Source organism: Phragmites australis, chromosome 18, assembly GCF_958298935.1.
Source record: "Phragmites australis chromosome 18, lpPhrAust1.1, whole genome shotgun sequence".
In the NCBI taxonomy this organism is placed as follows: domain Eukaryota; kingdom Viridiplantae; phylum Streptophyta; class Magnoliopsida; order Poales; family Poaceae; genus Phragmites; species Phragmites australis.
Window position 1 is genome coordinate 27,648,455 of NC_084938.1, and position 69,193 is coordinate 27,717,647.

The following is a 69,193-nucleotide window of genomic DNA, read 5'->3' on the forward strand; positions in this document are numbered from 1 at the left end:
TCTTGGCTCATGAACATGCTCCATTTCTGATAGTATTTTCATACGATTCAGAATGACTCGGTTTCACATCATAGACATAGCTTGAGGCCCAAACTTATGTGTTTTTCTTTTTTGAGAGAGAGAGAGGATTCACTGGTCCCTGAACTCAAGAAACTACAGATCGCGTCGGCCTTATGGATCATGGCCCGGTTCGTTGGCACAAAAAGCCTCTTATATTTTCCCTGGATTAGGAAATTTTCTTCTTTTTTCAGATTACAAGACAAGACACAGCACAGTACCACACTCTGAGGTCTGAGCCGAGAACTGTTGTTCCATCTTCAGAAATTAGCTCGTGCCATCGGTCAAATACGGTGGCGCAATTCGCGTACACATGCGTGCCCGGCGTTGTATTCACACGTGCGTCCATCTTTGCAACGTTCGAAAATGCTCGTTCTAGGGATGAGCAGTCGGCGAGGTAATTGATTTCGATTGCAAGTCGTTTTACAGGCGTATTTCAAGAACAAAAGAACAATCCGTGATCGACAGCATATGAACACGTAAATGGAGGCCAACAGTTACATGTCTGCCAACTTACAAGCCAAGGAAAAGATGGCACCACAAGGGTCGAGGCACAGACAAGTTCAGCAACAAAATCCAGATCAGATCCATATAACACAAATAGCCCCATACAAAAACAGATGATGTTAACATATTCCTCTGCAAATCACCTGAGAATGAGGCATGGGCTGTCAGGAGACATCGCACAGGCGAAGTGCACAAGTGAGAAGATTATACAGGCCACCGTCACAACATTAATAAACAGATGCAGTCATCAATCAGGATTGCGTATACGTATGCGGACGAAACTGACTGTCAACATGGTTGGTGCCAAGCAGAACTTCCCATATGTGCAAATATGCACAAGGCAATGTAATAGAATCACTCCAGCCGAACCTCTACCGTTAATGCATCCAACAAGATGGCAGGCTTGTTAGAAGAAGGCTAGTAAACCACATTGGGAAAAAGGAACAAACATTACACAACGTAGTCGTCAGGGAAGGAATAAACGCACCCTAACAGATGAATTAGCATATCTAAAAAAAATCTGATTCAATCATACTGATGCTTTAATTTGGCACAAGCATTTCTCCCACACATCACAAGTGTAGTTTCATATGCATTATACAATGTATAGACGAGATGAGACCAAAAAAAAAAAAAAAAACATTTCGAACCAACAACATTTTCAAGTGCGTGAGATCTTTCTTATATCATGCATTAGAGGCCATGCTCTATGTTAGCATATATCCATTTCTTGATCTCGAACTTAAACACACCTTCGGATTTCATGAATTGCAGTTCTCAAACTAGACATATGCACGATATGAAGCTTAAGCTAGTAGGAACGTTCATGTGCGTGCACAATACATATTACAAAAAGATAACAAACAAGTAGTGTCAATTGCCAGGACTTTATTTACGACAAACAATTTCACAAAGATTATCCATTAATCTCGATTTGATGACTACTATGCACACGGCAACCGACCCCCTTTAAGGAGGTAACAAGCAAATGTTAAGTAGGCAATAAATTGCAACATAATTACCAAAGGAAACTGCAAATTTCGAAATAATCAATTCATGCCAAGAGATTACTGCACAAAACAGTATGCAAGGAAACCATATGTTACATAGTTAAGCGTATTGCCATAGGCTGGTAAGCATGAGAATTAGTTCATGAGCATGCACAATGTATGTCAGTTAACACAATAAACATAAACCTTTTGTATGGATGATGTTATCTGACTAAAACCAATAGTCATAAGAAATAAAGGCCCCCCTTTTCCATGCTTAAAGACAATCAATTCTAGTATTACCTGAGAGCGGATGCATGACTGAACTAAACATGGTCACCTTGTCGCCACTTATGACAGGTGAAATTTTGGCAGTAAATGGCAAAGTGCATGGCAGAACAGATCAGTTTAGGAAGGTGATGCATACGGAGTCATTGCTTACTTACCATTTGTTTCAATGTGTTAATATTTAACTAACTACCGAAAGTTTAAGATTTTATCCAGTTACATATCTTGGGGCATGTGATGCGATTTTTGCTAAATAAGCTCCAACAGCACCATGTTACTATTTACTGTCAATTAATCTCTATCAGTAAAAACTATAATGAACTTAATTCAGTAGACACACAAGTACACTGAACAAACCATCAAAATGGAAGATAGCTCTACTGGTACTAAGCATGACTACAACACCAATTCAATCTCTTCGCACAGACAAGACTTTCAGATGAACATTTCAGACAAAAGGTGTGTAACAAATTACAAGATAGGCAGCAACAATATACATCTAATTCACACCAACAGGAGTAAAGTAGAATCAAACCCAATCCTTCCAGCCCTGAAGCGTCCGCTGTATTCTTATCTCGTTTGATATTCTTATCTCGTTTGATGTCCTAACATTTATGGACACGGGACACCAATATAAAATCAAAAGTTCGCTATCACAACTTATGCTCAGAGATTAGTATACTACTCATTTAATATGATGGTCATCAAAATTGTAGTAACCACTGGTTCCTAATATGAGGGGGGTACTCGACACTTCCTACGCGACCACATTTATATGCAAAGGCAAAACAGACAGATAAATAATTCTAGATTAAACTAAAACATGCGCAAGCGCAAGGACCAGCAAAGGTACAATATTACTAAACACAGCTAACAACAAACATCTGTTTTTTGAGAAGACAAAACAATTCATAGTATAACAAAGTCATCATCTCAGACACACAGAACAGAAATAAAGTACAGTAGACCATAATAACTAAGGGAGCAGATACAGTATGTCGAATAACTTTAAGGTTCAATTCTAACATACGGTACGGCAATCTAATGGACGGAGACTGAATACTGCTTATTGCATTGCCCTTTTCGCACGTTCGCAAAATGAGTTGACGAACCCTACAAGAAAGCCGCCGACGGAGATTTCAGCGCAATATAGAAGCATTACGCCACGGCTGTTTGATCGCTCGTATAAACGATAGGTTCGGCAACCACGAGGCCCGCACGTCTTAACGCCTACCACGAGGCCCACCAGCTGACCTCGGACCAGGAAAGCGTGAGAATTGCAGCCGCAAATGGGCTGACTCGCGATCGTGTTCGTCAAACTTATAACCTGCAAAATGAATCGTGATGGTTTATATTGCTCAGGTCGTCGCGTGAACAAGAGATCGAACCTTAAGAATAGGAAGAGTTAAGTTTTTGCCCTTCAGTCAAAGGTTTAACCCCCCATGCAGATCAGGATGCAAGTGCAAGTATTAGATCCAACATAGAGGGAAGCTAGATATGGTAAAAGTTTAAACTGTATGATTAGATTGGCAGGGATACCACAGCAAAGGGAGTTCAAATTGTAGAACATCCTATGATTGATTAATGGGCAGCGGTAGTGCTGGTCGTGAGTTCTTCAACTACATAGTATTTCTTGGAAATGCATTTACAAGCATATTAGTATGCTAGGAAATGTTGAGAGGTTATGTGGGCTGCAGTAAAGAACAGATGGGTTTTGCCGCTGTTAATGCTAGCTAACTATCCGCTGGTTATATTGCTAATGCTTGACCTAATTTCAAACAAGAACAGACACCTAACATAAAGTATAACAGATAAAGAAGAAAACGTGAGTATAATTACCTATTTCCCAAAAAGCTTCACAACAAACTAGAGAGGAATGCAGGCATGTATAATATAAGTCAACAAAAATACATATGAAAAACTGTTCGTCACCAAGGTTACTAGATAGAATATCCCAACAGCTAAATAATACATATCCACAAATATAAGCATGTTCACCTTGCAAGGCTTCAAGAGCAATAGTAGCTTGAGCAGGGTTGTCGAAATCAACGAAACACAAAACATGTGGGTCTCCACCAGGCTGCAGAGAGGTTAAAAGATAATATATGTAATAAACTGTCATCAAAACAGATGAATTTTATTAGTTCAAAGCATAAATTAACATACATGTCTGGACTCCTTGTTGACAAGCCGCACTTCACGAAAACCTACAAATGGGCGAAATATATCTGGAGAGGTAAAGGGTTAAGGCACACAAGCACCTCAAGGGAGTGAAGGGTGCGAGAACCAAAAAGAAAAACAGCATTAAGCCTCTGCTTGAAAATAATGAACTGTAACACATTTTGGTATTTTCAAGGCATGCTGATTTCTCTGAGAAGATGAAAGTTGAAACAAATCAAAGAGTGCAGATTGTTTGAGCAAGATAGATGCATGAGATACAGATAGAATTGATAAATGAAAAGGCACACCACACACGCACAAACAGAAAAGGCAGCTGGCAGACCTATCCAGCGTCCCTCTTTCTATACATGTAAAGCTATTCAGCATAGTAAACTGAGATACTAAATAAGACAAAGAGTGCCTGCCAGGTACTGGAACGTCCAAATCTTGACAGGAGCGTTAAGAAAAAATCAGTATTAATTGGTGCAAAGATTTTATTTAAGGATACGTGAAACCTCCCTTCGTGTGCAGTTTGCAGGTAAGCCCTCAATGTACAAAGTGTTTGATGCATCTGGTGGGAGGGGAGGCTCAGGTCTGGCACCATAGCCCATCCCTCTGCCGTCCATACCGACACCCATCATCCGACGATCATCAACAGGATAGCCTGCCATCCCGCCACCCATTGCTCCAGCCATCCCGCCAACAACTGCCCTACTAACGTCATTGGCCCCAACAGAGGACATCTATAAGGTCATCACAAAGATTGAAGTTAGTTACCAACTTAAGAAAAAAATGCTAGCATTGCATTAGGGAAGCTTTGTTTGTACCCCATTGCGTAAGTAGCGGTCATAAGATGCTCCAATTGCTTCATTCTCTCTCAGCGAATGGTAACCTGCCCTATCAGTCTCACGTGGATAATATCCTGTCATATCTTGTCCTGTAGACACATCTGCGGAAACAAAAAAAAAGATCAAAAGATTGCATGTAAGTCTCACTTACCATCTCATAAAATCAATTAAAAAATCAGCAGCAAGTTCTTAATATTTCATCATATAAACCAGTCATAACAAATGTATAAAAGTACAATGACAGGGAATACAAAACAAACATTCAAAAGCATCTTGCAATGGGGAAACTAGAACGGCACAGCAAATTGAAATTGAATCGACAACCATGAAGCCCCTAACCAAGCTCGAGGAGCTTTTTGGAAGAGCTACTCTGTGACCCGATTCTTCTATAGATGCATAAAGCAAGATCAACGTTTGTATTGTCTTTAGTCAAATCGGCATATTTTAGGCAGTACCAGTACATATTTTCCTCGAATATCCCCTCAGACTTTTACATCTGCGAGCACATCCCCCTCTGCTACTCCTTCTAGGCCTCAATCAACGATTCTAACAGGCTTTTCACTTGGAAAATTAACCTTCCAAGGATTAAAATTTGTATCTCGTGCAACAATGTTAGTAAGAGTTCCAGATTTTAGTTCACCAAAAAGAACTAGGGTAGGTTGCCCAGATGCAAACAAAACTACTCATAAGACTTCTTCAGATCTAAACACTAGAACTAGAACGGCACAGATAGCAAAAGAACATGAACCTAGAATCTTTCCCCAAATTGTCATATAGACTGACATGCAAGCACAGACGACAGCGAGATCAAAGAGCAAAACAGCCACCAAATAAACAACAGGTCAACAGCAACAACAGAAGACTAGATCTAGAGGTCGTAGATGAGAGAACGAGGGGGGAACCTCCGAAATCGGGGCGCGCGCGCTTGAGCGGCGGTGCGGCGGCCTGCTGCGCCATGGCGGCAGCCTGCTGGGGCATGGCCGCCGCCCCCGCGACCGACTGGGCCGCGGCGACCGACGCCGCGGGGGCCATCCCCGCCGCGGCCGCCACCATGGCCTGCTGCTGCTGCCGCGCGTCGGCATACCTCCAGTAGTTCTCGGCCGCCATGGCGTCCGCTCGTCCCGCGGCGGGCGAGGTGAGGGCGGCGTGCGGCTAGGGTTTCGGAGCACGGGAAGAGAGTTCGCGTTCGGATTTCGGGGGCGAGTCGCGGAGAGGGGAAAGAGACGGGGATAGAGAGAGGGAGAAAGAGGTGCCGCGGGGGCCATCCCCGCTACTTGGGCCTCCAGGTACGGACCACTTCATCTGGACCGTACAAATTCGATCCGACGGTTCTCATATAGTCCCAACTCGCTTAGGCCATGTTTGTTTCAGATTATAAAAGCTGGATTGTGATCAAAATTTAAAAGCTGAAACAAACAGCTGAATTGTAAAAGTTGAATTCTGATCATAATCCAAAAACTGAAACAAACAGCTGGTTGGAAAAACTGGATTGTTACAATCCAACACACAGATTGTAACAATCCAGCAATCTGCTTTCCACCAGATTGTAACAATCCACAATCCAGCTTTTTACAATCCAGATTTTACAATCCACAATGTATAAGCTGCTTTTTACAATCTACAGCTGAAACAAACAGGATCTAACCTATCTGAAAAAATTCTTATGAGATATTATTTTATTTTATAATATAATAATTAGATTAAAAAGGAAATAGAGAAGGGACACGTATAATTATAGTGAAGGGTCTTTCGTATGACATATTACTCTTCATTCTGAAAAGGGTCCATACGATGGCTGAGGCACTAAACAGAGCTCTTTCTTCTCTTTCATTTTTCTCATATTCCTCTTTTCTTTCTCTTTCAATGCTCAAAAAATTGAAGGAATGGTTTAAGGCTCCTGGATACGTCTGAAGGAGGACTACCTGCCCCCGCGGTGGAGTGTCCTTCTGTGTTGGCCAAGCGGATTACTTGGGCCTATTAAGCGCTTAGCTATAGCTCATGAGGGTTAGCTTTTTGATGGCCAGTCGCGTCGAATTGGGCCATTTCAGAGAATGATTTTACGGTGTAGATGATATTATAATCTAGCTTAAAATTTTAACTCAAACAATTACTTGTATAACAAGGAAAACAAAAAAAATCGTTTTTTTCACGGCCAGTCAGGTCGAATGGGCCATTTCAGAAATGATTTGAGCCCAACCAGGGGCACGAACTGTGCGGCCCAGTATGTGTAACACTGGCACCGACATCCACGTGGAACTGTTGTGCTTGGAACGGCGAGGGAACCTTTTTTTTCTTTCTGGCACGGTTGCATATGTTAGGTGTGAGATCAGAGTAGGTGGCTGATCCGTGCTCCGCACATGTATGCTTCGCTTTTTTTAAGCATGACGGCTTCGTTTCGCCTGATTTTCCAAGTTAGCATCGTGGATTGCTGATTGCTAAATGCAACTGAACATGGGAAAGAGATTCCTTACTTTAAGTAAACGCAAACAAATGTTTGCCCCGGATCCAACGGGCATAAGGAATGTTGTAAGAAAAATGCATGCCTATACTAAAATTCAGCTCTTCTCTTCAAAGTTTAAATGCAATTCTAATTAGATTACAGCAAAAATGTTGTACCCGAATGAACAGATTACAATGCAGATGTCGCACTAGAAATGCACTCATGCATGCGTGAAACATTTCTAAATGCAGCCGCGGAGGAGATTTCCCTTTGAAGAAAATGATGTTAAATGAGTTTAGCATGGGAGACTAGAAACAACCCAGTGATAGTCCTCACGTCGTCTATGAAGGGGTAACGATACTTCCCACCTCCGTGCCCCACTAACCAGATCGACATGACCATAGCTGCCATCGCCAGCCGACGGTGGTGGCAGTGCCAAGCAACGCCTCCCTCCTCATCCCTCTACTTTCCTCTCCAACTCCTCTTTCGTATCTAGTTTAGTTATATAGTTGGTCAGTTCTGCAATTTAGGCTATTTTTCTGTGTATCGAAACTAGTTTAGCTAGAGTGTTTTCTCATAGTTTTTACGGTTTTAGTTCAACTTCCCCTAATTAACCGTATGTTTGTAGAATTTTAACCTCTTTCCCTTAATACAAGATACTTCTTATATGAAACGACAGTACCCCTACCTCTAGTTTGAAAAACATGAGTTTAGCACGAATATGAATCAACAATATTCACCACAGTACTACTAGCGTTGTAGCGCATTCTTCGGTGGAGTTAAAAAAGGCGAGTATACATCACCTTTCAGCATCACACACGAATCCCGAGCATTATGTAAAAAAAGCAGGGTACATACATCACCTTTCGATATCAGACGCGAATCCCGGGCACTGCGTTGCAGATCACGCAGCAGGCACATCCACGCACATGTCGAGACCTCGGTCCTGAAGATAACTAATCCCAAAACTTCCACTTCACCTCGCCGAGTAGAGTCGAGCCCAACCACCGAGATCAAAGAGCGGGCTGACATCAAAGTTACCATGTAAATTTAGTTTCATAAGCCAGCGACAACGTTAGAAGATCCGGTCGGAGCAGAGACCGGCGCCTTTCGTTCCCTCAGTCCTCACCTTACCATTCACCACACCAGACCGCGACATCGTCGCCTCACCTTCACGCTAGCACCACGGCCGACGACTCCTCCGCTTCCTTATGACAGCACAACGCTAGCTACCTCCGTCCTGCATGCATGTCATGTCTCGCCCCCGGCGACGGCTGGACCTGTAGAAGGAGGAGGGAGCTGCAGAATTCGGCGCGCCGGGAAGGCCGGAGGGGATTCATCGATGGGGCTGCTGTCTCACCGGGTGGAGCGGTCGGAGATCAAACCCGGCGACCACATCTACACATGGCGCGCCGGCTACGCCTACTCCCACCACGGTACGTTCCTCCTCCTCCTCCTCCATTGCCGGCTGGTTAGCGGTTAGCTAGCGCCGGTGCCATCCGGTTACTTCGTCTCCATTTCGCCTTCCGAGTCCGCGGGAAGCAAGTGAACCGCGCTAGCTCGTTTTGGTTGTGCTCCTCGTCGTGCTGCGTGATGCTTCTGCAGTTCTTGGAGCAAAATGCTGCACTCAATTGCTGTGAATGACAGGAGCACAGCGAGTGCTCTGAAGTATACTGAAAATTTCCTGCTCTGAAGCATTAGCTTCTTGCTTGAAGTCTGAAACTGCTGACTGCTGAACTGTTGAATGGATCTTACTTGTACTGCCTCTGCTGGGTATTGGACGGGAGCTACGTTAGGCCACGCACAGCTAGAATCTGTCGATCCAAATAGAAAATAAATTCTATAGTATCTGGTTTTATAAAAAATTATCTTTTTTTATCACACGTGTCCGAATCATAAGATAGATGGTATGATGAGATTTTACAAAAAAAAATTCTGAAGAATGTAATATAGAATTTGCTTCCATCCAAATAGTCTTGACGGCATGCTGTGCCAATGCAGCATCTGTACAAAAGCACTGCTGGACTCCAGCTCATAACTCTTCTTTTTTCCTTCTCTTTTCCAGGATGGTTTTCAACTACTAATAGCTCATAGCTAACGAACTGCTAGTCACTAGCGAGGTGTTCCAGCGACGATTTCAGTTGTAAGCAACCCATTTTTGCCAAAGAATCCTAGTCGAGTTCTTAGAACTTTGTCGCCAATGATCAAAGCTGCCTATTTTCACTTTGTTGCATGCCTACAATGTCCTACATGCATGTGTCCTCCGGCTGAGAGTTACCATGTCTCTTTTACTTTGCATCTCGTCACCGACCTTTGATCTGCAATTGGAAGCGTAAAGAACTCTTCTGCATCGTGTCGCTGTGTGCTGCCACAGGGACGGCACAGCACCGACATTTTGGTCTTAGATTGGCAGGCACTGTGTTCTTTCCTGCCCATTATGAACGTCCTTCCTACAAGTTCGATGATTGGCATATGTAGGGAAGGACATAGGGGTACTTCTCCACATGGCTGCCTCCGTGTATAGTCGTGATTCAGTACCCTGTATGTTCAGCGTTGTCGCCTGATTAAACCATGACGATGGCCATGGCCCATGGAGAATTCACTGGTGCAAGCTTGTTAGCACATGTTTGGTAGAACGCCAGATCCTTAAATTTTTGAAGTCGGTATTCTAGCTTTAGAAATTCGTGAATCTGAAATTATGCATACATCAAGAATGTTTGGATGAGTTATTTTATTTCTATTTCTGAAAATAGAGAATTAAATTATTTTATCTTAGTTCTTCGCATATAAACTCAAAATCATGTAGTTGAAAGCTAAAGCCGTGCCAAACAAAATCTTAATGCACACTTTGCATGGATCATCCAGGAATTTACGTTGGCGGGAGCAAGGTGGTGCATTTCACACGGAAGAAAGAGGCGGGAACCGGCGGCTTGGACTCGGCCATCGCCGTGTCCAGCCTCCTGTCGCAGGGCTCCGACGAGTGCCCGACCTTCCCGGACTGCGGCTTCCAGCTTCCCGACAGCTGCGTCATCCTCACCTGCCTGGACTGCTTCCTCCGCGGCGGCGCCCTCCACCTCTTCGAGTACGGCGTCCCACCGGCGGTGTTCCTCGCCAAGCTCCGCGGGGGCACCTGCACGACCGCGCGGGCGGACGCGCCGGACGCCGCGGTGCACCGCGCGATGCGCCTGCTCCAGAACGGGTTCGGGGACTACGACGTGTTCGAGAACAACTGCGAGGACTTCGCGCTCTACTGCAAGACCGGCCTCTTGCCCGCCGGCGACGACGAGCCGGGCGGTATCGGGAGGAGCGGGCAGGCGGCCTCCGCCATCGGCGTGCCGTTAGCGGTGCTGTTCTCCACGCCGTTCAAGCTGCTAGCCGCTGGCCCGCTCGGCATGGCCGCTGCCACGGCCGGGATGTACTGCGCCGGCAGGTACATCACCGACATTGGGGTGAGGAAGGACGTGGTGAAGGTGGAAGTGGAGAACTTGTCGGCGCATCTCGGTTTTCGTCGCGCCAAGGTTCAAGAATCGGGGAAGAAACATTCTGAGAAGGCCAAGCGTTTGCTTCCTCTGAAGAGGAAACGTGAACGGTGACAGTGATCACGCGATTGCCTGAGGAAGTAGGAGCTGCTCCGCTGCTGTGTTTGCTCTGTGGATAGCTTGATAGCAATAAGTCCGATATAGATATCGAAGCGTCGTGAAATCTGCTTTGATTTGGTTAAGCATTCACTTTGTGTGATCTATGTTTTCACGAATCGGATGTGGCAAGGAGATTGGATAGTTGGACGATTATACTTGTACTTGTCAATTAGATTTGTTCTTTAACCTTGGTTCTCTGTTTCTGACACGAGAGCTTCTGATATAGCTCAAGTGTTCAGTAAATGGTTTGTCATGTTCACTTCCAGTCTCTACAGACTACAGCTTATCAGCAGCTACACTTCTCCGGAATGGCAACAAGAAATTCCTTCTTCTCACCAAGCTGAGCTGTGCCTCACGTGCTATTCCAATCTAGCACTTGTCCACAATAAAAATGGTCCCGATTGGCCCATTTCTGAATTTTCGTCTCATCCGAACAACATGCTGGTCTTGTCAAGATGCCTTGTCAGAACTCTGTGGTAGATCATCCGTCCTCGATCGAAACGAAACCACACGATCATAAAATAACAACTTGGACAGATCAGAATCACAGTGAAGTCGCAGACGAAACTTCAGCCAGCGCCTTTCTTTACCCATGTGGAAGGAGATCTGGATTCTGGATGATGGAGAGGGAAGAACATGTGTGGTAAAGGTGTTCGTTGTTGTTTCTTCTGAAATTACCCGGGTGCCCCGTTCTCTAGCCTTTTTCCCTTTGCGTTCTTGTTCTGCCTTCAATCATTGACACCATGTATCCACGGATCATGGTGAGTTTCTCTGCTATCGTTTACTGGAAAAGCTGGCCACGTTGTGGATTGAGATCCGGGTTTGGGTTGAGCCCAGCCAAAAAAGCACTAGATCAGGACCATTGTTACAGACTAGTTACTGGTTAGGTGAACAGAGTCCAGAAATGTTCTCTGCAGGCAGTAGTAGTACACTGAAGATACTGAGTATACATCAAATCTGACCCTTGCCTTAATTCAGTATGCTGGTAGATGATACTATTCTCTCGGATCACAAATACTTGACGTTTTGAGAGTTCAGGCTCACCTGAGCAGCGTAACGCTGCACTCGGGTGCATGTGGACGTGGTCACGTGGTGGCTTTTCTCTCTTGTTTTTTGTAGATTCGCTTACAAGATTTTTTCTGGAACAGCTTCCATAATGGAAGATGACATGAGTAGGTTCAGAGAAAACCCTGTAAAGTTAGAGCCTGAAGCAACCGTGATGGCCTACCAGGACAGAGTTGTTTGCGATGCGATCATGGTCAGATGGACAAAACAGGTAGCAATGCGCTTCCTCTGCGTTGTTAGTAGATTTACATGCCTCCTTGCAGGGACCGGAGTCCAAGAAACATGAATGGTTCTGGCCATGCAGAAAAAAGCAGTTCATTGTTATTTGCTTTTGAGAAAAGAGAACAGAAAAGATACATGAGCCATACTTCAGGATGCAGACACAAGTTGAGAGAACCGGACCAGCCCATATACGACTGCTTGGGCTGGGCCTTGATGGATCCTGCTGACGTGCCGAATCGATCGAGCTTTTCGGGCACCCGTCTCCATCTCTGCCTCTGTCGTGTAACTCACGGTTAGGCCTCACTAATTGGTTGCCCAGTTGACACTAATTTAGTTACGTTCCAATAAAATACCACATATTTTTTATAGATATATAGGTCATATGTGCCAATGATATATAAGATAAAGATAGTAAATCTTCGTAACACAATTAACTATTAGTGATATTTTTAGATAAAGTAAATATTTCCAGCATTTTGCATCCTGTGATGTATACAGCTCCAAAAAATTCATTACAAAACCTCATCCTGAACGATTAAAGGAAAAAAAGAAAAAAATTGCATTCTCTAATGTAACGAGACTCTGGTTTATTATTACGTAGACTCGTAATAAGGATTATTCGCTTATTTTATAATTAATCTGTCACCCATTCTTGACGAATATATCCGTAGCCATCACCTTCAAAACATGGTGAAAGTCTTCCCTTTGATACTCCCTTTGCAGCAAACTCCAAAACTGTAACTAATAAGTCTCTGAAAATTGTCTATATTAAAGATATATTAGGAGCATGTTTTTTCTTAGCTAACTACCCATAATGTGACCCATACTGCTAGGTTTTTTAATATCTAAAGCAATAGAGATTATTTTTCAACAGGTTATAGCAAGCAGATATTGAAAGAAAAAGGTGATTAATGGTTTCATTTTGGTTGCAAAAATAATACTTTTGGTTTTCATCCTAATTTCTTTTGATCAAATTATTCTTGTCAAAAGAACGTCTCTACCTATGTATCACAAAAAAATCTTAATATTTAGCAGAATCTTGAGTTTACACAGACCTTTAGTGTTGCTAATTATAAGTTGTGATATCATTTGCTTGTACATGGATTGAACTGAGAATATTCTATGTGCATGCAAATTCCACTTAAAATGTCTTGTTAATTACATAATTGAATTGAAGCAATTTTTTACACCATATGTTGCCAAACAACTAATTTATTCTCTACAGTTGGTCCGCAAAAGAAGAAGTTTAGGGGTAAAAATTGCATAACATTCGTTATTGTGGTTTGTCTCTTTCGAACGTAAAGATTGCATAACATTCGTTATTGTGGCTTGTCTCTTTCGAACCACATTATATAATATCGGATATTGCATACTGAGAGGACTAACGCCTAACTATCTACCATTTTAGAATCTAGTCAGACTGTCATTTTGAACATAGAAGAAACCCTATTTAAAAATTTCTTTTTTAATTTTTACGAGCCCTGACCAGAAATTAATGATATGCAAGCAATTTTCCCCAAACGGTTCACCAAAAGAAGAAATCAAAAGCAATTGGCAAAGAACGATCAGATCCAAGGATGTTTACTTTTAACAACTCAAGGATGGATTTACCAAACAGAGGATACTCCTACAGTGAAGAGAAGGAGAAATGCCTTGTGGCTTCTGCTGCTGCTGTTGGTGGTACTCTCTTTCCTGCAGAAAGCAGCAAAGCGCTCCTCCCCTTTCTCTCTCGACCGGCAGGTTCAAAGGAAGCTTTTGGCGAGACGAAAACGAAATCGCCCGTTCCAACTTCCAGAAGCATCAGATATTCCGATGGAGTCCAAACCCAGCCGGCCTGTTGCTCTGCTCCGCCATGTCTGACTACTCAGCTACGCGGCGCCATGCCCCTGCTGCGACCAATACCAGCAGCCCTCGTCTCGCTTGACCGCCCCATCCATCCCGCACATGTTCATGCCGGTTGATCATCCATTCATCCTAGCCGAGCTGAGAGTTCACACTACGTTTGAATCAACAGCCTCCCGGGTTGAAAATGTTGGCTTTCCAATCTAACCTAACCAACCACGCAGAATTATGCTGGGTTTTTGTTCTCAGTGCTCCGATCCAACGCATAGGTTTTCAGAGCAAGGAGGCTCGTCCAACCCACTTTGGGCTTCAGTGCCGTCAAGCAGAGAGGAACAGTAAATTGTGCCTTGCACTACAGTGAAATAGATTTGATCATGGTAGCTAATGCACTGTTCATCACTTATTTAGCAAGGTTGTATTGTTCACCAATTGTAACATAAGATATGATCCATCCAATACGTGTGAAGTCTCTTAAGAAGTTAGAGAATCTTAATCCACCTACTTTTCGATCATCTCTAACTGATTCTTGTCAGAGTCTAAAATACTTTCACGAAGGGATTTCTATTCCTTCAACGTTATAACGGTTTTCTTTTATGGTTTCGTTACGAAGGGATTTTCAAGATCATTTAATTCATGACAGGATTCTTTCTTTTCCTTTCATAAATCCTTTCAAATGAAAGTCGTTAGAGATAAGAGATAATAAAGGGAATAGAAATGGTGAGAGGAATTGAAAAGGTAACGAAATAAAGAGAATATGATTGAAAATGATCTTATGTCTTTTGACTGCTTGTATAGGAGTTCGTATTGCTTCCGAATTGCAGCATGGCTTGCTATATAAAATACACATGCCTCCCTGAATGAATCACGAACTCTCAAAATTCTTGGCATGGTTTGGGCGAATGTTACCTAATTAGCTGAACTACGATGGGCAGTTGCGATGAGGGCACTCATGTTTTCGCCAAACCTTTACGTTTAGGGATGGAACAGTAACACTTAACTACAGTAGTATTAATTCAGCTTGGGTGGCACCATCCACTGATAACATGTCCGTGTCACAAAGTTTGGTCTGGATGAATAACTACCTAATCTACAATATACTATTATTATGTTAATAATAGTATATTGTAATAAAAGAGATTTTAGAGTATTTAAGTCTGACATTCCCAAAGCAGGAGTAGCAAAATATCTGTGCAGAGACAGTCTCTAGGAGTACCACCTAACTGTCACGCTCAGATTAACTTGCACTAATAATGTACGGAAGCGACTAGATCATTTCTATGTTCACACAGAAATACTATTATGCGAGGATCGAGCTGAATGATTGGTCCAAGCTAACCCTTTTGTTAAAGCTAAAGTTGACTGTGGCTAGGCCAAACAAACTTAATCAATTGATTTAAAATATAGAAATAATTTGCATGATATAACTACCATGCTATTTTCTTTTTTCTAAAAATACCTTATACTACATATATTTCTCTCATATATTACTCATATTATCTCTAAATAATAGGTATTATTCTAATTAATCTAGACTACCTGATAAAAAAATAGATGGTTTAAGTTTCTTCGAGAGTACTGTAAATTTTTTCAAAATTTATCTTTGCTGCTGTTGAGGTATTTGCATCAGCAAAGGAGCGGGTTAGGGATAGCAAACTCGGGTTAAGCGAAGTAAAACCACGTTTGATCTAAAACCCACTAATCTTAGACCGATTCGAACCCGAAAATGTATATGGTTGAAAACTAACACTGAACATGCATAAATCGGGTTTCAAATGTCCGTCAGGCAAGAGTGCGAGATCTAGGACGCGATAAGATCAGAGGGGGTGATGTAGACGGTAAAACGGCTGATACTTAATGGGGTGGGATGGATGGCGAGTCGGTGGCGCGGACGGCAATAGGGCCAAGACCAGAGGGGGTGAGGTGAGGACGCGGACATTGATGTGACCGAGGCCAAGGGTCTAGCGTGGCTGTGGCAGCGACGAATGGGACGTACGTTTGGCTCAGTTGCCTTCGTTGGGTTGGGCTACGGTCGGTGCCTTCGCACGAGCAACCCATGGTAATCACGAGTGAAAGTATAAACATGTATCTAATTTGATTTATTTCAGATATCCAATCTATAAGACCTACAGGCAACGAAATTTGATACTGCCAAACTTAGACCCGTTAGAACGTAGAACCCGGAACCCACGAGCTCAATGGTTGTCCCCACGCCCGAAACGTGTGCCAGATTCCTCTGCTCCGCCTTGAACCTTCCAGAATAACCGACCTGGCAAAAAAACAACGGAAGCTTCTCGCACTTTCGCTGCCCCCACCACTTCCACCGCAGGACCCAAATCCAGCGAACCAAACCGCCTACTCGCTTGACTCTCTACGCGCGCGGTTTGGCTCTGCCTTTCTCGGCACCAGTGGCGGGTCGCCCTCGCCTTATAGCGCGCGCCTCCCTCGGCGACGGGACCGCTTCCCTCTTCTTCTCTCTTCCCGTCGTCTTGCACATCTCCTTTCTCCCCGCGCGCTCGCTTCGGTTCCGCTCATAACCGCCTCTGGTCCTCTCCACGGCACGCAACCGGAACCTTCCAGAAGCGACCGCCTTTCTTTCTGCAAACCGATAGGATAGCGACGGTGTCCCCCGGCCAGATCTGCGCGGCCATGCCCGCTGCCGCCATAGGCGGTGAACCACCTCCTGCGCCGCCCCCACCTCCGGCGGAGGGAGCGGCGGCGGGGCAGAGGTCGGTGCCGACACCGTTCCTGACGAAGACATACCAGCTGGTGGACGACCCGGCGGTGGACGACGTCATCTCGTGGAACGACGACGGATCCGCCTTCATCGTGTGGCGCCCGGCGGAGTTCGCGCGCGACCTCCTGCCCAAGTACTTCAAGCACAACAACTTCTCCAGCTTCGTGCGCCAGCTCAACACCTACGTGAGTCGTTTCGTTTCATTTGATCTCGATTTTTTTTTCTCTCTTGTGTTGTCTTGGCATGGCGCTAGCTGATCGATGCGTTCGTGTTTGACGGTGATCTGCGGGTGCAGGGGTTCAGGAAGATTGTGCCGGACAGGTGGGAGTTCGCCAACGACTGCTTCCGGCGAGGGGAGAAGCGGCTGCTCTGTGACATACACCGCCGGAAGGTGTCGCCGGCTGCGGCGGCTACGGGGATGGTCAAGGCGGCGGCGGCGACAGCGATCCCGATGGCGCTGCCGGTGGGCTCGCCGGTCTACTCCGGAGAGGAGCAGGTGCTGTCGTCGAGCTCGTCCCCTGAACCCCCATCGCTGCAGCCTCAGGCGCCATCCGGCTCTGCCTCAGGTGGGGTGGCCTCACTGGCCTCCGGAGACGTCGGCGAGGAGAACGAGCGGCTGCGGCGTGAGAACGCGCGGCTCGGGCGGGAGCTCGGCCAGATGAAGAAGCTCTGCAACAACATCCTCCTCCTCATGTCCAAGTACGCAGCCACCCAGCAGCTAGACTCCGCCACCCAACACCTCGACGCGGCGGCCGGGAATTGCTCCGGCGAGTCGGTGGAGGCCTATCCGCCTCCACCTCCCGCGGTCCTCGAGCTCATGCCTTCGTGCCCCGGGGCCACCGAGGCCACGCCGGGAGCAGAGAACGGGGAGGAGAAGATGAGCGCGCGGCTTTTCGGAGTCTCCATCGGGCGGAAACGAACGCGACACGACGGCGACAGCGATCCCGATGGCGATGCCTGCGGCGGCGAGGATCCCGTGAACAGAGTGGCGGAGGTGAAGCCGGAGCCGATCGACGCGCAGCCCGAGCAGCACACGGATGACAGGACGGAGCCGGAGCCGCAAGCGTGGCCCATTTACCGGCCCAGGCCCATCTACCACCCGCTCCGGGCCTGCAACGGATCAGACCGCGCCGGGAGCGACTATGACGGGTCCAATTCCAGGTGACGTGACTTGGCTCCGTACCGTTCCCATACAAGCCATCGGCTAATTACTGTTACTACTAAGTAATAATGTAATTATTACAAGTAACTAGAAAGCGAGGGCAAATTAACAGGAGATTTACTGACCCTATGTAAAACTCCACTATCTATGTAGTAAGTTTTTTAGTTTTTCTCGTATCCTTTATACTCCCCTATTTAAGAATCTAAAAAGTATTTTGTTTTAAAAAGTCATCCGAATAAACTTTAATTGTTAATTTTTATAATATATTTTTAATTGCTATAAAATTAATATAATATTAAAAGTATTTAAACTACAAATTAAACAAATATTAATACTAAACATATATTTTTGATTGATTATTGATTAAATTTATAAATTTTGAGTTTTTAAAATAAATTATGTCTTATATTGTTGAACGGACGAAGTATATAACAAGACATAAAAGCTATCTTGACTTGTTTAGAGTTCATTTCGGTTTCTTCACTTTGCTAAAAAATGATAAACCCACTGATCCGACACGTTGTTCTGCTTGAATTTGCTAATTTCAACACGGCATCCTTGTCAGCTAATCGGAATCGTCTATTCCAGTTTTTAATTTACTGAATGCTTTGGCAGTTTACAGCAGGTTTTTTAGGGTAAATTGGAGGTCAGATTTGGTACGTGGTGAGCATAGCATGTGGAGAACTGGGGAGACGTGGAATGACTGCAGTGTAGTGTATGCCTGTATGGTCGGTCGGAGTGAGATATTCCGATGGGTCGAGGTCGATTCCAGGTAGATTACGCTGCGTTTGTCACGGGAAAATATCTGGCAAAAATATCTCGCAAAGAACATCGCGCCTACTAGAAGGTACGAAAAGACACTTTCTTCCAAGCGAAGTAGGCCATGATTGCGATGCCGAAGGCGACGCATAGTGCCACCGGCGGATGACACAGTTCCTTCTCTTGTTTTGTTCTGGGTGCTCTTTAGTTGTTTCACACTTCCTAATGATCTGGCGAACGATTTCAATTGATAGTGTGAACACGTATTAAAGAAGAAGAATATGCGACGATAAGTTAGGGAAGAGAGTTAGGGTTTGAACTGGATTCACCGGGTGTCGGATTTAGAGAGATGCTTGGGAGATAATCAGATCGCAGCAAGGTGGCAGTGGTGCCACTGTAGTTGCAGGTGGCCTGAGGGTGGTGCCCGTTGCAGGTGGCGAGGAATTGTGAAAATGGATTGGTTAGTGCAGTGGCAAGTGGCGGTACATCCGGCTGCGAGAGAGCCACCGGAGATAACAGGGAGCGGGCATGGTGAGGTAGCGCGGGTGAGCGACGGGACGAAAGAAGACTGTTGGGAGCAAGAAGAAGATCCAGCGACCATTGAATTAAGATTCAATGGATGAGATTCGTCAGATCGAAAAGGTGAAAAAAAAAAGACATATGAAGTACATCCTTTTAGTTGTCTGAATTTGCTCTAACCTGGTCCAGTGGATGTGTATAATACTCGTATTAAAAAGATGTTTGTTGGGTCGCTTGCATCCTGGTTTAGTGGATGCCAATATACGACATCATCATGTCCTAAGTGTTCACTCCACAGTTTGATCTGGTGGATGCAGACCCATGTATCCGCTCATACAAGTGGGCCAACTATCAGTGTCACAAAATTATCTTTATATAAGTAACTAATCACAATCCTAACTCTTACATCCGTTTATGCGATCTTAGATTCAGGTAACCAAACAGAAACTCAGTTTAACATATATAGATAGATACAACTAATCAAATATTTTTCTTTATAACAAATATGACTCCGCTTAGCATGATTTCGCTTAGATAGATTATACGATGCAGCTTTACGAAACCTTATCCCGAGAGTTGTCACGTATCAAATCTATAATCACGTAATTAAATCTAACTATGTGTTATTATTGCATGATTAATTTTGAGGTAATTTATTTAGACATACTAGAACACTTCGTTTCGAGTCAATCGGATGAGAGAAGGAAATTTGGGAGAGTAAGGAATAGAATTTACAGTTAAAATGGATTGTTCTCTAACACGTGAACCCACCTGACCGGTCCCACCACCTCTCCCACAGCACCCACCGGCTCCCTCTCTCTCTCCCCTCACTCCACTCACGTGCTCCCTCTCTCCCTCAATTGGCCAAGACAAGGAGAGGAGCTTCCCCTCTCAAGCTCTCTCTTCTCCCTCGAATTTCTCCCTCAAGAGTCGAAGCCAAGGTATGCATGTGCTCTCCACGCATTCTCTAGCTCATAAGCTTCTCATCCATCTAATTCATTTTTATTTTCCTAGAAGATTTGAGTTTTGACTCGTTTGGTGTTCTTAGTTGAAGAACGAGGACCACCAGCGTTCTTTCTCTTCCTAAGCGATTCCTTCATCTCCCGACAGTCACCAACCTCTACAAGCACCGTGGATAAGTCCCTTAGCCTTTCCTCGGTATGAATACGTGATTTGGTTGGTCGATTTTGAGTTGGAGTGGAGTTCTTGAGTTCTTAAGATTTGGAGCTAAAATGAGGTTTTGGGTGAGATTTGAGTTATTAATCGTGTTGCTAGGTTGGTGAGTGAGTTTCAGACTCTATAAACTATCTCAAACATGTCTTTTGTTGGATGAGTGGTGAGAAAGAGACGAGATATGAGTGGTGTTAGGGGTGTTTTTTCTATCCGGATGTGGAGTTCCCCTGGGTAGGTCAGAAGAGGAACCTGTACACCATAGACCGCTTGCGTCGCTTAAGAATCAATCGTTGTTGCAATTGGCTCTAGCACTTATCGTACCTACCACATGTTGATATAATGGTAAGACAAGTCGAATACCTCTGTAGTTGTGATCATTTGGATTTGAACATCGACGGTGCGAGCAGACGGACTTGTAGAGATACTTGTGGTTGCTTCGAGAGTTAACCAAAGTGGACTTCGTATCGAGCGATGCACGATTCAAATAGTTAGGGCTTATTGAAAAAGGTTGACATGAGTACCCCTTGTATGGATCTGCGTGGTTGTGCAAGCCGTATAATCCTCAAGTATTGTGGGTAAAGTTGTACCCCTGTAGGGTGTAAAAATATTACGAAATGCAATGCTCTCGGTTATGGCATGCTTTTGTCCATTTATAATAGTCATAAAGTTATGAATGTAGATTGAGGTGGTTGATGGGTTGAGATGACACTTTACAGATATTATTCATATGGTTCCTTTTACATTATGCTCAGTTGATATTTATGGGCTAGTTTGTTATTTTGGTCAAATATAGATGCTCACACGTGTTTATGTCAAATTTGCTTTCGCATATGATTTTACTTAACCATGTGGTTATATTCTTGCTAACATCCCAATGCATAATTCTTGAAGTCGGGCTATTTATAAGTGTCTATTATAGATTAAATTTTACGAGTACCTTTGTACTCACACTGTTATTTTAGGTGCTACCAGTGAGGAGAAGTTGGTCTTTGGCTACTTCACGTCCACCAAAGGTGACAGCGGGCATGAGTAGGCAACTACACGGAAGTCGTGCTTTTGTGATGGTGTCTAAGGGCATATAGCTCTATCCTTTTTTCGATGTATAGTCTTTAGTCTTTCGCTGCATAGTTTTTTTTGTTGGTTAGAAGTTGAGCCGGTTTTTATCTACTCATAGCTTTATTTTGCTGTAAATTATAATAACTTAGTAAATACTTAAGAACTTGTAATATAACTTTAATTTCTTGCTCTCTTTCTTAAACTGCGTTGTGATGTTATATGTTGAAGACATGTGTTCTGATCTTAGCCACAAAATATGTGCCGTAACTAACAGTGTGGTATTATGGTTAATCACTGTAGTTGTAATTATGCAAATAATCGACTTACTGATTAATTAGAATATTATATGGATGATTCCTTACAACAACCAATCACACCCTTTTGTTTTTATAAACAGCTTCATGTACTATCTCACCTTGTTGTCTAAAAAATAGTTGTGCCTATGTATATTGTAAGTAGGGATGACAATTATATTTGATTATCTATTTACCCACAAGTAAATACTTTAATATGGTCAGGTATGTTCTATATTTAGTACCAGTGGGCACATTCGTGAGCGAAAAACACTACCCGACGGGTATCTGGACATGAGTATGGGAAAGGCCTACTCATACCTGTTACACCTGTTTACCTGTGAACCCGTCTAACTGCCTAACACATGGGACCGGTCCATCAGTCCAAAAAAATACTGCCACCACCCCCAGCCCTCTTGATCCCCTTCATCCTTCTCCCCGTCTCCACCACCGAGAGTCTTGATTCCTTGCCGCTCACCGCCTAGCTCACCACTGCCATGACGTCACCCCATGCCTCAGCTCCTCGGTTCCCCGTGACCGTGAGTCCATGTAGATACGCCGCCACCCAGCTCTTTGGTTCCCCACCGCCACTTAGCTCCCCGCCACCGCACCCTATCCCTCAACGTAGCCGTAGATCCATTGCCACCCTAGTCCTATCGTAGCGTCGCCTGCAATTGCCTTGGTCCCATCGTGTGATGGGATCTACTTAGAGCAAGCGCAAGCACGGCTTCCCCTACACTGGCGAGTGGGAGGTGTCTGCGGTGAACGCAAAGGTGATGGCCAAGGACCCTACTTCGTCGTGAAGCTATCTAAGCACCGAGTCACCAAGAAGGCCTCTACTGCCAGCGTCGAGTCCGTGAGGTGGTCCATGCCAGCAGGCGGGTAATCGGATATATCCGTGGGTAATGGGTTCATTCTCCCTCTGATGTTCGCGGGTATATCTGTAGGCAAATAAAAACTCACAGGTACAGGTATAGAAAAGCATTACTCGTACCCGTCGCACCCAATTATCATCCCTAATTACACGAATGCAATGTGTTAATTAATATAAGCATCACTAGAAAGTAATTGATAGTCTCCTTTCTAGAGCAAGAGTGCGTCATCAACAATGTATGATATATGTGCCAAAATTGCTTGCTGATATACGTACTCCATTTGCTTCAAAATACTTAGCTGGATATGCCCACCGTTTTTAGATAGTCTGCCCATTGTCTGTAAAAGAATCAACAACAAAGTTATTGTATCATAGTTCTCATGCCATTTTGGGCGCACTTCTCTTTCATAGTCAAGTCTAGTTGCATGTCTTTTTTTAAGCACGCTTCTTATTCTTCAGATGCTTGAAATAGGGCGAGATTTCATGTGAGGTTTACCTTCGACCGAAGTTAGAGAAGAGGGGCTTTCGGGATTCGGATTTGGGAGGATTATCTGGATTCGAGGCTTAGCAGAAACTCCAAGGGAGGCATGTCGGCTAGGTGGGGGAGACAGGTTGTGGGCGGGGCGGTGAGGTGTTGGGAATGCTGTCAGTCGCGAGAGGTAGAGACCACCGGTGGGCTAGGGTGGGGTAAGAGTGTCACGCCACGCCAAGTTAGCGCAGCGGGGGCTACAGGAGCTGATTCAGTGGTGTCCTTGCCGCCGGAGATGGGTGGGGCGGGGGCGAACGCGTGAGGAGAAACAATAGCGAGGAAGAAAGACAAACAATCGTGCAATTTGGCCGGAGGTTGAAGACAATGTATCATCTGTTGGATCTGTATCTGATGGCCAGAACCTATCAACCGAAAAGAGCGTCGTCGATTTCAGGTGTATGAAGTTTAGCAACCGCCTTTTCTAAGAACCTTTTATTCGCTAACTGAGCCTCACTGAGTCACTGACTCCCCTCAGCTCTCAATGCTTCACCTACAACCGTAGCTCACGTTGAACTAACTCTTTCAACACGTGTGATGGGCCGATGGCTAACAGGACGATACATCAGGAACGTATTGGTCATGATTCAATCAGACACACTCCCTACCTAAAAAAACACGTGACTCAAGGGGACGAGAGAAATATCAAGGGTATTACATTTAAGGTCGAGAAAAAACTTTGAAAGTCGGATACAACCTGCACAATATGACTGAGTGATCGCGCTAAAATCATGAGGAACAAACAGCGAGGTTTTTTTATACAAGAAACAGAGTTCAAATCTTGATTGATAGGATCACACCTGTAGATTTTACCACCGTGCTATTCGCACGATCTCCACACTGCCTACCTTTGCTCAACAAACGAAGAAAGCACAGCTAAAACAAGATCCTGTACACTTAAAATTCTCAGTTCATTTTTTTAGACAAAAGGGCTTGCTAGATTACTGAACTCTGGTTCTGACGGTGAGGACAGAAAACCCTTTGGCTTCTATGAACTGTTAGGCACTTTACCCCGTCGAGGGCAACTAATTTATTTCAGAGCAGTTACAAGCAGTATGGAAGTATGAAACTGCATCCATTAGACTACCAATTAAGCTCAATTAGAGCACGCCAAATTAACCCTGGAGGTTACAGCAGCCTAAGGACTTCAGTTCCTCCACCAGTTAAGCATGCCACATATAAGACGAGAAGAATCTTCTTCCTCACATTACCCAGGTCTCTGCAAGTTCTACTCCGGCACCATGGCCAACATCTTCAAGGCCTTGATCTTCTACTTCGTCGTCGTCATGCTCTACGGTGGCCAGGCATACGGCAAGAACCAAGAATGCACGGCCGGCGTCTACGATGTGACAGAGTACGGAGCTGCGCCCAGCAGCAGAGACAACAAAGACGTCAGTGTCGTTCAATTCAGTCACTTGTCACACAGATTCGAACACTCTTCATCAATTGACTACTTGCTTGCCGATTTGCTGTGCCCCTGATCGCGACCAATGCCACAGCTAAATCGACACGTTTATATGTTCACGTCTAAATCGCGTACGTATCACCTGTGCAGGCTTTCTTGGCTGCATGGCGTGCGGTGTGCGGCTCCACCGCCGGCAACTCGTCGCTCCTGTTCCCTAAGGGCACCTTCGCCGTTGGCGCCGTCGAGTTCGCGGGGCCGTGCAAGAATGGCGACGCGCCCGTCGTGGTGATCGACGGTGTGCTCCAGCCGTGCGCGGGCGGCTGCCGCCTCTCGGACGATGCTTGGATCACGTTCAGCGGCCTGAACAACCTCCTGGTCACCGGCGCCGGCATCCTCGACGGCCAGGGCGCTCGGAGCAACAAGGCCAAGTCCAAGACGACGGTAGACGAACCGTCCGGGACTTCGCTGGATCAGTCAAGTTTCTTTTTTTTTCTTCTCTCAACGACATGGCGAGATGATCGATCGATTCGCCATGGTGCTGCAGACTCTGCTTTTCGAGGACGTGGCGAACTCGACGGTGAGGGGCTTGGGGCTCGTGAACAGCCGGGGCTTCCACGTCAACTTCCGCCGCTGCAGCCGGGTCGCAGCCGATGGCCTCCGCATCCACGCGCCGGCCGCCAGCCGCAATACTGACGGCATTCACGTGGGCCTCTCGAGCCACGTCCGCATCCTCGACTCGGTCATCGGCACCGGCGACGACTGCGTGTCCGTCGGCCCCGGCTCCACCGACGTCGTCGTCAGCGGCGTCATCTGCGGCCCCGGCCACGGGATCAGGTCGCGCACTAACCAAACTCGCAAACTACTAAAGATTGACTCGTAGGGAACTCGATAACACTGGTGTGCGCTGCGGTTGCAGCGTGGGGAGCCTGGGGAAGGACGACGGCGAGGAGGATGTGCGCGGGCTGGTCATCAAGAACTGCACGGTGCGGGGCACCACCAACGGGCTGCGCATCAAGACGTGGCCCGGGTCGCCGCCGAGCCGCGCGTCCAACATCACCTTCGAGGACATCACCATGGCCAACGTTTCCAACCCCATCCTCATCGACCAGCAGTACTGTCCCCACGACCATTGCTCTCACGTCGACAAGGTACTGCAGCGGTATGCATGTTCTCTCCTGAATTATATGAGGGACTCATTAGATGAGCAGAGCAGCATTGACGATCTGGTTGCTATGGTTGTCGCCGCCGGTCGTCGTGCGATGGAGCAGCCTTCGCTGGTGCAGATCAGCGACGTGACGTTCAAGAGGATCGAGGGCACGTCCAGCAGCAGGGTGGCCGTGCAGCTGCTGTGCAGCGAGGACAGGCCGTGCACCGGGGTGCACCTTGACGGCGTCAACCTCACGTGCGGCGACCAGCCGTGCCACGAACGGTTCGCCAACGTGCAGGGGACGCCCGCCTCGGTGGCGCAAGCGCCGAGCCCGGTCGTGCGTCCTGAGGAAGAAGCTGACATAGCATCCGGTACCGGACAGATAGGCCAATGAACTTGGTTTCTGTTAGAGGATGAGTTAGAGAATGGAAGGAGATGAAACATATGATCTTAGGCTAGTTATTATTACAGTGTTAATTACAGTGTTAACTACTAGATGGGCAATCCTCATGTGCTCGCCCCTTTTCTTGTTTACATTGAAACCATCAAAAGCGTGTGGTATATGTAGGTTATATTTTCTCATCTAATTGTTACGATACTAGGATCATAAAGGATAAATAACATCGAGAGGATAGCTACTAGTAAAAAGATTATACTATAGACTTATTGGAGACACAATCACAGGCGCAGCAGTACAACATGCAACCCCATCTGCCAAGTCACTGACCGACGAATGCATATCCATGGCCATGGCCGTTCGTTCTGTTTCTTCTCGTCTCTGCCCTGCTCCTCTGTACTGCTGACAAAGGAAGCATCGTTGGGGTCGGAGATCTGGCTACTTGTGACCTGCAACCACGCGCCGAGATTGCGTGGTCGCGGCGGCTGTTTTCTCGCCTGTCATCGATCGGTGGACTGGGCTGGAAGCACAAGGACGCGCTAACTACTGCATGCAAGATGCAACGCAAACACTTGTGGGCAGCAGTCAGCAAAGTGATACCGTCGGTACTCTGACGGTCTCTGTTTACGCACATGTGTCGTTATACTGATATTTCTAAAAAATTATGCCATCCATGAGTTTACGGAGGCTTGCGTTTCCGTATGCGACTATGCATGTCGGGTTCTGGACAGAGAGTGCCATGACAATCGATCAAATGGCCGCATGACTCTTTGGTGACAACACAAGATTAAGGGGTTGATTGGTTTCGGACTCGAGGCGTCCAATTTTAAAGGGCTGGGAATGGATGTTGCTACCTGGACTGGGTAGCTCTGTTCAGGCTCCAACCAAATAGCTCCTGTTGGTCATCGTAAATCTCGTTCCTGGAGCTCTTGGCCTTTCGATCTGCGATAGAAGCAGATGCTAGTAACGTGCCATAGTTACCGGTTCATGCACGCTGCAACTATCATCATATCATACACGAACATACGTCGGTTGGTGGTGAATCAACTGCAGTGCTGGAAATGAAATTCTTGGTTGCATACTACTGTTGGGTCTTAAATATTTATCGTTTTAATTAAGATTTACTTAAACTTTTAAAATTTTGATCGTTAATAGCTTCTAAATATTTAGTTTGAAAATATAAAATTCACATATGTAGATTTATCTTAAAAAATATTTTTATAATATTATATTTTATTAAATATTTATAGTTATATTTTAATAAAAAATAATAATTAAAATACCGTATAAAAAATCATAAAAAGTCAAAAATGACAAACATTTATGACCGGAGGGAGCACTTTCACATGCTAAGTATGGCCGGCTGGACACAAATCAACGTGCAAATCTATCGATGAAGTGTTCTTTCTCGCATTTTAGTGTTCTGAGCTGGCAATCTAGCTTTGCAACCATTTATATGCAATTTTGATCGGATTTATATTCATTTTGGAGTATATACGCACACACCTTCGGTTGCTTGATCTAAACGCTCGGTTGCTTGATGAGGATGGACAACCCAGCGGAGCCCCTCACCGACCGGTGGTCCCCACGCGCCGACGTAACCCACCGTTCTCCACCCCACCTCACTCTCCACTCCACCATCACGGCATAGGATCCTATGACTTCACGTTTTAGGTAACTTCAATCACTGTGATTCTATGACTTTATTGATAGATGAAATTTAGGTAATTTTAAATCACTAAATCTTGGATCGTAAATGAATGAATATAATTTAAAATTATGATACTATTAGCTTTACGGTAGCGAAGGTAGAAGATTTCATCCTGTCTCTCTCCTCGTCCACACCTCCTCGCTTCCAAGGCAAGCCAAAACGCGCAAGTGCGCGCAGCAGCGAGCCGCGCGACGCGACCTAGTACCTACCACTCCACTGCTCCGTTCCCCGCTATAACTGCGACCCGCGGAGGTGTGTCCGCCGCCGACAACGCCGCGGGAACAGAGAGAGAGCCATGGCGAGCGGCGGCGAGGGGAAGGGCGCGGCGTACCAGCGGTACGCCGCCTCGTACGGCGGATACGGCGCAGCGGAGGAGGAGCGGCGGTGGTGGCCGTGGCTCGTGCCCACCGTGCTCGTGGCCTGCGTCGCGGTCTTCGCCGCCGAGATGTTCGTCAACGACTGCCCGCGCCACGGGAGCACCCTCGGCGGCGGCGCCGGATGCGTCGCCGCCGGGTTCCTCCGACGGTTCGCCTTCCAGCCGCTACGGGAGAACCCGCTCCTCGGCCCCTCCTCTGCCACGTACGTATCATCAGTCTCGCGATTGGCTTCGGGTTTGGAGGAATTGCTGGATTTGATTCGAAATCGGGACTGCGGATTGGGGAATTCAGGAGGGAGAAAATTGCTAAATTGACATCGCCAGCGACGGGATTCGACGTTTTGACATCAATCAAAATGACACCAAAAACAATATGTAGTTTGATTTTACGACGTTTAGTCCCTTTTAATCGATCTTTTTTTTTCCAACGGTTGTTGCCACATGAAAAAACAATCTTGCCCTTCATTCTAGCTGATGTGCTCATGGTTGCCATTTTCTATTTAGAATGGTTGTGTTGCACAAAGCCACGTAATGGGCATGACACAACATATTTCCATGAAAATAGCAACATCCATGGAAAAAAAGAGAGAACATATGTGTGTTTTATTGTCATACTATTATTGTCATACTACTAATGTTTGGATGAATTGTGCTGAATTGCTTTTTTATCGAGCATATATTCTCTTTTTTCCCCCCCACAGATGTTGCTATTTTTATGAAAATATGTTGTGTCGTGCCCATGATGTGGCTTAGTGCAACACATCCATTCTAAATAGAAAATGGCAGCCACGAGTACATAGCTAGCATGGAGGGCAAGATTGTCTTTTCATATGGCAAAAACAGTATGAAGAAAAGAAAATCGATTAAAAGGAGCTAAATGTCATAGAATCAAACTACACACTGTTTTTGGTGTCATTTTGATGAAGCCAACGTTTGAGATATCAAAACGTCGAAGTCAGTGTTGGTGATGTCAAAAGAGCAATTTTCTCTTCAGGAGGGGTTTGTGTTGGGTTTATGGTAATATTTCGAGCGAAAGCTGGCATTTTGGCTGGATTTCAAGTGTCATCGCTACTAAAGGTTGGGACTTTTGTACCATTCGGAATCTTCCGCGCCTAGTTGCCATTTTCTTAGTTCTTGTCTACTCAGATCGTTTGGAAACTAGGACATTGTAGAATGGGGACTATTTAGATCTTCATTTCAACCGACGGTTTTATAGGACGAGTAGAATGGCAAACTGTTGCAGATTGTTTCCCCTATGCCTTGTAGATTTCTCCTAAACCATTTTGATTAGCTTCGTACCAATTCAGGTACCTGAACAATGCAGTTGGCAAAATAATCTTCGATTCTTCTAAGAATTGTCTTATAGTGCCTACGTTGCTTCCATTATCTAAAAAAAGTGCCCACGTTGCCTCCTGGCAGTTAAAAATTGAACCTTTGATAGGTACACAGCACACTAGTATTTTTCTCAATAATAATGGGCAGTTAAGTGATCAGACAACGTTGCCCGCATGGGACTTTCGTGCTCGTAGTGCTACCGCTTGCATGACCTTGATAGGTCCGAAATATTTTATCATCAGCTATAAAAAAGGTTCTTTTGTTCTAGTTCGCTAATTTCATCACAATGGACAGTTTATTAGGGGCTAATCTGAAACCAGGGCTGCATTTTCTTGACAGTTTACTATGTTTAAATGTACCATGGTTTTTAAAAAGTTCACTTTTTTGGGCAGCTTGGAGAAGATGGGGGCTCTTAACTGGGCCAAAGTGGTTCATGAGCACCAAGGGTGGCGCCTCATTAGCTGTATCTGGCTCCATGCTGGCTTAGTCCACCTGATTGTCAACATGCTAAGCTTGCTATTTATTGGAATCCGCCTTGAGCAACAGTTTGGGTTTGGTAAGCTTCATATTTTTGAACTTAATGGTCCATTTTATCATTATATCAGTATGTAAATCTTTTCCAGTTTGAGCACCTCGATTGACTACTTGACTTTTTGTTACTCGTCGTCGAACGTAAGTCAAGTCTTCGTTTGGGCGATGTACTTCCTGTTTTAAGCTTTGAAATTCTGCGCGCTGGTTCTGTCTTGGTACTTAAGTAGTTGTGGAGGTTTCTTTTCATGCCTTGATTTTGTGTTGGAATCACTGAGCTTGCTTTGCTACATACACCCTTTTATTAGCATTGCAGCATACAGTGGCAGAGCTTGGAGGAAATTTGAGAAGGGGCCAAAACATAATAGTACTTGCTTAAACAACTTGTTAAGGAGGGACTGGACTAGTATTTGCATGAAATTAAGAAGTAAAGTTAAGTACTTAATCAACAAAATTTCTGAAGTTGGCCATCATGATCCTTCACCACTGGCAACATAAGGCCATAGCTTCCATAAATCTGAGTATGACTTTGTTTCTTGGTATTCATTTAAGAAGTAATCTGGTCTACAGGTTCTTAGGGCTCATTTTCTTCGCATTTCGATGTGGATTTGAAAATATGTTATGTTTACCTCTGTCAAAGCCACTTGCATCCTGTTTTGGCGGCAGTCTAACACTTCGGTTTCCTCACTTGCAAGTGCGCATTGGGATCATCTACTTGGTATCTGGTTTTGGTGGCAGTGTGCTGTCTGCACTCTTCTTACGGAGTAACTACATCTCTGTTGGGGCCTCTGGGGCTTTGTTTGGCCTCCTTGGATCTATGCTTTCAGAGCTTATTATGAACTGGACTATCTATTCCAACAAGGTTAGCAGAAGGCATATTATATGTTTACTGTTTTGCTTTTATTAATTTTTTTTTTCATTTTTTTGCTAAGTTTCAGTGGATGCACTCTTGCAGGCAGCGGCGATCATAACTCTACTTTTTATAGTTGCAATTAATTTGGCCATTGGGATATTACCCCATGCTGATAATTTTGCCCACATTGGTGGATTTGCGTCTGGATTTCTTCTTGGATTTGTGCTGCTGGCAAGACCTCATTTTGGCTGGATGGAACGCAATGAGCTACCTCAGACTAATCAACCTCCAAAATACAAACTATACCAGTACGTCTTGTGGGTTGCTGCACTCCTCTTGCTGCTAGTTGGGTAAGTCTCACCAACTAAAGACAATCATGCATTCACACGCACTTTCTATAGTTCACATCTCACGACACATTGCGAAGGGAATAAAAAAAAAATACTCCCCTAGTGTCAAGCTATGTACTATTCTGAACTAATGCAATAGTTTAGATGAGTAATGATGATTCTTTTTTATTATGAGTCCAAACTTGAAGCCTGACAAAGGTGTCTTTATGACTCAGGTTTGTAATTATCTTGGTGATGCTCTTCAAGGGTAAGAATGGGAACGACAACTGCCATTGGTGCCAGTACCTGAACTGTGTACCGACATCGAGATGGAAATGCACCACTTAACTCTTCTGCGAAATATATGCCTCTTGACGGAACCATTTTTATGCTTGTGTGTTTGTGGAAATCTACTACAAATGTGTCCTCCAGCAGAACAGCTTGCACTTCTTGTGCCTGAATTATCTTCTCAATTGTAATTCGAGCTTGCAATTGTTGATTTCAGCGCAATTCTTATATAGATTTTCTCCAACATCAGACGCTGACTGCCGAACTGTATGAAATCATTCAGAGTAATCTGACTGACTTAAATTTTGAGGGCGTCCCAGCACCCCTTCAAGGGTAAGTCGAGTTTGAGGATTGCCAACATTCAAAAGCATATCTTGACATTCAACTTAAATGTTGTCTGAATTGAGGGTGATTAGGCCTACTCCTATCGGACTGGAAGAGAAAATGGAACAATTTCAACCAATCGCAAGGGATGAAGTAAAAAAAAAAAAAAAAAACCCGCTGCGTTTGCGTATCCAAGTTTGTCATTTTTTTTGAGACAAAATCCAAGCTAGTCATTATGGGAGTGTCAAATTCTCAGAAATTCATACACACTGCACTGCAGTTTGTTTGGGTGTACGATCATGCGTGATTTGTACATTTGCTCGGCAGCACAAACATCCGGTGCTTGGAGCCAAAAAAACAAGAAGATATTTTCTTGATTTCACTTGAGGTGCAACAAGGCATATACTCGACATGAGGATATGAATTCATAGCTATCTTGAACATCTATCATTCACATATAATATTTATCCATCTATTAATTATCTAATATATTTTTTTACACAAATCTCAATATAAATAAATGATCATAATAAATTATATATCTATACGATTCAGTAGAATTTTCGTATCAAAGTGGCTACATACTTTCGGCCTCACCAAAACTTTCTTTTCGTGTCTCGTGAAGAAGACTCGATGCCTTTCTTTCATCTGGTTTCGTAAGAAGATGGAGGAAAGCGGTTGTAGAGGATTTTTTATGTCCATACCCCTACGCCTTTGCGCGACCGTGCTTGTTCACGGAGGGCAGGAGCGTCATTTTCTACACCTAATGGGCTCAGCGCGGCCCACGTGGAGGCGAAGCGGAGGAGGAATAAGAGCACCACATCGACAGCACTTGAATCAACACGCGCGGCTCCGTAGCTTCGCGACTCCTCCACCTCCTCGCCGTCGCCGTCGCCGTCGCGTCGCCGCGGAGCTCCTACCCAGGCAGGCGCCGGCGCAGGCGCAGGCGCCTCCCTCCATGGCGCGGCCGTCGCAGGAGGCGATCGACACCTTCGTCAGCATCACCGGCGCCGACGAGGCCGCCGCCGTCCGCGAGCTCGAGGTGACTACTCCAGCGCGCTCGATTCCCCTTCTCCCCCGGTACCCCATTGGACTCCGTGTTGTGGCCTCGTATGCTTGAGTATTCGTTACTTCGGGTTTCGGGTTAGGGTTCGGGGATCGGGTGGGTTAGGTAGTCTGATGGCGATGGCGGTGCGATGCGATGACGGATTGGTCGCGGGATGCGCGATTTGAGTCAGGGCTTCATGAGTATGCGGAGTCGCTTTACGGTGTGCTTAGAGTGGGCAACAAGGGCGGAATTCGAGTCTGTGGGAGTGTAATGCCTGCGAGGTTTTAGTGTTTTTGCTATGATAGACGTGTGCACTTAGTTCCTACCTTACATTTGTGGAGTGAATTGCTGAAATTTCACTAGATTAGAGTTGACAGAGAGGAGGGGGTGCCATGGATCTCATAAAACGGTACAACAGTGAAGTGTGAATCGCTTACTCGTTTACTGGGAGAACCAAGTTTGTTCATGTTAATCCCGTTAGGATGTTCATGTTCTGGACCGTCATACTGGTCGGATTTGGAGTAGTTGTGAGAGGAAAAAAGGCCTTTTTTGGATGTTTGGGTGATTGTTTATGTGGGGGAAGAACATTGTTGTCTACTAGATGGTTGAAACTTTGCGATTCGTTTTCGTGATTTTACCGCTTGATGTATGGGACACACAGGTTGTTATTGACGATTACTTCTTTCGTGAGGAACATTTTCAGTGGTAGTGTGTGTTGAGCAAGACATTTTTGGCTGGTACAGCAAATAAACAAGCCGCCTCATCCATCATCCATAGAGAGTGTGAACAAGTTTTTTTGGGTATTTGTTGCAATAGTCCTTGTGACTCATTGGTCCTGTTTGGGTTTGGAATGCAGCGTTGGAGGGCAGACTGAAACACTACATTATTTTCAAATTGTCGTAGTGGGTTGAGGTCCCTTTAGTGGATGCTAAATCAAAGAAGGCTGCAAGAGAAATAATTTGAAGTTTACCATCCACTTCACTTTTTCCAAGAAAAATGGATGCGCAAGTCTACTGTCTGTTTTAGGCCTTTCGCTTTATTTTCCTTTTGAAGCAACATTAGTATTATCGTGTTAGTTGATATGGGAGCTTAATAGGATTTGTACGTCCTAGTTATTCTGTACCTCTAATTTGTGGACATATCTGGAACCTAAGCAGATTTTTATCCCCTACCTTCGCCCATGTTCAACTTTTGCTCTTGTTGGTTGCATTGAGCATGGTTTCAGCATGGAACCTTCTGCAGATTTGTTTTGATCTGATGGTTTTAAACATAATGATTGCGATCTACAATCTGAATGAGTTATTTGTGGCTTATTGATGACAATGAGCTCAAGTTCATGCATTTTTCATGTTTGTTTATCCAGTATCTCTGTAAAAAATATAGGAATTCACACAACCAGATATTTCTCAATCAATCCTTTTCCTTAGCCCTATCTGCTATTCTCCATATTATCTTTTTTTCTAAAATACACAGGAGAGCTATCCTCCATATTATCTAGGGTGCTGCTTTTATCCTTACTAATTTTAACTCAAATAGATTGAAATCTGGAGTGAAGCTTTTAAACATAATGATTGTTAAATGGAAATATCATTATACCTTTTGGACTCATATGTTGGCTACAATAGCTGACCAATTATTTTTACTCAGGAACATGGTGGTGACCTAAATGAAGCTGTGAATGCTTATTTTAATGAGGGAGATAGGACCAAGTATCTGTTCTGTTTCTCCTGTTTGTTTCCTTACTTTTATGTATTTGCTGTCCTGATACCCCTGCTGTTCCTTTTGAATATGACTGAGTTGCATGATTTTCAGCACCAGAATCAATCAGAATCCTGTACCTGCCAGTCACTATGATGATATGGACATAGATGAACCATTGTTTACCAGAACTTTCTTTCCTGGAAATTTGGGGAACCCTTTTGCACTTTTGGATCCTAATTTTGTTGACAGAGCTGCTGCCGGTATCTTTGGAGGGGGACCTCGGGTTACACACCCTAGGGAGGTGAGGCAGATACCTATTGAAGTTAAAGACAACAATACTCAAACAGGCAGTTCTGGTCAGGGTCCTGTTATTGAGGATGTTACTGGACGTGAATCTTTGTATGGTCCGGAGGTTCATGGGACTGTTATAGTTGAAGATGATGAAGACTTGCCATCAGCACCATCTGCTCATGATCCTAATATCCCAAGCAACATTTCACGCCCAAACCATTCTGTGCCAAGTGCTCCTCCACTGGTTGATGTTAGTGACTATAACAATGATATAGAAGAGGAGATGATCCGTGCAGCAATTGAAGCTTCAAAAAGGGAGGCTGAAGGAATGGCACATGTATGCTTTTGATTATTGGATTTCTCAATTTCCCAACAGTTTAAACACTCGTTTGAGCAAAATCCATTGTCCGTAGGGTCTAAATAGTGGTAAACGTAAAAACACATCACATGGAAGAGGTGACGATGAGCTTGCTTGTGCGGTTTCTTTGTCCTTGGAGGTAGCTTTATAAGATGAGTGTGGATTTTGTATCTAGGGTTTCTGGCGTCCCCATTAGCAAGTTCAGCATGTTGCAATGTTTAAAAAATTCATCAAAAATTCATATATGTAGTACGCATAAAGTTAGGTAAACCTGGAAAAATCCAGTTTCAATTCATCCTAAATGCCAAGAAACAAAATAGACAAGCAGTCAATCTGGCATTGTTCATCATGTGTGAACAATACCCCTTGTGTTTTTTGAATCTTAGTATTAGAGATTAATTCTAAATTAAGTTTTTGCAGGTTTACTTATCTTTATGTGTAGTACATACATGAGTTTTTATGGAATTTTTGAACCATTGCAACATGTATTAATTGTATTTTCACCAAAGGGGACGTCGGATCCCCTGGTGTCTAACCAATTTCCCTTATAAGATATAGCTATGTGTTTTTATTCATTTGTCTATCCTTATTACGTTTTTTTACTGTGACTTATCAGACAGTGGAGCGAGAGAGAGCTCTGCGCCAAGAAGGAATTCATGTAGCAGATCATTCTCCTGACTTATCTGATAAGGAGGACATTGAAGGAGCAAGTGGGATAGTTGCAAGGTGAATATCAAATGTTGCTAGCTACCTTCCTTAAGTCAGATATATATATATTTTAATTTGTATAACAGCGGTAGCCCTAAAGCATATATTTTTGTAATCCCCAGAACAGTGGTAGTATGTGAAGACTTGTATGTTCGGTTATTCATAATTAATTAATTGCTCTTTTTCCATTTTTTTGTCAGTCTTGAGTTTTTGTTTTATGGTTTCATTTGCATAGAAGCAATGCAGCCTTGCAGGCTACCATATTCTTTTACTGTTTTGATGTGTCATTTTGAAGTCATTTTTATTAGCTAGCCATGTATGATCGATTCTGTCTAGCAGTGACTGATTCCTTATACATGTCCTTTCTTATTGGAGGCAAGGACTATCCACAGGGAAAGTTGGAACTTCTGAACAAACAGTAGATGAAGAGAACTTCCAAGAGGATATTGAAGATGCTGAGGAACAACCTTTAGTTAGGCATCGTTCTAGGCGCATCCGATATGGAAATACTGAGCCAGCGGAAGCAGTGGAAAGAGCTGACAATCCTCCCTCAAGTCCTCAGCCTAACATTCAAAATGATCGTCAGCATAATGGAGGTTTCCCTTCAGAAGAGGTATTTTGTTCCCATCATGGCTCTACTGAGCTATAATTTGTGTAAGTTGTAGTTTCTTACTTTCTTCACAACTCACCATGCTGTTATAATTTCATCGAAAAGTGGGGTGGCATTTCTTCGGAAGAGCATGACGAAGCTGTTATGCTTGAGGCTGCAATGTTTGGTGGGATTCCTGAAGGAGCAACATATCCATTTTCCTTCCCAACTCATGGAAGCTCATCTCACTATCCCCGAGTAGCACATCCTCCATCACCAACATTAACTGCACAACGGTTGTTAAGGGAACAGCAGGTATTGAACAGTACTCATCTGCTTGAGAGTATTACAGATACTGTATGTGACTCCTAATATTTTAATTTCAGGATGATGAGTATCTTGCTGCCCTCCAAGCTGATCGAGAAAAAGAGTTGAAAGCTGAGCAGGAGGCTGAACTCCGCAGACTAGAGGAAGTTGCTGCAAGAGAAGCTGCTGTTGAACATCAGAAGAAAGAAGAGGAGGAGAAGCTAAAGAAACAGCTTGAGGAAGAGGTACTCGCACTTCACTTAATACTATCAAATTGACAGCTAACAGAATAAGATTGATAGATATTTATGCATTTATTGCACTTGGATAATTATATTGGCTCAAGAGCATACTGTTGATAAATTGCTGGTGGGATGGGTTAGTTTTTAGTAAGCTACGTACTTGCTAAATTATAGCACAAGTGTATATTCGCATGCCTGCGCTTATGGTCTGCCTGATATTATAAAAATTACTGTAGGGCTTAGTCAGTTATTGTCAGGACATTCTTCTCTGACTATCGCTGATGCTAAATTAGAGGACGACTGTGGCTATTGCTATTTTTACCATGAGCCTGTGACCATCTCTATCATTTATCAATCAAGGAAATGATAGGGCAGCTGGTTGATTTCTTTCTGCAGTTCATGCAAATGTTGTTAGATCTTTATTATCCAAGGTTTGTGTTATTCTATCATACAGAAATATATTAATTTTATTTTCGTGATGTTTCTTGTGAAAATAGGAGTTTGAGTCAGAGCTTGCAGCCAAACAAGCATCACTACCAAAGGAGCCACTACCAAATGCTGAGGGGGCCGTCACACTGGTAGTTCGCATGCCTGATGGAAGTCGCCGAGGCCGGCCCTTTCTCAAATCTGACAAGCTTCAGGTAAACCTTTTTCAGTTGCCATAATCCCTAATGATACTGTTCATTATACCTGCTTCTAACTTTCTGAAATTTGTGCAGTTTCTTTTTGATTTCATAGACATCAGCAGGACTTTTAAACCAGGAACTTATAGACTGGTAATTCTCAACCACTTCTTTCGATGGTACTGTATATTTGCAGAAGAAATTCTATTGATAAAGATCAATGCATCTACAATCGATAATATGGTAAACTGGATAGGTTATGAGCTCCAGCTGCTTATTCACACTAGCACTAAGAAAATAAAGAGACACTGCATACTTTTGCAGCATATTTTATTTTGGGAAGTTCACATTGCTATTACACGATTGCTCTACTTTTGAACAATGCCGCCTCTTGCTTCTTGAAATTTAAATTCTTGTATTGAGCCATTTCGAATAATCTATGTGGCTTTAGTGGACAGTCATGTTAATTCTTGTTTATCTTCCACACATGTTTTTATGGGCTTGTAGTGTCAACTGCTCTGGTGGATGTCAAGTAGTCAGGTCACTCAAGAAGACTACACACTAGAAGGGAAAACACCAGCGATTTTTGCTTTCTTTACTGTCAGACTTGAATGCTGTAGACTGGCCAATGCATTTTAGCTGGTCGGTTATTGTTGTTTTCCAGTACTGAGTGATGCCACTTTGCCTTGTCCAGAGGACATATGCAATCTCTAGTTCCACATAATTGCTTGACTGCTTCTGACTCATCTTATAATCATTACCAATTTTGTTTTAATTGGAAATGTGCAGGTTAGGTCTTATCCCAGGCGTGCTTTCACTGCTGGGGAGAGTCAGATGTCTTTGGGTGATCTGGGCCTCACTAGCAAGCAGGAAGCTCTGTTCCTAGAACAAATTTCAGGATAGAGTATAAGGATTTAGTTATGGTTAAGTATAACATATACTTTTTAAATTAGACCTGGCGTTTGTTCATGAAAAAACTAAAGTGCCATCTTTTGTGCTGTGAAACGCTCAAATCTGCCTTTTGTTCGTTCTCAGTTTGTGTGGCATAGTCTCATACCCACTTTGAACGTGCAGTCAGAATGTATATACAATTCTACCTTCAGGCCAACCATAATTCTTTAATCTTAGTTCACATATGTTTGCTGGTTACAATTGGTTTAGATCATCAATATTCGACTGCCGGGTTTGTATTTTGACGTAATGTTATAGTGCTTTCTGAGATATAAGTGCGAATGCTCTGATCTCACAGCTCATTGTGATTTACTACCAGTTTGCCACTCAACTCTTGCAGTTGCAGTGAACAGTATGGCTTGCACCACGCAGGCGCACAGATTATTTATGCTAAGACTGGAGTACTCACTTCGCCTGTGTTTTACTCAGTAATCGCTACTAGCAAGTTTTAATTGACGTCCTTCGTATCAGTTGCCATCAACATCCAGTTTGTCAGCATTCATAATTTAGGGAATAGAAATAGCTAAATGAGGCAGATATCGAAGGAAAACAAAAGTACACAATGCAAAGTTGCATGTGCCAAACGTACTATAGCATTCAACCATTAGATCATGCATGGTTTCACTTATTTTTCACCAAAAAGTAAAGATGACGGTGCAGGACCAGATCAGGTAACGCCGGCGGTCAGGCGAAGAGCTGGACCTCGAATCCTCGATTGCTCCCGCCGTGGAGCACATCTTATTCCTCTTCATTTGCATTGCAGAGCTACCCTGCCAGTGCCAGCTCGAGGCGAGCCTCAAGCAGCTGCACAAACAGAAAACACGACCGATAAGAGCACACCGATTAAGCTTGGCAGTGGAGTGAAGCTTAACAGCGTACTACACAGAGATGAACTTGTTGTGGCCTTACAGCAGTTGACTTGGCCGAGGTTGCACCGGGAGGGCAGGCTGTTGATGATGCCCATGGTGCTGCAGGCGCAGTCGTGCGAGACGCCGCTCAGCGCGCTGCAGCAGTCCGGGCTGGGGTCCGGCGCGCCTGGCACCAGGTACGCGCGGCACGCCAGGAGACGGTTCAGCTGCGGCACGCACTCCCCGCCGCCCTGCGCCTCCGCGCCGCGCAGCGTCGGCCCGTAGCCGCCGCCTAGTACCAGCAGGACGAGGCACGCGGCGACGAGCGCGCTGGGCTTGGCCGCGTCTGACGCCATTGCTACCTGCCGATCGAGCGCACTCCGAGTGTTTCCGGTGTTGTGGCGTCTTGCTCTTCTGCTGCTGCTGTACATGGGATGCTGCCAAGTGCAGTGCTATTTGTAGCTGCAATTGTGAAACGGAGGAGGGCGGCGAGCTTTGCATGGCTCACCTAAGGAGCAGGCGGCGCTTGTGCCAGGGAGGAGCGAGCGCTGCAGTTGTGTGACAGTGTGAGCCGGCCACCGAACATGACGAACGCGCGCGGCGTCACGTTGCTTGAGCTCTTCCTTTGTTGCTATTCGTTCGTCTCAGCCGGGGCTGGCGAGGGAAGATCAGGCAGGCGCTCAGAGCCGCTGGCGAGCGCGGAACGTGCCGGCACACGAGCGAGCGGCACTGCCGATGCTGCGGCCTGCGGTGCATCTCGTTTGGCGCGTTGGCTGCTAAAGAAAGCTTGGAGAATTTCACAAATTCAGAAACGGACCACGCTGTTTAATCACCGGCAAGTAGGTTTGCGTCGACGGAACGCTACAGCCAGAGATGATCAGCGTCTTGGTCGGGCTGTTTTTGTTACTTTGGTGCAAAAACTTTACAAAAGACTGGATCTTTGAAAAGGAAAAAATATTTTCAGCAAAAAGACTTGTTTAGACCAATACCTGTTTAAGCAGCCTTCTCATGTATATTATAAGCTTCTACCTACTTCATACTGACACCCATGATAAGATGGACACTATCTGATCCAAATTTTTCTAGAGAGATCTAGGATAAATTTAGGTATCACATGATTAAATGAGAAACCGCTTGTAGACCAAAAGATCAAAGAGCCCTAGATATTATTAACACACAAATTATGACCCAATGTTTAATGGTGAAATGAATTTGAAAAATCCTAAATGATGAGGATGTGCTTTGGTGCAGGCTTCTAAAAGTAAAGTACATGCGAGATGGGGACTTTTTTAGTTCTAAGAGCAAATGTTCCTTCCAATTCTGGTAAAGATTGTACAAAGTTAAACACCTATTTCAATAGATAGCTATTTACACGGTGTATAACGAAAAAAGATCAAGTTTTGAATTGACATCTGCATACATGATACCCTCTTAAGATTCAATTCCCTGAGCTATTCAAAATGATCTCTAATCCTTTGGTCAAGGTGGTTGATTGCTCCGAGGGTGGTACTTTCAGAATCAACTTCAGAAAGGCCCTGACCCCTCAAAATTATGGAGATATGAGGAGTTAAAGACTTGATTATCCCTATTAGTTTGGACAATTTAGTCGATAAAGTTCACTAGGCTCTGGAGAAATTCAGGAACTTCACCATCAAATCCCTTTAATGCTTTTATCATGGATAGTGAGATAAGAAGCAAGATCAATAGGGAAATATGGAAATGCAAAGTACCTAAAAAAATTAAGGTTTTTCTCTAGTAGATGTTTAATGACAGACTCTAAACTGTAACCTCTCTAAAATGAAGAGGTTGGAAGGGTAGCAAATTCTTCTGTCTATGCGGTAAAAAGGAAACCGCCGATCATATTTTATTCCAGTATGTCCTAACTAACTTCATATGGAATGTTATTAGAGAGTGCTTTGGTTAGGTGGAACAACCAGGACAATTGATGAACTTGCTCCTGGATGGTTGAAACAAAAATTGAATATGCTCACGAAATTGTCTCTCTTCTTTTTTTACAGGATTTAGCTGGGTGATATGGTGTACACGAAACAAGATGGCAATTGAAAAGTTCTTCCCCAATAAACCTATTAATACTCTTCTCAAAGTTCTTTCTTACTCGCAGACTTGTAAAATCTTGCTCAAAGAGAGCGATAAGTAGATGCTTGATCTGGCTTGTGATCATCTTGTGGAGCACTGCAGCAATTTCCAGCCAAGTTAGATTACCTAGTCTGATGTAGTGGAGCTATAATTTGTTTGACTTGTTGACTGTGTCTCAATGTTTCTAGTTTATCTAGCCTGGCTTGTGTGCCTTTTGTTCTTTTTTCAGTTTTCTTTGTGATCTGTGAATATAAACTGTTATTTTGTTTTCAATAGAAACAGAGTTCGTTGTCCTATAAAAAAAAAAGAGCTACAGCCAGAAAAAAAACGCAAAAGCAACAGCCTGGGCGACCACCGGTGACCCCCCATTTGCCGGCTGCTCAGTTGCGGAAAAAAACCAGTCAAAATTCATGGAGATGGGTGATGGATAGACCAATCATCTCACAAAATATCTCCTCCGAATTCGGTCCCTAGAGGTAGAATCAAAAATAGAATTTCTTGCCGGGTGGGTGATCTTCATTTTCGGCGGCACAGAGGCGATAAAATACCAGAATTAGTTCTTGGAGCTTCGAAACAGATTGAAGAAGGATTTGACGAAATTTTCAGAGGTTTGTTCGGTCTCTAGAGAGAGATACGAAATGGAGAATTTTTTTCGGGTGACCACTATTAGTCGGCGATTCAGGGGCGCTAAAATCGCAGAAATTTTCTTGGATATGTGTAATACATCGATGAAGGATGTGACAAAGTTTCAGAGTGTAATTCGGTCTATAGCTTGAGAAATAAAATGTAGAAATGGACAAGCTGCGTAGGGCTGGGTCGGGAAACGAAGCAACGACCGGGGCCGGATGCAAGTAATCTAGCGTATCCTGCTCTTCCTGTTCAGCTTAACCGAATTGAGCTGACCCACAGGGACCAAGTTAATCCGCAGTTAATGGTTAAAATTCTGATAATCTGTAGAAGCTTAACCAAATAGTTGTTGGAATGTACGACCCGCGATGGGAGGCGGACACGAGGGAACGGCGCCAGTTCTGAGAGGAGGAACAAGCACTGTGCTGGTTAGTGTAGCCATATGTATATATTAGTATACTGTTAGTAGAGACCAGAAGTTGTACCTCCTTCGTCTAAAAAACAAGTGATTTGTGAGTCGAGGGACACGTCCTCCACATGTACTGAAAGCATGCCGGGTAGTTTGCACTCGCACACCAATAGACTACTGTTTCTTAAACAGTTAAATTAACACAGAGCCCGTCGTTTCTCTGCAGAAGAATCTCATGCCATGTTCTTCTCCACTCTTCCAAGCTAGCTACACTTTTCTGAACGGCCTGAATTCAAGTTGTCTGACTCTGATCCTTTCCAAAAGAAATTCCGGCATGTGCGCTGGCCACTCTCCATCGAACTGCATCATGCAGAGTAAGCACAGAAGGACAGCAACTTGATTAGGTATTATTAGCTTATTATCAGTCAATGCAGAGCCCAAGCAGGCGCAAAAAAAATGTCACGGGGATATGGCGCAATATATTACATTTGCATCTTGATCAAACCGTTCATAACACCCTCAGAAGTGCGATTTGGAATAGACAATGAGGTCACGACAGTATGGATCTCTCAAAAGGCAAATAAAGCCAGGAGGGTGGGAGGGATGTATGCACATTATATGCTCCCTAAAATCAAATTTCATGCACCATGCTATTGACCATATGCGAATTAAAGTTCATGACGTTCGATCTCTGCTACAGTTAAAAGGTAAAACTACATATTTTTTTTTGGCTACCTTTTCGAACGGTTGGCAAGAGTTCTACCCATTTTTCCGTAGAAACGAGAGCAGCACAAAATTTACAGGGTTTACCGCCAAGGGAAGGTAAGGAGGGACCAAGAACTGAAAACAAGAGATCACAACAACAGGTTCATGATCGAGTAGCCGACTAGGTTTCCTCAGCTTGCCGGTCTCCAAAAGCTCTCCTTCTTTGTCAATGACCTTCTTGATTCTGTTGGCGACTTGTTCTGTTGACAGTGCTTCGCTTTGGAAAATCCTACGACTGTGTTCTTTTCAAATGCACCACCAAAAGTAAATTACAATCCCGTTGAACTCGTTTCTCATGCATTTGTCCACCCTCTTGTTTGCTTCCTGCCACCATTTTCTGATTTTTTTTATGGTCGTTTAGGTTTGGTAGTCCTATAAGACCAACACATCCTACGATGCATGTCCAAACTAGACCTCATTTGTGAATGGATAGTTCTTGCACAGATGGACCGATACGTGTTTCATACGTCTGGTTGCATAGCATGCATTGTTGCTCATGCGGTCATCCTCTTGGCGCAATTTGTTTTGCTACTTCACTTCTTCAATTCATCCTTTCTTTTGTTGCGCCACTGAAGCCATATTTTCGCACTTATCACAATGTTTATGATCAGTTGATCATTGAGTAAAAGTAGTAAGCACTGGAATGATCAGTTAGTTGATCAGTGAGTACTAGTAAGCACTGGAGTCGTTTAATTTTCTGAACGATGGACCATACTCCATAGTCCATGCATCTTCGTGACTATTTTGAAGCGTGCAAATTGTCCTACTTTTTAGACTATATATCCGATGTCATATATTAGAAGTACAAACAGCTAGCACCCATGCATACACCTCAAACCGACAGTCTTTATTAATAAACAAATAAGCCATGCAAAGTTATGAACTTTATTCTGATGCCATGACAGTTATATATAGATATACACATGTGAATGATATTCTACATCTAAAGTGTGAATAATATTCTACACATGTGCACAACCAGAGTCAACCTGACCATAACATGACCAAACCCAACCCAGATTCCTACCCTGACACCTGATTAATACCCCAGTCTCTCATGCGGACACCCAAACGAACCAGCTTCATCACCGCGGGAGCGATGCTGCTCCCCATCGCACCGAGCGCTGCCGCGCCCACCCTGCCACCGAGCCCCGCCGCAAAGCGAGCCCCGCCGCTCCCCACCACCGAGCCTCGTCGTGCAACGAGCTCCGTCGCCTTCCGGACGCCGCCGAGCCCCACCGCGCCGTCGTCGCGAGCTGGCAACCACCTCCTAGGATGTCGCCTGCGACCTCCTTCGTCAGTTTCGTCGGTAGTTGGAGCTCCGCGGCCTCCTACCTGCAATCAACGACCGCAAGGTTGAATTGGCGACGATGACCTCCTTCGTTGATAGTTGTAGATGGAGCTGCAAGTCAGCAGCGACGACATCATTCGTTGGTAGTTCCAGGTAGACATACAGCTCTACGGTGAGACAACGGTAGCTGGAAGCACGCGACATCGAGCACACTGACACCTACCAAGGAGGACAACATCAGTAACCATCTGTTTTTCTTTAATAGTCGTTAGTAGCCATGCTCTATTAAGTCTTCGGTAGTTGTGGTTTTCCTGCTCTATAAATTGCCCAGTAGTCGTCAGTAGCCATGCCGTCGAAGAGTATATGTTGCCTGCTACATACATTCAGTAGTAACCATTACTTAGGGGATGTTGCTAAATTAAAAAGTATCTATTGAGCTAAATTGCCTGCTACATACATTCATGGACATTGTTTTTGTTATTTCCCTTTTAGGAGACATAGTTTTAGTAAGATAGCAGTGATTCGTACTCCTATAAGATTTTCCTTTCAAGAGATATAGTTTCATGGCAGTGATTCGTACTCCTATAAGTTGGGCCAGCCTCAACACTAGCCGTGAAGTTGTATCTCCAGAATCGACGCAGGTCTCTAGCGCCGTTCCACAAGACACCCCAACTTCAACATCAGCCGGGGAAAATCCTGAAATTGCTTTGTTGACTCTACCTGAAATCACAATTGCACAACCATTGGCTATGGATCCTCCATGGCTTGGAGATCCATTGAAGTACAAGGTGACTATGGCGCCTCCGCAAGCTGCCTCATCTGAACTACTGAAAACACCTAAAATCGATAAAACTTACATTCATGTGAGTGGTTGTTTTTCTCCATGCAACATGATTGATTTTTGTCTACTGAATGCTTACTGGATGAAAAAATTGTTTTGGTTTTTTGAGTAACTGCTGTGTGTAGGATGAGAGGATCCATCAGAAATTTGTACCAACCTTGGAGCTTGAATTTGATAACCTAGACAATGCCTTTATATTTTACAAATCATATGCACATCCGGCTGGATTTCCAGTAAAGAAGAACAAAAGTTGAGGCCTTGGTTAGGAGTATAATTGCTTGTTTGAGAGAAAGCACAAGATAAATCTTGGTGTGGACCGCATGTGAGAGAAGACTTCAATGAGGAGAGGATGCAAGGCAATGGTTCGTGCGATGGTATTAAATGAAGGGGGTCCAATGATCTTCGACCACATTGTCCTCGAGCATAACCACAAGCTGACTCGTTCACCCCGCATGACAAAGCGTATGTGGATACACAAACAACATGACCTAGGCCTCCTAAATCTTGTGGACACAATGCATACAAGCAAAGTAAAGCACAATTTGTTTGAGCACGCGTAAAAACTCTGTTGGAGGGTCAGAGAACCTGATTTTAACTGAGCGAGACATCCAGAACAGGTACTACATTCTTTCCTAAAAATACATTACTGAACAGCTACTGAATCAGTTTCTGTTCTTGCCATTCTAAAATAGACTAACCCCAAAAAATGGCATGTTGTCTCTCAGAACAGGTACTACATTCTTTCCTAAAAATACATTACTGAATATTTACTGAATCAGTTTCTGTTCTTGCCATTCTAAAATAGACTAACCACCCACTTAGTAGTTGTCCAATATCTGCCGTTCAATAATTCTTCAGCAGTGGTAAGTAGTCATCCAATAATTCTTTAGTAGTTGTTAGTAGTTTTGTTGTTCAGTAGTTATGTCGATAGTTGGACAACTACATAAAACTTGTTCAGTAGTATCAGTAGTTTAATATTCAAAAGTTCTAAGTCATATTAATAATGTTCAATAGTGCGTGTCAGTAGTTTTAGTAGTTGTCAATAGTTTGTTCAGTAGTGATAGTACTGTGACATGGAACTACTGGACAACTACTGATAACTACCGACATCATTGAATAACTACTGAACAAAACTATTGTGACTTGGGAATTGAACAACTACTGATACTACTGAACAATAATTAATGACAAAACTACTGACACTACTGAACGACAACTAAACAACTGCACACTACTGAATAACTACCGACACTATTGGACATCTATTGAACGGCGGGAGGCGCGCACGGGCAAGCACATAGCACTAGGTAGGCTCGGTGCGCGCCACGTGGTGTGTACTGGCTAGCAGGCACTGAGGCACTCAGTGCTACACGTGGGCAGGCGTGGCTCACGCGCCACACGATGCGCGTGTAACGAAAATGACCCTATTAGGCTATGGTTATGATTTTGGTAATTAATAAAAATATAGTCATTAAGACTAATAGGTTCGCCAAGTATATACTTTAGTAGATCTCATGGATGCAATACATAAAGAAGCCACCGCAATTGGGACAAAGATCGACTAAATTAGAGAAGTCCCAGGAGAATTGTTCTCACCAAATGGTCCGGTGCTTTGTGTGTTGAACTCACAAGAGTATTTTTGATTAAGGGGGGGTGGGGTGGGGGAGGGGGGAGAATGTTGAAGACCTCACTGAAAGTTCTGGTGATTAGTAAGTGTACTTACCGGAGCAATTCTTTCAGAGAAGGGTGTCGTGCTGAAAAATGGAGAACAGTTGACCAGATAGTCTGATGCTTCTCTTGTGCACATCGGAAGAAGTACACCAGAGTCTTTTCCAATACAGAGGAAAAGATGAAGACCTGACCAGATAGTCTGGTGCGTGGAATGTTCACACCTTATTGTAGCACCGGAGCATTTCTTGCAGAGGCAACAACATGCGTTGAAGAATGAAGAACAATGCAACGGAAGGTTCGGTGCTCTGAAGATCAATACACCGGAGTATTTCTTGCAAAGGTGACGACATGTGTTGAAGAATGAAGAGCAATGCATCGGAAGGTCCGGTGCTGTGAAGATCAACACACTGGGGTATTTTTTGCAGAGAAGAAGTGACGTGGTCTAGCTTAAGTGAACTCACCGGAAGGTCCGGTGATGGAGTTAAAAATCTCACCGGAGTATCCGATGTTCAGGATGACTTTGACTGGGAGTCCAACGATTAGTTTTTGATGATGTATACATCGGATTGTCCGATGTTTATACTAGTGTTGTCACCGTACAATCCGGTATTAATAGCTTTTCTTAGCCGTTAGGAAAACGGCTAGTTAGCGTGTTTGTGGCTATAGATATTCCTCAACTCAGTTATTTGAATGTGTGGCATGCTGTTGGAGTTCAGAAAATCCCATATACACTTGAGAAGACATCCAAGCCACCAAAATCCTTAAAGTGTTGATCTAAGGTTATTAAGCACACCATTAGAGAGTGATTAATGCTTATATGCCTAGAGAGAAGTGTTGCTAGGTGTTGCAACCTAAAGAGTGAATTAAGAAATGATCCAACCGTGTACTGAGAGGTACGCCGACGCCTTGGATTCTTTATAACTCGTCGGTAACTTGTTAACCCTCTGACTTGGTGTGGAACGATAGCAAGAAGATTGTGCAGGGACGCAGAGACCCTTATCTTTATGACTAAAGCTCCGAAGTGAAGTCGGCGTATAAGTGACCAAAAGAGAGGTTAATGGTATGATCTCACCTTGGTAGCTTGGTGGCTCATCGTGCTTGAGACCATATCTTGGTGACTTGGTAGCTCAAGAGCCGTGATCGGAAGAGACTTAGCGGTCGGGAGCATATCCTTTGTGGAGCTCCAATATGGACTAAGAGTGGCTTGTGTGCCACTGATACCGTGGGATAAAAATTTCTTGTGCCGAGTTTATCTCTCTACCTCATTTACATTTTCGCATTTACATACTTGCAATTTGCCTTACTAGAATAGGTTACAAATCCTCTTGAGTGGTAGACTAGACACACTAAATAAACCTAGAGCATATTTAGATAGAAATTAAGGTAGATTTATCTTGTAAAGTTTTAGAACTATTAGTTTGTAAGTGTCATAATTCATTCACTCTCTTAGGACGTCACCGTTCCTCACAGCGCGTTGGCTGATAGGCGCACGCGGGCGAGCACGAGCGCACGACCATGTGGCAAGCAGCAGGGCAGGGTGGCCTGCTAGCTCGGTCTGGAACGGGGCAGCCTGCTAACGGGGATGGGCTAGGCCGGATAGATGTAGAATAGCGTTACTATATATATATATATATATACATATACAGGAGTGACCACCATATCACGCTAGAATGAAAGACTTGTACAATTGAAAACTCAAAACTATTCGTTTGTCTCTTGCAATTGAAACTACTATTTTGTTAGCTCTATAAGACCATCTCCAACCATATTCCTTTCATTTTGTTCCCTTTCCTATTTCTATTCCCTTTATTTTCTCTTATCTCCAATAACTTCCCTTCGAGAGGAATCACGAAGGGAAAAGAGAGAGAATCCCATCCTGAAGAGAATAACCTTGGGAATCCCTTCGTAACAGGAACCGTGAAGGAAAACCGTTGGAGTGCTAAAGTGAACGAAAATCCCTTCATAATGGGAATTTGGGCTGTGAAGGGAAACGCTTGGGTATAGTCTAAATATCTCACAATTCCTGAATCTTAATCACTGAGCACTGGTTAGTGGCCAGAGTAATCCAGATCTGCACGGAGTTAAAAAGGTAGCAGTGTAGCGCCACCCTAGCTATCAAAATAATAGAGAACTGGCAAGGTGGCACTCACAAATTTGCGCGGCACTAGATTTGGTATGATATCTTTTTCACACCTTCAAATGTTTAGATGGCTGAAAATTTGAAAACTCTCAAGCTGGGTTAGGTTTCGAGATTTTTAGAAGGTTTGTATGGATGTCTGGCTTAGAGGAGGTTCTTAAGAGGCAGGATGGTCCAATAGAGAGGAGAACGTGATGGCGAAGCGGCGAGACAATGGGAAGAGATATAAATATAGCCTCCCTATATTTTTTTAATATCTAAGAGATATAAAGGTACACTAGGTAGAGAATTTGAGCTTTTATTGCTCCCATTTGGAAATTATGCACATTTATTCATGATATGTCATGTTAAGCTAGTGGCGGACGCACATCTTACGTCCTGAAGAGTTTAGCTCTCGTGTCACGAATCCATCCAACCGTTCCATTTAACCGCTGCTTTCTTCTTCCCTGGGTGGATGTCTATCTTCTTTCCGCTTCCTTGGTCTTCATAGCTCATCCAATTAAAGGGTCGTCGGAGCTCGACAGGAGACGCTGTCCTCCCCCATGTTCATGTATGATGATGCCTAGATGCCCCCTGGAGCCCTGGACTCAAAACTAAACGAACTGAGGCCGATTTGGATCCACTAATAATAATAGCACTTCATGCTTTGCAGCTCTGAATGCTATCAGCGTCGAAATTGCTTCTCCATGTTCTTTCCTCTGCGTTCATAACGTACCTCATGTTCTGTATTTTAACACTATTGGAATCTATATGAAATCGATCACATTAGGACCCACAACCATCAATGGTTTAGATCTGTATGGTAATTTTAAGGCTTTGAGGGCGAAGAAGGTAACTTCTTTTAATTTTGTTATATAAGATAATACATATATTTTGTCCAAAAAATAGGAACGATTGTTTAAAAAATGAAATGGCAGAGAACAACTCATTGGTTTGCTTTCTTCTGGTCCTTCTGCTGTGTACCGCCACATAGTCCAAAGTAAGAGAAATTAACTACATGAGCAATAGCACCATCGGACCATCGCAACGAACCGAACTTATTGTTTTGGACTTTTGGTGGAACCATGAAGCCACCTAAAAACGAATGGTCACCAAGCCAGTACTGTTCTTGAACACCTAGTAACTACTCAGAAAGTATTGCTCGTAAAGACCACATGATTTGAAGAAAAAACACTTTCAAGAGTGTGGTACCAATGGTACTTTGCACGCACTTTGCAGAGTTGAAATCGTACAAAAATGGCCGGCTTGTGATCTGTCAATATGCGCGGGCCGGCTCGCTACTTTGGCTGCACGCATCGGCATTGTGACACCGACGAGACGACTGACGAAAACGAAACGGGCGTCCCAACACATTTCGGCTAGCGAGCTCCTTCGTTCTTCTCCGTCTCTCCCGGAAGAAGCTCCTCGTGCAAGCTCTCGCACTGCCGATGAGCAGACAATCAGTGCAGAAACAACGCGGCACGAGGAACCTTAGCAACGCAAGCAGCAACGCGCAGCGAGAGGGAGAAATTTGTCACGGCGTGTCAGCCCACCGCCGTCGTTGCGACGCCGCCGGTGATGGTGGCGGCCGGTGGGTGCCGCGTCACTCACCGGGCAGGGGACCACCGCTGCCTCACCGGTGTCGGGGTCAGGGCCAGACGCTGTGCGTTACGCGGTCCCTTTCCGATCACGTCCGCCCATCCGATCGCACTGCGAATCCTGTGAGCCTGCGACGGAAGACTCCCGTGCCGGCGTGGACGGCTCCGCGGATTCCCACGTGCGCCCGCGCTGTCGGTGGCGTCCCTTGCTCCGGAAGAAGGCAAGTGGTTCCCCCTTGACTGCCATGTGGGTCCAGATCGAGTGGCCCCGTTCTAGGATGACAATGGGCATAAATTACTCACGTGTCCATAGGTAAAAGCTCTAATAGGTGTGGATACGGATCTTATTTTTGCTTAAAGATTTGTGTGCGGATTTAGTTTTAAACCGAACAGATAGACAAATATGGGTATAAAAAAGCCTTACATATATATACCCGCTTCAAATATATAACATATGGACTCAAATCAATTGGTAATATATAAACTAGTAGTTTGTAGGCTTCTCTTATCCTATCCTCTTCCTTACCCAATCGTTACACACAACACACATGACACACCAAGGCGACAGAGTCACAACTTGCGAGCGCCATGGAGACAGACAAATATGGACATGAAAAAGCCTTACCCATATAGCCGTTTCAAATATATGACATGTGGACTCAAGTCAATTGGTAATATATAAACTAGTAGTTTTTAGGCTTCTCTTATCTTATCCCCTTCCTCACCCAATCACCACACACAACACACATGACACACCAAGGCGATAGTGTCATAGCTCGCGAGCGCCATGGAGATAGGACATCGGCATGTTAGCGTGATTGCCACTGGCCTCTCTGCCGCTCCTCGTGCACGCTCGCTGTCCTCTGAGGTTAGTAAGGACTTCCTTCTTGTCATCTACCCTTTCGACAAGGTGTTGCTTCCGTACAAGCTCTTCCATTGTATCTCACCGTTCGTCATATCTCACCATTTGCTCGAGCCCTAAGCAAGCCACACCGTTGGATCTACCACGCCGCGAGAGTCCCATCAACTGCACAAACGGTCATGCCTCGTGGGTAGTGGGGGAGGGTGGCGTTTTCTACCACAACGGATAATAGGTACGGGTGCGGGATTGAGATTTAGCTCACGCATACCGGTTTATATAGATTCTACCTGTGAGTATTGTGCCCGTTTGCCATCCCTACCCGATCGAACTGAGATCCCCTAACTTCATGTCACGTCCTAATTTCTTAATCACGCATTTAGGCAAAATTATGCTTCTTAAGCATTGTGCTTAGAATTTGCATAATGGTAATCCGGAGAGCAAATACACTTCATTAATAATCATTTGAATAAGAGAGAAAATTAGAGAAGAAAATAATGAAAAAAACATTGAAAATACCTATTCTCTCTAACACGTGGGCCTCAAATGTGGCCCCACTCCTCGCCCACTCCCTCTCTCAAGTGGGCAACAGCCCACCTACCCTCTCTCTCCTCCCTCACTCCACCACGTCCTCACCAAGTGCAGCATAGCTGCAGCTCTCCCTCCCCCTCTCACTCAAGCTCAAGCACACACTCTCTCTCTTCCTCCAAAATTCGAGCTTAAGTGGAGGATTCAAGATATGCATGTGATACCATTGCATTCTCTAGTTCATAAGCTACTCATCTATCCAATCCATTTTTGTTATCGTGAAAGAATCGAGTAGTTCTTGAAGTTCTTGGCATTCTTGAATATTTTGGAGCAAAAATGGAGTTTTTGTCGAATCTGAGCTCTAGAGTCGTGTGGGTAGTTGATGAACAAGTTCTAGTACACTTAGACTATCCATAACATGTTCTCTTTAGGCTTGTAAAAGATGGCAACTTGAATCGACCAAAAATCCACTCGAGAACAACTTTTTTGGTTGACTCGGATATTTCGGACTCACCTGTATACTCCGGGTTCAGCAGAATTTTTTCGATGAATTGTATTCAAAATTGGTTAGGGTTTAGGGTACGAGTTTGGTTTATGATCCTTTGGATAGGGCATGTACATGTTTGTGCAACACAGATTTGTAAAATGAGTCAAATCACCCGGTGGAAAAATCGTGGAGAAACCAAATCTGTATAGCTTGGATTATCCGGACAAACCCGGAGACTCCAGGTAGTTATGTGATCGTGTAGCCGAAAGTTTCATTTGGAACCTCACTCGGAGTGTTCGGTATATCCCGGATAGTCCAGATCAAGCCGGAGGTTCCGAGTCAAGTTAAAATAATGCTAACCGAGAGCCTGTCCCGGATACTCCAGGCCAGTCAAATAAAAAGCAGTAACCGAGCGCCTCTCCTGGAGGGTCCGAGCCCCACTCCGAACCAGTCCGGATACTCCGGATGGCTGTTATTTTTCGATTTTCGTTTAGATCGTTTAGTATTGCATTGATTCTTATATCTTATACTTCTAGCATATTGTTAAGTATTGGGCATGTATTGTTGCACTTTATTCATACTCATGGTATTGCACACGTTATTCTTTTTAGAGGATATCGAGCCGGTGATCCAGGAGAGCGAGGGAAACTTTAGGCAGCCACCTGAATAGTAAGGCAAGCATCTATCATATTGCACCCTGTCAGTTGAATTGAATGAAGTCTAAATATTGATACATTATGCTTATGTATAGGTTTGCATGTATAGGGAGTCGATGTCGGTAACAAATGGGTAGAACCTACGCCAATTACATTCTTCTACCTTGATGACTTGTTCATCCACGTTCCTTGTAGCTTTGAGATGATGTTAGGTCTAGGTATAAGTTCAACTTATATGCTTAGCCATGCTTAAGTCTTTCGGTAGAAGTCGAACGACGACATTTTTCGTTGTTCACGAGCATTGGATTTACTTTTGTCGCACAAATACATGGTTGAGGTTGTTATGGTTGGTTGAGTGGTGAGTATGAGACGAGATATGAGTGGTGTTAGGGGTGTCATCTGTCCTCAAGGAAAGTTCGGGGGCAATTCGGGAAGGGAATCTGGACACCGTAGGCCGCTTGCATTGTTTAAGGCCGATCGTCGGGGTAGTTGGCTTTAGCACTTACCTTACTTACTACATGCCGATCTGATGGTAAGGCGAACCGAATACCTTCGCAGCTGTGGCTTTATGAAGCCTGAACATCAACGGTGTGAGCAGGTAGGCTTGTAAGTGGTACTAGTTTGCTCCGGAAAGTAGTTTTAGTACCGTCGCGCCGAGTGATGCATGCCGCACACGATTGGGGCTGGTTGGGAAAGGTTGACACGAGTACCCCCTTGTATGCACTTTAGCGGGTGGCACAAGCCATATGGTCTCCGAGTCGTGTGGGTCCAAGAGTATCCCCTGCAGGGTGTATAAAAAGTTCGAACTGCCGTGCTCTCGGTCATGAGCATACTATTGTTTCATTTACACTCGGTCATAGAGTTCTCATTGTTGGTTCGGTTATATGGTTCGGATATGTAGCTTGTGGTTTGGATATGTGGGAGGTGGTCGAGATGGCATTTGTTATACATTGATACTATTGTGGTTATAGTTTCTTATGATCAGTTGGTAGTTGCAAGGTAATTTCATATATGTTGGTTAAGTTAGTTGCTCACACATATGTCTAGGTTGCTTACCGCTTTAATTAACTTAACCGCATATTTGCATAATCCTTGGAGTCGAAATATTATATACCCATATTGTGTAAGTCTTGTGAGTACCTTCGTACTCAGAGTGCTGCCCTTAAGTTGATGCAGGTACTCTGGCTGCTGAGGAAGGGGCGGTGTTCGGCTACTTTGTGCCTGGCGATCAGGGTGGCGAGCAAGAGTAGTGCATCCTATTCCGAAGCTCGAACTTTTGGAGTGGAGCCTAAGTGCATATGGCTCCACTCTCTTTTGTTGTCTAGTTTATTCTTTCCGTTGCGTAGATTTTTGGATAGTTAGGAGTTAAGGGGTTTTTATCTCCTTCTAACTCGCTTTTGTTATAAACTATTGGAATAAGTTGCATGCTTAATTTTTTAATATAAATGTTTATTACTTGCTCTTTATTAAGCTATGTTGTGATGTACTATATTGGAGGTATGTGTTCTGATCCTTAGACATAAAACACGTGCCGAGACTACCGGAACATGATTCTGATTAATCGTCAATGTTGGATATGAATAATAATTCTCCTGATGATTAATTAGAATACTGTTTGAACGGTTTCTCACACTTCATCTATTGCTGAAGTCAAGCAACTTCAAATTTTTGTGAGCCGTTGGATCGCAAATGGGTAATCCGGATTCCACGCTATAGGGCATGGTAAACAGTAAAATCAAAACAGCAAATTCACAGAATTACTATAGTACCTTTACTACAGTGCTTTATACTACATTATTATTCATTATCTCACGTTTCATTGTTACTTACTGACTTCACACCACCCCTGGAGTAAGGGGATCCGGATCCTACCCGATCTAGCTTCCAATTGTTGGCTGCACGCATATGCCCTGCGTTTTGGCAATGATTGAGAGGACAGCATCGGACGGTACTGACCGATCTGGATTATGGTGCACTGTAAAAAGGTAGTGCATTGCTCCTACTACACATCGATCTACGGAACTAGAGTGACAGGGCATAATTTTCATCTGATTACTGCTGCTATTTGACTATTTCTTACACAGTTGCAATGTTTGGTTCATCCCAGTTGGTGCCCAACATATTCTCGAGCGTGGGGCAAGCAAGGAGAGAGAGAAAATGGCAGCTCCAATCCCGGTCCTCTCTTCCTCGGCCACATATTTGCCATCTTTGAGTGCGTGCAGCAGCATCTGAAAGATGCCACATGTCCCAGTGTCGAGTGCTTTATGCGGATCGATGATCGAACCGATGGACAATGACGAAGCAGCTTGGGGATATATGCTGCTGCTCGCACGCAGGACCATCACCGAGCCTTTAGGCTTTGTCGTGCAGCAGCTTAATCATTGGCATTGCAGACGAACGCTTGCTTGCTTACTCTACCACTCTCTGTATGTTTTGGCTGCTGTTGTACACTGGATATGTAGGTCACTCATAGTGATCAGAATCCAGGATCGCATCGCATGGCACATGTCCAGCCTCCATCATCATAAGATGACATGGGCCGGGGACAACTAACCAACTAAACCATGGAAAAGTCCACAAGTCTGCACTTGAATCTATATACTTCCACCGTACCTGGATTGATAGCTGATTAATCTATGTGCTGTTTGCAATCCATGACTAACGAATGAGTATACTGCTCCTCCTCACGCATTCAGAAACCGACACTTGGACTGTACAACCAATGGTAGGTAGGTAGTAGAATGAAGGGGGCAAACAATCTTGAAAGGCATGCCCTTCAAAACGAAAGCTGGAGCGAAGGAAACAGAATGGCAAAGCAGTAGGTGGGGATCGAGTTATCGAACAGGACAGATCGGTGAAGTGGCGACCTCGATCGCCCCCAAACAAACGGCTTGGTGTGCTTGCTTGCTTGGAGGTGAAGGCCGGCAAGGAGGAGACCGAGCCGTCCCGAGCAAGGCTTGCAGGTTGCAGCCACCAACCCCATGCGAGCCCTGCATTGCAACCACCCCACCTCACCCACCCGCCCCGAACGCGTGCGACACAGGAGAGCGCAGAGGAGAGGCCGGAGCCGGAAAACGGTGCTGCACCGCGCTGCTCGACGCGCCACCTCAACCGTTCACCCCACTCGATAGCCATTGATGCTGCGTAGGTGACTGCATGGTGAGATGCCAGTGGGGCTTGATTAGACCAGGCCAGCCGAGGCCGAGAGTCCTTTTACTCCAACCTCCAGTTGTATCAGAGCCCAGTTGTTTAATCTCAAGGTGGCCTGGCCTGGCTTGGCTTGCTGATTGCTGGCTTCGTTTTATCAGTATAAATATTCTGCTGCCCTGCTCTTCCCTGTGCCTTAGTTGTATCATCGTGTCCTTTTCCTCCCACCACACACCATTTCTTTTTTCCTCCTCCTCCTCCTCTATCGTGGCCTTCCTCTTAATTTCTCCACATTTCAAGGTTACAAGCATTAGCTCCTAGCTAGTTTAGTCCCGGTGTCTCAAGAACTGAATTTTCTAGTTCTGGTGCAGCAGCTAGCTCCCTAGATTGCGTTAAGCGGTTGTGTTTTTTGAGCTCGGTGATCGAGTGTACAGACATACGTACGTAGGGGATAGATAGATAGATAGATAGATAGATAGATAGATATATGAGAAGATGATGCGCGGGAAGGAGCAGAGAGCTGCGTTCGCGCCGATGAAGGAGTCTCCGGCGGCGGTGGCGAAGGAGGAGGTGTGGGAGGTCCGGCCCGGCGGCATGCTAGTGCAGAAGCGGAGCCCCGACGCCGACCCGCCACCCGGCGGCGCACCCGTGCCCACCATCCGCGTCAAGGTCAAGTTCAACGGCGTCTACCACGAGATCTACATCAACTCCCAGGCCTCCTTCGGTAATGCACCAGCTCGATAACCGAATTGATTTGTTCGTGCCAATGGCAAGATGTCCCGTCTGATGGAGTGAACGATGAATGATGGGCGCGCAGGTGAGCTGAAGAAGCTGTTGTCGGAGAAGACGGGGCTGCACCCGGACGACCAGAAGGTGGTGTACAAGGACAAGGAGAGGGACTCCAAGGCGTTCCTGGACATGGCCGGCGTCAAGGACCGCTCCAAGATGGTGATGCTCGAGGACCCCGCCGCCAAGGCCAAGCGCCTCCTCGAGGAGCGCCGAACCAGCAAGGCCGAGCGCGCTGCCAAGTCCATCTCCCGCATCAGCCTCGACGTTGACAAGCTCGCGTCCAAGGTACGTGCTTTACGCCTTTACCGCGAGTGGCCGGCGCCGTTTCTCCGCCCGGCGGGTAGCACATTCTCACCGTTAATTGACTGCTCCGTTGGCAGGTGTCGGCGCTGGAGACGATCGTGAGCAAGGGCGGGAAGGTCGTGGAGGCCGACGTGGTCACGCTCACCGAGGCGCTCATGAACGAGTTGGTCAAGCTGGACTCCATCGCCGCCGACGGTGAGGTCAAGGCGCAGCGGCGGGTGCAGGAGAAGCGGGTGCAGAAGTACGTGGAGACCCTGGACGCCATCCGCGTCAAGAACAAGACAACCGCGGCGGTGGCGCCCAGGGCCAACGGCCACGCCAAGGCCCGCTCACCGCACCTTCCTCCGCGGCCGCCCCCGGCTCAGCAGCAGCACCAACAGCGCCGGCAGTTCCAGCAGCCGGCGCCCACCACGGGTACCGCGCCGGCGCCGCAGACGGCGACAGCAAGCTGGGAGACGTTCGACCTCCTGTCCTCTGTCCCGTCTACGTCCGCGGCCCCCGTGACGACCATGGCCCCGGCGACCACCACCACGCCGTCCCCGAGGTTCGAGTGGGAGCTCTTCTAGAAGGTGCCTTCTGGTCCCTCCCACCACATGCGTGCCTGTCCATTGGCTCGGCCGGTACCTTTCTTGCTCATCTTGGCCCTGGTGCATGTCAAATTGTCAATCGCCATTGTTCTTTCATCTTTCTTTCCTTTGAGTGTATATTGATCTCCAAAAAAGGCAAAAAAAAAACTCCAGTGAGCACATCCATCCACGATCCATGGTGTCTGCAAATAAGTGGTGGCCTTATGATGAAGGATTTTCCATGAGCATATGTATGTATAGTAGTGCAGTGTATAGTGTACATGAATCAAATAACCTCTCAACATATTTGTCGTCTCGTATGTCCTGTATGATCGATGATTCATCCTACATTGTTGTACAAACAATTCAAGAAGGGGGACATGGGTCTTCTGCAGTAATGCAGACGTAAAAAGTAATTTGTGTTTTCATGAACAGCACTACAGCAGAAAAGCGGAGCACAATAACGATTTTGGGGGTCCTGTAGCATAAACAGTAGTTTGTGCCTTATATTTTTGGAAAACATTTTACGTTATTATTTACCTCCTGCAGTACAGTATTTGGTTAGCCTTTCTTTCTGAACAGTAATTTTCTGAAGGTATAAGCTTTTATGGACATGGATCCTTGCAGTAGCTGCATAGGGTGATTGTGTCAAGTGTCAACAGTTTTCTGTGTCTTGTGGAACAATACCTTGCCTTAATGCTGTAGCAGATTGCAGCAGCAACCGTTCTGAGATTCACTTTGCGGTATTTTGTACTGTATTATTTACTGTATCATTTAATCTGGGATGTTTATTGTGGATCGGACGGCCGAGATCAGCCGTAATGCCGATTACTGTTTCTCTCTGCAGTGGCTTCCCGATCCAAGCTTGGTTCCGTCGGCATGACAAGTAGTAGTAGTTGTAGTTCAGAACGGTAGGTGAAGAGACAGGCCAAGAATGAGTGGCCAGATGAGTCGGTTGCGGTACAGCACGAACAGGGCTGGTTCTGTCCCCCTATACAATGCTCTGGGTTTTTTCCAGGATTAATGGCCTGATCATTTGCATAGCTTTGTTCTGTTCCACGCTAGCATTTCTGTTGGATGTTCACCTGATCTAGGAGTGCTAACAAGTAACGGCATCAAGATTAAGGAAATACCAAGCACAATCAAACTGGTAATGGCTACTTACAGCCTTGAGAGAAACGAGAGGGAAAAAATACTACTGACAATTCTGGGACAGAACTAGTACTGACAGTACAAGCCATTCTTTACCTTCATAATAATCAGTTTGGGGTGCTGTGCACGGCGCGGAGCATGAGAGTATCAGAGCAGAGGCGCATGGTTTGGCTGCCTGCAGCTGCAGAGGATCAGAGATGCCTTTCTTGGGTGAGTCAGTGAGTGACGGTAGGGTGTGGGCAGGGAGCACGTACGGGCGCAGAACGCCAACGATGCATGTGCCCCGAGCAGCTCGATGGAGTTTGGAAGCTTCATGGCCAACCCAGCTAGGACGATCCGGGCAAAGCAAGCAAAAAGAACTCGCTACCTACCATTGCATGATCGTTTTTCAGACTCGCAGCTGCCAAGTACTCCATAATCTATTCGATTTCAGGCTGTACTTGAGCCATGCATCTACTCAACTTGGTGCGTACGCGGAGTCGTTATCGGCTGTCCGTCCAATCTGCCCGTGATTGACACCATTGGCGCGTCCGCTCACAGTATTTAACAATGATCATTGCCTGGGCTCCTCGCTGTTCTTTTTTTTTCTCCGAATAAGACCTACAACTCCAGTTTCAAACAGCTAAAGGCGTCTCAGAAATAAGCGATGCATATCAAGAACAGGAACACGTCACGAAAGGTAGCGCTACGACCCTCTGGCTGTTCCTTTGGTTGCACATTTCCATTAGCTAGAGAGAGCAAGCCGCGCGACCTACCTTCTTCCTCGACACGCCTAGCTGCAGTGAAGTCAGAATCATGGCCGCGTCGGTAGAGTGCCAACAGCTCTCGTTAGGTGCGATGGGAGGCGAGGCTTTTCGGCGAGGAAACGTCGCGTTGACTTCATATTCCCTTGGATCGGGTCTCCTCTGCCGGCCGGTGCGCGTTTTCTGTCAGTGACGTGCGCGGAACTGCAGGCGCCGAGATTTCTATTGTTAATCGCAAGTAAACGTTGCAACTGCATGCGACCGATCTGTGTGCGTTAGAATATGCGTCGCGGCACGCGTGGATAACAATGGCCGGGCACGTTCCGGAGCAGCGCGGGCGACGGCACGGCCGTCTTTAGTTTTCTCGCGTGCGCAGCCACGATCCGATCGAGCTGCGGATCGATCGCCACCAAGGCCTCGCTGCCTCAGCAGATTATTCCGCTTCCGTCGCCGGGGCAAGAGATGCTGCCTGCTGCTGCCGCCACACGAGAGCACAGTATCATCCGGCGACCAAATAGGGATTCGTTTTGTTCGGCTCGTGTTGTAGAGTCTTTGGGTTTTGTTTCTTTGGAGATCTGGGCGCGTTTCTGAAAGCCGCATAGCAGCCATGTGGTCGACAGGTTTGAGACACCTAATCTGAAGGCCAACAAAACGAATAGCCTAGTGGCCCATCTGCCAGAGAAGCCTATGAAGCTGAAGCCCAGTTTATTATGCGTTCTTGGACCTGCCCAGTTTATTAGCCCATCTGCGACTAGTGAAGTTGCAGATCGGGGAGCTTTTTTATTTTTATATTTTTCGATTAAAAAATTAAATAAATAGATTTTTACAGAAAAAATTACAAAACTAAACGCCACCGCCCTCCCAGATAGCGACAGAGCCTTACCGATAGCATTCAGGCACCACGTGAACAGTAATCCGCGAGAAGCATTACTCTGACGTTCAATTTCTCCTACTATCTTCTCTATTCAAAACAGTGATATTCTGTTGCTCCAAAAATTCTAAAACTTTTTGTACGTGTTTCATAATTCATGTGCAACCCATTTTAATTGAATTCACCAAAAAATCATGTGTATAATTTAAAATAAAATTCTCCAAAAAAGGCTACTTTTATAACAATTGTTAGTGCCTCAAATAAAATTCTAAAAAACTGGTAAAATCCACTAATATTCTTCTTATGTGATGAGATAATTTGTAAAATTATTTTTAGCAGTAGGTTTATATATGTTTTAATTCAAATTAAGTTAAAAGAAGAATATCACATGAAATTATAAAAATACATATAAATGGTGCATTACAAAGGAATCCAGTTTTTTAGCATATAATATAGGTCTGAAAATAATTTTAGAAATTATCACATCATATAAGAAGAATATTAGTGAATTTTACCAGATTTTTAAAAATTTATTTGAGCCCTAACAATTGCTAGAAGTTATAAAAGTAGCCTTTTTTGAAGAATTTTAGTTTAAATTCCACATAGGATTGTTTGGTGAATTCAATTAAAATAGGTTGCACATGAATTATGGAACACGTACAAAAAATTTTAGAATTTTTGGAGCAACAGAACATTATTGTTTTAAATAGAGAAAATAGTAGGGAAATTGAACTTTAGAGTACTGTTCATCACGGATTACTGTTCACGTAAACTCACGTATGCTTACCGCTGTTCATAGGGCTGCAAGCCTACCGCAACTGAAAGGGCAGTAATAGTCTGTGGACTACTTAGGACCTGTTTATTTCAGCTAGAGATTCTGAAAAACAGCTTATAAAAGCTGGATTGTTAAAAGTTGGATTGTGAAAAGCTGGATTGTGAAAAGCTTTTAGACTGTAGATTCTAAAAAAATTTAATAGACAGTTTAGTAAAATGGACTTTCACAATCTATCAAAAGCTGAGGAAAACCAGCTTCTCAGATTCTCACAATCCAACCAGCAGATTTTAAAAAGCTATAACCAAAAGCTGCCTGTTTGTTTCAGCTTCGGATTATAAAAGCTGAAAGCCAGAATCCGAAGCTGAAACAAACAAGACCTTACTACCGCATTCTGAGAGGGTGGTGGACGTCTAGTTTTACAAATTTTTAAAAAAAAATCTATTTATTTAATTTTTTAATAAAAAAATATAATAATAATAAAAACTCGCAGATCGGGTTGGGTTGGGTGTATATATATATATAATCCAAAAATTGTAATTATATAGATTTATTTTAAAATTTTACAAAACTATACTCTTATTGTCCGTTGGGAGGGCCTGTCGCCCAATGAAAGGCATTCCCTGTTACCAGATGTGATGTACAGGCAAGACTGTTCCGACTAGCACTTAAACTGTTTATGAAAACAAGGAAGCTGTTTTGGCAAAATAGCATATTCTGCACACACAAATATCGCTAGGCTGTGTATGTGACATGTGGCCTGCGCTCGACTTCCGGGGCATGTTGCTTCTGCAGAGTACAGATTATCGTACCACCTCTCTCTGCACATTTTCCTGGAGCTCAGTACTGTACTTCTCGCGCCCAGCTGCACCTGCACGCACGATCCTGCTACTGATCATGCTGCAACAGCGGCGACACCCAACCAACCAACCAACGCAACATGACGGAGCATCGTTGCTCAGATCCGGCCGACTCCTCCAACCAACTCAAGCAAGCAGTGCTTCTCACCGGCAAGAGCGTGCCCATCGCTGTTCCATGAGCACGACCCGAGCTTGAGCGCCCCGTGGCGTCCTTTGAAGGGTTTCTAGCTGCTGCTGATGATTGCGTTGTGGATTAGATGATGTCTAACCATATTCTCTTTATTTTCTTTTTTTATTTTGTTTGTTTTCTAATTTTTCTCTTCGTTTTTATTTTTTTTTATTTTCTCTCATCTACAACAACTTCTTTTCGAAGTGATTCGTGAAAGAAAATGAGAGAACAACTTCTTTTCAAAGTGATTCGTGAAAGAAAATGAGAGAGAATCCCGTTCTGAAATGAATGATCTTGTGAAGTTCTTCGTGACCAGAACCGTAAAGAAAAACCGTTGAAACGCTGAAAAAAACGAAAATCTTTAGTGAATGAATTCTAGACCCTGATGAAAGTCAGACAAATATATGCCTTGAGAAAAGCGCCCCCGGCCTCTAGCAGGATAGAGAAATTCTGCACATTTGGATCGAGGCTTGTTGTTGTCATGGGTTTGTGGTTTATCCTTATCTCTTCCCTCAGCCTCTGCCGAATGCCTGCTCCCTTCGATGCCTCTGATGGATGGAGGCATGCTTAATTACAGTGCCATGCACATAACATGGGGGGCTACGCAAAATTTGCTGAAAACACACTAGATAGATAGTCAAGGACTGTCATCCTAAGAAGCAAGCCTCTTTTGACAACCAGACCAAAGGTTTGCTCGTTGCTTGCATGAAACCTCTATCCATCGACCCTGGAATGAATGATTAATGATTTCCAGCTGCATGCTAAGCTCGACACATCCACAACGACCCAGAACTGAAACTGTGTCCTGGCTTTAAGCACAGTGAAAATCGCTGATCCGTCGCTTCAATCACCGGTGCATCGGCACGGCATGCAGCACCCAATCATTTCTTGCGTCTTGAACTGGATCGCTGCTGCTAGATCGATCCGGTTCCAGCTTTGAAGAGACTCTTTGGACTGGACGAAACAGGGTGCCTCACTTGGCGAATGCTCATTGATCGCAGGGGGGCTTGGCTAACGGGAGATCGACGTGCGTACCTAACTTGATTACCCAAACAGTGCAGAGTACCATAACTAACCAAAAGTGCAAAGACAAATGACTCACTGAGTAGGGTTTAACTGTGGTGTGTACGCGTCCTGAATTATACCTCATCAAAAAAATGGCTCATTGAGATAAATCATAAATATATGCAGAGGAATGTTAACATCATATGGTGGGTAAGTTTTTTCATAAAGAAAACTTTATTAAGTCTTAAAGTTACATCAAGATGATAGAATTAGAAAGAGTTACTCCCGATTTCTTCGTACCAGTGCACACATCCAAACAAAAACTAATAGGAAAGGTCAAGAAAAGAAAACATGTAACATAGATAAGATGAGCACCAAGGCTAGGGTGAAAGGTCTTCAATCCGGAACATAGACTCCAAATCAAATTGGGCAAAGAACTTCTTAACCACCTATTCTAGGTGTGCACACACTGCTGCTACCATATATTGATGTTCCTGTCACTGCAGTATATAAAGCCGGTGTGTATAAGTAACTTGCAAATGAGAGCTAATATTTCTTTTATTAAAGATAATATTATTTCTACATATCCATAGTGACCAACAGAACGCTGCCGCTGCAACCAATATTTGAGATTTCTATTGTTTACTAAGATCAAGAAGCCAAGTTTCAAACATATTTGGAACACTATGTAGTGGCTAAATGTTAGGAGTCACTTGGATAATAAACCATGTAGATCTAGCAAGACAATAAAAAAAGAGAACATTTACAGTACACCATGATACTAGATGATGGAGAGTATCATTATTGTGATCCAACCGTCTATTTTAGTAGGTATTATTGTAATTATCTTGATACCCTTAGGGGTAATTACGTCATTGACTGACCGGACTTTGAACTTTCGCCACCCATCATCGATCGACCGACGGAGGGTGGAAACCCTAATAAATGAAATGAACAGAATAAGTGAAAGCTTATCCGAAGAATAAACTAACATTTTGATCTTCCCTAATTAAACATATAATTTACAAGTTTATCATAGTTTTTTTTCCAATCCTGCCCTTATGATACTCTTTAATGATACCTATGATACTGATAGACGATAAAGTATCATTGGGTCAATCTAAGTCACCGGATGAAGAAAATGGACGGTATGTACTCATTTAGGTGTACTGTAAAAGTCCTTTAAAAAAATGCTTGATCATCTACCACTTCTGACTTCTTTTTCATTGTCTTTTAACAAAGTTATCTTTGGTTAGTATGTTTGTTTGAAGAGGTGAGATGGATGGCGAAACGATAAAGAGAAGAGGAACCTGTAACTGCATGCAGGTTGCTCCATGCGGCGGAACAAATGGACAAGGCATGCGATCTCGTGGCCTCAGACGCTAGCGCACACAGACATCAGGGCGATGGTTTCGCACACAGACATCAGGGCGATGGTTTCATGTATGTCTTGGACCACAGCCGTCCAAGCTTATTCTGCCTATGCCCAGGAGTTCTGGGCTATGCTGTCACACAACTATGCTGATGTTAAAGATTGGTGGGAGGAAACAATAGCATCGATTGCAAAATCAAAAAAAAAATGGCGAACTCCGTATTTATCTACACTTGCCGGAACATTTGGAAGGAGAGGAATTGAAGAAATTTTCAGGAAAAAAGTTTACAACATTCCCAGATCTCACAGTTAACTGAGGAAGAGACCTCTATTAAGCTAGAAGCTGTCACCGTGTCTGGCTGATTGGTTTAGAGTTGAAACTCTGGCTCTTTTGAATGGGTGTATTTTTCTCTATTGTTCTAGTTTAGTTCCTTCCTTCCTCCGATGGTTTCCCCCCCCCCCCCCCCTTTTTTTCTTATGTCTGACCTTTGGTGATATAAGTTGTGGTTGTTCTCTTCTTTTATAATGAATGGCAGAGCTCTTATCCTATTTTCGAAAAAAAGAAAAAAAAAGCTTATTCTGCCTCCTCCCCCCTCCCCCACAAGGTGGTCGAATACGTATATATGCACCAGCCATAGAAGCTATTTTGTACCATCTCGTTTTCAGTGGGTAGCCACGAGAAGTTAAAAATATCGTCTCTTCTTGCTTTCTACCTTAGGCCGGTGTTGGGGTCATGGTATTCAAGCTGCCATGCACCTTGTGGAGTGAGGTTTCTCCCTAAATTGTACTTCTTTTGAAGTATAAATTTATTAGAGCATCAACATAGTTTTTAATATGACACTTTGATTAATAATATTTATAAAAATATATTATTTTAAATAGAAAGAGCTACATGTTATGATAGTTTTTTTCATAATGAATATATTAACATCAACCTTATATTATCAATCTATCTGATTTTTTTTAGCTATTGATGATTAGAGTTAAAAAAAAGTTTGGGTCAGCCTACCGAGTAGACAGGGCTCCAGTTGGATGGGTCAGCCTACCGAGTAGACAGGGCTCACCTACCTACGCTAGAGCCTACCGAGTAGATAGAGCTCACCTACACTAGGACAAAGCCGTAACAACCTTGGGCTGCAATTGGGTGCCAATACGCGAGGGAGGTAGATCTATTGGGAAAAAAAGGCAAACTTCCTAAAGCGAGATGGATCATGGATGACACCAGCCAGTCCTTCTACTGCTCCAATCAGACAACTCCCATAAACAGCACTGCCTGCTTGCGTGTTTAAGCAGTAAATTTCCCCTTGTGTTCGGTTGGTCACAAAGTTTGCCTTACCAAAGTTTGGTAATGTATTTCACTAGTAGAGTTTGTTCATCATATTATTTGCACATAAATGGATAAAATTTTGGCAAAGAAAATCAAAAGTAGAACCGACGGAAAGGGAATTTACTGAATTTGACAGAAGACCAAATGAAAGCTACAGGTTATTGAAAGTTACCAAAATTTGGCATCCACAGACATCAAACTAAATATTTGTCTAGAACCATTCCCGAATGTGCGCGTGTCTTCAGTGACAGAGCTTGGACCCAAAACTAGAAGGGGGCTAACACTAAATGATAGATAAACTAAACAAGGTAGAGTTGATCACTTTGAAGCTTAATTAGCAAAATCACCTAAAATATTGCTACTTTTACTATGTACTTAAATAAATGTTTTTTTGGGGGGGCGGGGGTGCAAGGCCCCCTTGGCCCCAATGAAACTCCGTCTCTGCGTGTTTTAGTGATCCAACATGGTGGTTTTTAGATGGAATTTAGAATTCAGATTAGTAATAATAGTCCTCAACCTATGCGTCTGCATCGACTAGAAATATTTTAGAAAATACATGATAATAGGACTTCGTGAAATGTCCTATGATTTAGGATTTAGATGTGACTGATGTGCGTATATTGAACACTTTACTTAGTATATTTCTCTATTGAATCAAAGTCTTGTTATAACGGTAGATATGGGTAATTTAGAAGCATATATTTGTGTTCATTTGGTTAGCTTTTTTTCATAATGGTGGATGTGAGTAATTTAGAATCAGGTATTGGGATATTTTGGATTAATTTTTACATAATAACAGAGGTGTGTAATTTAGAAGCATGTATTGGGGGTATTTTGGGTTATTTTTTCATAATAGCAAAGGTGAGCAATTTAGCAATATGTTAGATCCAACGGCTGTTGATGTCAATGATTAAATCGATGATCGGATGTTTTTTAAGAATTTCTAATGTTTATCTCCTTTTCTAGATTAACCTGGAGGCTCTAAAAGGAGACTCCAATTAATAATAGTAAGATAAAATTGAGGTAGTAAGGCATATAGTCAGTTTTTTATCACTACTTAAAAAGTATATTAGTGCCGGTTGAAAAATGACATCAGTCTTTACTTGACACTGATAGTCGACTACTATAAATGCTGGTTCGTCACCTGACAGTATTGTCATTTTCATAGAATAAAAAAAAAGAAAATTAGCGGCGATGGGAGCGGCATCTGAGCCAGCTCGAATGCAGCTCCCGTTGCCGCTACCGCGCTCTTGGACCCGCCGCCACTGCATAAGTCAGATAATATACAAGTGGAGTACAACAGATCGAAGAACACCAACATTATAGGCCAGACATGAGCTAACACATGCCTGCACTCTATAGCGGCCAGATCTGGGGATTATGTGGTGAGGTGATGACGGAGGGGAGAGGTGGTGGGGCAGTGAGATGGCCGAAAAGGCAGAGGGAGGACAGAGAGGGACAACGATGAGGAGCTCCTGGTAGAGTGAGAGAGAGCGGAGGCGGAGTGAACGGATGAGCGCAGAAGATAAAGTATAGAGAGAGCAGACGAGCACGTATGTGAAGAGATAAGCCCAGCGCCGATCAGACACGAGAGAGCTCAGACCAAGCCAAAATCTTGTTCTATAAAATTTTTGGGTCCACTATGTTTCAATACCGGTTGAGACTACAACCGACACTGATGGTTGCAGCCAAAATCCTATTTAATAAAAATTTCAGGTCTGACTATGCTTCAGTGCTGATTGGTATATGAAACCGACACTGAAGTATCAGTGTCGGTTCCAGATAACTGATAATAAGCTGGAACCAACACTGATAATAACTATCAGTGTCGGTTCTAAGCACCTCAGTTGTTGTTCATACGTGAAAGTTTAAGAACCAGTACTAATACGACTTCAGTCACAATTATTATTAAACCTACACTGATAGTATGCTAGATATGTAGTGTTGTGTAGTAGTATATAGAAATCCAGTATGAAAAATTCAGTGCTGGGACATGTCATCCCATCCTGGCAATCTCCCATTTCCTTGGAGCAGAGCCTGCGCTCTTCGTGTGGCATCATCCCATCATTTTTGCACTGGCAGTGCACCGGCCGGTCCCGCATCAGGGCAAGGTTTCAGAGGTGACCACCGGAACGAGAAGATAAGAAAGGTATGTGTCGACTGGTGCACCTTGCATTGATCTTAATCCCTTGGTCCTGACAGCTTGTGTACTGCCAGATCTTTCTTCAAATTTTGGCACTCATGCATGTTTTTTTTAGCTATTTCATCTGAAAATTTCAGAATTCGTATCCTGAGAAGAATCTTCACACTACCTGACCATATCACAGTGCCAATCTTGGCTCAAGACCTCAGGTAGCTCCACATGCGAGCCTCATTGTCCTTCCCCGGAATAGGACTGCTAAAACTGTTTTTAAGTAAATTTTAAAAATCTATAACTATTTTGATATATGTTAAAAAAACTATAACTTCTAGCACTTATTTCAAAAGGCTATAATTATTTTGACACATGTTATAGAAAACTACAACTTTCTCGCCATAGCAACCATAGAGAATGACAGGCAGATCTGCGGCGAGAAAGTTATAGTTTGCTGTAACATGTGTCAACATATTTATAGATTTTTAAAATGGGTATCAGAAGTTATAGTTTCTACAACATATATCA

At 44.3% G+C, this 69,193-nt stretch overlaps 7 protein-coding genes and 1 pseudogene across 10 annotated transcripts; 6 read left to right on the forward strand and 2 right to left on the reverse strand.

Annotated features, from left to right (window-relative positions):
* Positions 1–2,712: 2,712 nt before the first annotated feature.
* Positions 2,713–6,079, reverse strand: LOC133898947 (RNA-binding protein 1-like). Its single transcript, XM_062339781.1, has 6 exons — positions 5,752–6,079; positions 4,829–4,950; positions 4,510–4,744; positions 4,008–4,069; positions 3,840–3,921; positions 2,713–3,168 (listed from the first exon to the last, which is right to left on the reverse strand). Exons 1-6 carry the CDS (start codon positions 5,954–5,956, stop codon positions 3,065–3,067), a joined length of 810 nt encoding a protein of 269 aa, XP_062195765.1. The 5' UTR covers positions 5,957–6,079; the 3' UTR covers positions 2,713–3,064.
* A 2,053-nt stretch (positions 6,080–8,132) lies between these two features.
* LOC133898435 (protein LEAD-SENSITIVE 1-like) lies at positions 8,133–11,113 on the forward strand. Its single transcript, XM_062339125.1, has 2 exons — positions 8,133–8,725; positions 10,155–11,113. The coding sequence occupies exons 1-2, from the start codon at positions 8,632–8,634 to the stop codon at positions 10,880–10,882; spliced, it is 822 nt and encodes a 273-aa protein (XP_062195109.1). The 5' UTR covers positions 8,133–8,631; the 3' UTR covers positions 10,883–11,113.
* A 5,357-nt stretch (positions 11,114–16,470) lies between these two features.
* On the forward strand, positions 16,471–21,550 carry LOC133898756 (heat stress transcription factor B-2b-like). 4 transcript variants are annotated; one of them, XM_062339452.1, is made up of 3 exons: positions 16,471–16,975; positions 17,086–17,951; positions 18,578–19,757. In XM_062339452.1, exons 1-3 carry the CDS (start codon positions 16,703–16,705, stop codon positions 18,726–18,728), a joined length of 1,290 nt encoding a protein of 429 aa, XP_062195436.1. In that variant the 5' UTR covers positions 16,471–16,702; the 3' UTR covers positions 18,729–19,757. The 4 variants fall into 4 exon arrangements, with proteins under 4 accessions (XP_062195436.1, XP_062195437.1, XP_062195439.1 ...); XM_062339453.1 differs by lacking the exon at positions 18,578–19,757 and adding an exon at positions 21,376–21,550 and having other exon boundaries at positions 16,472–16,975; XM_062339455.1 differs by lacking the exon at positions 18,578–19,757 and adding an exon at positions 21,366–21,393 and having other exon boundaries at positions 16,472–16,975.
* A 2,314-nt stretch (positions 21,551–23,864) lies between these two features.
* On the forward strand, positions 23,865–26,370 carry LOC133898755 (exopolygalacturonase-like; annotated as a pseudogene).
* Positions 26,371–27,936: 1,566 nt separating this feature from the next.
* Positions 27,937–31,765, forward strand: LOC133899173 (RHOMBOID-like protein 2). Its single transcript, XM_062340136.1, has 5 exons — positions 27,937–28,391; positions 29,916–30,079; positions 30,747–30,913; positions 31,007–31,254; positions 31,470–31,765. The coding sequence occupies exons 1-5, from the start codon at positions 28,108–28,110 to the stop codon at positions 31,579–31,581; spliced, it is 975 nt and encodes a 324-aa protein (XP_062196120.1). The 5' UTR covers positions 27,937–28,107; the 3' UTR covers positions 31,582–31,765.
* Positions 31,766–32,613: 848 nt separating this feature from the next.
* On the forward strand, positions 32,614–38,863 carry LOC133899172 (plant UBX domain-containing protein 8-like). Its single transcript, XM_062340135.1, has 10 exons — positions 32,614–32,887; positions 34,541–34,602; positions 34,706–35,222; positions 35,860–35,969; positions 36,327–36,564; positions 36,667–36,855; positions 36,927–37,091; positions 37,586–37,729; positions 37,808–37,864; positions 38,501–38,863. Exons 1-10 carry the CDS (start codon positions 32,804–32,806, stop codon positions 38,612–38,614), a joined length of 1,680 nt encoding a protein of 559 aa, XP_062196119.1. The 5' UTR covers positions 32,614–32,803; the 3' UTR covers positions 38,615–38,863.
* A 462-nt stretch (positions 38,864–39,325) lies between these two features.
* LOC133899174 (non-specific lipid-transfer protein C4-like) lies at positions 39,326–39,866 on the reverse strand. The gene is made up of 2 exons (XM_062340137.1): positions 39,572–39,866; positions 39,326–39,466 (listed from the first exon to the last, which is right to left on the reverse strand). The coding sequence occupies exons 1-2, from the start codon at positions 39,864–39,866 to the stop codon at positions 39,459–39,461; spliced, it is 303 nt and encodes a 100-aa protein (XP_062196121.1). The 3' UTR covers positions 39,326–39,458.
* Positions 39,867–56,488: 16,622 nt separating this feature from the next.
* Positions 56,489–58,795, forward strand: LOC133899370 (BAG family molecular chaperone regulator 1-like). Its single transcript, XM_062340361.1, has 3 exons — positions 56,489–57,326; positions 57,420–57,676; positions 57,772–58,795. Exons 1-3 carry the CDS (start codon positions 57,098–57,100, stop codon positions 58,258–58,260), a joined length of 975 nt encoding a protein of 324 aa, XP_062196345.1. The 5' UTR covers positions 56,489–57,097; the 3' UTR covers positions 58,261–58,795.
* Positions 58,796–69,193: the final 10,398 nt, after the last annotated feature.

What these genes read in the sequence shown, in the direction of transcription:
- LOC133898947 (XM_062339781.1), bottom strand. Translation starts at nt 5,956, where the DNA reads ATGGCGGCCGAGAACTACTGGAGGTATGCCGACGCGCGGCAGCAGCAG. An exon ending in CGCGCGCCCCGATTTCGGAG is followed by an intron (nt 4,951 to 5,751) that starts GTTCCCCCCTCG and finishes TTGTTTCCGCAG; the next exon opens with ATGTGTCTACAGGACAAGAT. An exon ending in CACACGAAGGGAGGTTTCAC is followed by an intron (nt 4,070 to 4,509) that starts GTATCCTTAAAT and finishes TTACCTCTCCAG; the next exon opens with ATATATTTCGCCCATTTGTA.
- LOC133898435 (XM_062339125.1), top strand. Translation starts at nt 8,632, where the DNA reads ATGGGGCTGCTGTCTCACCGGGTGGAGCGGTCGGAGATCAAACCCGGC. An exon ending in CTACGCCTACTCCCACCACG is followed by an intron (nt 8,726 to 10,154) that starts GTACGTTCCTCC and finishes TGGATCATCCAG; the next exon opens with GAATTTACGTTGGCGGGAGC.
- LOC133898756 (XM_062339452.1), top strand. Translation starts at nt 16,703, where the DNA reads ATGCCCGCTGCCGCCATAGGCGGTGAACCACCTCCTGCGCCGCCCCCA. An exon ending in TGCGCCAGCTCAACACCTAC is followed by an intron (nt 16,976 to 17,085) that starts GTGAGTCGTTTC and finishes CTGCGGGTGCAG; the next exon opens with GGGTTCAGGAAGATTGTGCC. An exon ending in TATGACGGGTCCAATTCCAG is followed by an intron (nt 17,952 to 18,577) that starts GTGACGTGACTT and finishes AGTTTACAGCAG; the next exon opens with GTTTTTTAGGGTAAATTGGA.
- LOC133899173 (XM_062340136.1), top strand. Translation starts at nt 28,108, where the DNA reads ATGGCGAGCGGCGGCGAGGGGAAGGGCGCGGCGTACCAGCGGTACGCC. An exon ending in CTCGGCCCCTCCTCTGCCAC is followed by an intron (nt 28,392 to 29,915) that starts GTACGTATCATC and finishes TTTTTTGGGCAG; the next exon opens with CTTGGAGAAGATGGGGGCTC. An exon ending in GGACTATCTATTCCAACAAG is followed by an intron (nt 30,914 to 31,006) that starts GTTAGCAGAAGG and finishes GCACTCTTGCAG; the next exon opens with GCAGCGGCGATCATAACTCT.
- LOC133899172 (XM_062340135.1), top strand. Translation starts at nt 32,804, where the DNA reads ATGGCGCGGCCGTCGCAGGAGGCGATCGACACCTTCGTCAGCATCACC. An exon ending in AGAAACAGCTTGAGGAAGAG is followed by an intron (nt 37,092 to 37,585) that starts GTACTCGCACTT and finishes TTGTGAAAATAG; the next exon opens with GAGTTTGAGTCAGAGCTTGC. An exon ending in AACCAGGAACTTATAGACTG is followed by an intron (nt 37,865 to 38,500) that starts GTAATTCTCAAC and finishes GGAAATGTGCAG; the next exon opens with GTTAGGTCTTATCCCAGGCG.
- LOC133899174 (XM_062340137.1), bottom strand. Translation starts at nt 39,866, where the DNA reads ATGGCGTCAGACGCGGCCAAGCCCAGCGCGCTCGTCGCCGCGTGCCTC.
- LOC133899370 (XM_062340361.1), top strand. Translation starts at nt 57,098, where the DNA reads ATGATGCGCGGGAAGGAGCAGAGAGCTGCGTTCGCGCCGATGAAGGAG. An exon ending in CAACTCCCAGGCCTCCTTCG is followed by an intron (nt 57,327 to 57,419) that starts GTAATGCACCAG and finishes ATGGGCGCGCAG; the next exon opens with GTGAGCTGAAGAAGCTGTTG. An exon ending in TTGACAAGCTCGCGTCCAAG is followed by an intron (nt 57,677 to 57,771) that starts GTACGTGCTTTA and finishes CTCCGTTGGCAG; the next exon opens with GTGTCGGCGCTGGAGACGAT.